Genomic DNA, 72,089 nt, shown 5'->3' with positions numbered 1-72,089 from the left:
GCAGTATTTTATATGCTTTGCTAATTATTCCTTTTTTAACAGAAGCTTCTGTTCTAGAGTCTAGTGCTGGTCTTTCATTTAGGAACCCCGTATTTCTTTCTCTTTGCCTATACTCAATATCAATCCTTGATAGGGAAGACACTCTCATAGGTTCATAGGTTCATACTAGGCTATCTGCCCGAGGGCATTTACAAGCCTAGCCCATCGTTTTGTGGCTTACGCCACCCCTTTAGTATGGGGAACTATACCCATTATTTTGCTGTGCCTCTGTCGAGCAGTGACACTGAGGTAATCCCTGGGGTATATCTGCGATCTCCCATCCATTGGTCAAGATTTCTCTTGAACAAGGCCAGCGAGGTGCTCTGCCTCACATGTACCGGGATTTTGTTCCACAGCATAGGGAGTCTTTGGGTGATGAATCTATCCCTCCAGCACGTCCTATTAATAGCCGTGTCGAGGTTTAAGTCTTCCGCCCTTGTGGCTCTGATGGATCTAGATTTTTTGAGGTGAAGCATATTCATCAAATCTGGGTTTGACATGGCCTTGTATGTTAGGCAAAGGTCACCTCTGAGCAAGCGGTAAGCGACTGAATAGAGCTGGAGTTCTTTCAGTCGGGCAGCATAGGACAGATTTTTGAGACCCTTTATCCTTTTGGTGAGGAACTTTTGTGGCCTCTCCAGCTGCTGCAAGTGTCGGGTCAGATACATTCGAATGGGGCATTGTACTCAATCATTGGTCTGATGAGTGATGAGTAAAGGGAGACTATGACCTCCCTTGATCTAGATGAGAATCCCTTCATGATAAGGTGGGCAATGTAGAAGGTCTTCCTAACTACTTTAGCTACATGGGTGTCGAATGACAGACTACTATCAACCTGGGTCCCCAGGTCCCTGATAACTTCTTCTGTGCTCAGTGGATTGCCACCTATTTGGTAGCTAGGGGTAACCTTGTTTTTCCCGAAGGGTATGACTATGCATTTTTTGGCATTTAACTTTAGGCCGTGGGTCTGGCACCAGTTATCTGTTTCTGTGAGACCCTTCTGAAGGATATCTGTGTCAGATGTGTTTTCTACTATGGTGCCCAGTTTGCAGTCATCTGCAAACTTTGTCAGCCATAACCCTCCTGTGTTTGCTTGTACTGGAAAAGTAGATGCCAAACAAGAGTGGGCCCAGGACTGAGCCCTGTGGGACACCACTTGTGACAGGCTTTGAGTCTGACATGGCACCAGCAACTCTGACCCTGTGGGTTCTGTCACTCAGCCAGTTTGCAACCCATCTTGTGATGTATGGGTTAACATTTAAGCTGATGAGTTTTTCAATGATACCCGAGTGGGGTATTGTATCAAGGCCTTAGCCAGATCGAGGTAGGCTGTATGGACTGCCTTTCCCTCATCAATGGCTTTGGTGACTGTTTGAAAAAGTCAACCAAGTTTAAAAGGCATGATCTGCCTTTGACAAAGCCAAACTGGGTTGGATCCAAAGTCTGCAATTTCCTATGTCTTTATTTATGAGGTCCATTATGATCCTCTCCATGGCTTTGCAGATAAGGCTTGTCAAGCTAATGGGCCAGTAATTTCCAGGGTCGGTGGAGGCACCGCCTTTGTGAAGTGGGACCACAGTTGCAGTGCGCCACTCCCTGGGTACGTATCCAGAGGTAAGACTTTGATTAAACAGCTGTCCTAGCTGTGGGTTTAATTCCTCATTGAGTTCGTGGAGCACACAGCCGGGGACACCATCAGGTCCCATGGATGCTGTGTTTTTGCTTTGGAGAGAGCAGTTCTCACTTGGGCGCTGGAGATGTTTGGGGGGCTGCAATCGTTTGGTATAGATATCTCTCCTTTTGGGGAGAAGTTTGCACTGAACCTGTCAGCCAGTATGTTGGCAATGTCTGTAGGATCAGTAATCTTCACATCATTTTGAACTAGTTCTGAGCATATCTGGGAGTTTCCTCCTAGGTTTCTAACATAGCTAAAGAAGGCCTTATGATTGTCTTTTGAGTCTTTAGCTATTTTTCTCTCGAAATTTGCTTTGGATGATTTTATGAGAGCTCTTAGTTTTTACTTATAGTGATCAAGGGTGTCTTACCTTTTAAGGATTTTGCTCTATCTTGTAGTAGCTTCCTCCTTTTGTTGTAGAGTTTGTTTATGGCTGGGGTCCACCAGACTGGACGCTTGCCTTTGGTACAAAGAGTCTTTGTTTTGCTTGGGATTGCCTTATCCATGCAGTCCTGCAAGTGCTGGTAGAAGGCATTTGTAAGTGATTCAGCGGCTTGAGTACTGTTTTCCACGGCTCGGGGCCTTAAAGGAGACCACACTAGTCTTTAGAAGTGTGAAGTCGGCTTTTGAGAAGTTCTTTACTGTGGTCTTTTTATTTCAGGTGGGGTGGGATGAGGACCTCCAGCGAGATTAGTTTGTGATCTGATCTCACCAGTGAGGGGTATACTTCGGTGTTGAACATTGTGCTCCCATGTTCGTGATGATGAGATCAAGTATGTTATCTCCTCTTGTGGGGATGGTGACTAGTTGTTCCATGGCATTTGAGTTTATGAATTCCAGGAACTTTTGGGCTAGGGTGTTTGGGCTTGAGTAGTGTTCCCAGTCTATATTAGGGTAATTGAAGTCACCTAGTATGATGGTGTTTGGTGATGCATTTATTCCCTCTAGTGTTTTCAGGAAGGCCATGTGAGGTTCCTGAGTTTGTGAGGGTGGCCTGTAACATGCTACAATTTGCAGAGCAGTCTTGCCTATGGTTAATTGCACCTGGATGGTCTCCGATGCATCGTGCGTTGCCACCAGTCTTGAGGTGTGGGTGTCCTTGATGAATATGGATACCCCCCCCTCCTTTCTTGGTATTGTCCGGATTTTGGGGCCGGAACGCATGATATGAGGTAAAACCTGATAGCGCTGGGGTGCTCTCAGGAGCCTTGAACCAGGTTTCTGTCACAGCACAGACATCGATGTTCTCCATACTGAGAAGGGCCTCGAGTGCGTGCATTTTGAGATTTAGACTTCTGGCATTGAGCAGCATTACCCTTAGTTTTTTTCCTTTTTTGTGTTCTAGGGTGGTAGGTTTAGAATTTGAGCCTTGCCTAAAAAGGCACTATGGGGTGGCAAGAGCCTTTGCCAATATCCGAATCCCAGGGTGACAGGTGCAAGCCGTCCCTTGAAGCAGCGTGGCTTGTACAGCATGTCATCCCAGGCAGACAGATACTGGATCCTCTTTGAATGACACCAGTGTTTAAGCCAATTGTTAAAGCTGAACATCTTATCTCTGTATTGTGGCATCATTCTTGGTGAAGGTAGGATACTGCTCAAGGTCAGGGTCATACCTGCCTGGGCTACATAATCAGAGAGCTCCTCAATGTCTCTTTTCATGTAGTCCAAGGAGGTACGTCTCAGGTCGTTTACACCAGCGTGGACAATGACTGAGTCATATTTGTACCTGCTGTTGAGAGACCTGAGTGCTTGCGTTATGTGGCGGATTCTAGCGCCCGACAGGCAGCTTACTGTGACCTTCTCCTTACTCAGTCTGGTGAGCGGACGCCAGTGTGTCTGACTATGGAGTCACCAATGACTAGTGTGTCTGGCATTGTGTTTGGCCTTAAGGGCTGTGACTGTTTGACACTCTGACTGTGAGGTCTATGTGTTGCAGGTGTTGTGTTCTGAGGTGGTGGTTGTTTGGGTGTCTGCTTTGGTGGCCTCTGCTGTTTTGGTAGATTTTTGATCAGAGCCTCGAGTATGTCTTTGTGTGTTTATGTGTATGATTTGAGGTTGTAATGGTACTATGTGAGACTGGGTCTATAGTGTGTGTGGTAACCTTCTCCTCCTGACTGGTCTTGCCAGTCCTATGTTGAGAGAGCTCAGCCTCCAGTTTGGCCGTATAGTTGCATCTCTCGCATGTATTTGTGTTTTGTGGGAGGAGGAGAGGGTTGTCTGTGTACATGAGGCAATTGTAACATTGCCTCAATATTCCCAGGTTCACCAGCTGAGCAGGAGAGGACACTAGCAACTGATCCCTCGACATACTAGAAGGATAGACAAAAAACTTTAAAAAAGATTCCGGGGGACGTGGGTGACCGAGAAATGGGGGGTTGCCTTTTTGGGGTACTATCTATGACAAGAGTGCCGTATCAAGGTAATAAGTACTGTAGGAGCAAGTGCTAGGTTTAACAGATAGAGAATAGTCTACTTGGAGTCAAGTAGAGATGATCTTTTTAGTTATAGGATACGCTGATTTGATCAGTAGTATAGTTCGAGGAAGGTAGTTTTAAGGGAAAATTTGAAGAGTGGACTTTAGGTAGCCCGAATAGTTTAAACCTGCTTAGGCCAATAAACTACAAGTTACTGCCTTAAACCACTACTCTGAGGACAAACAGGCAGCTCAGTACTCCCTACTCCCACTAGTGAGTAAAGAAACTACCCCTTGACCAAACAAGGAAAATGGAGAAAACAGGAACCAAGACAAAGCCCAGGGATCAGCAAAATCTGATCACTGGAACAAACTATTAGAAAAGTATGGAAAACAAGAGTATTTTTTTGTTTTTTTCAAGTTTTTTTTCAGATAGGCAGAAAATACAATAAATGCTGTGTTTTTCGACTAAATGCTATCAAAAGCTAGTACACTTGAGTGTATTAGCCTGTTGTTTAACTTTTAAACAAAACTTAAACAAGCAAGTGCAATAAACAATTCAAGCTATTAAAAACAGTAAAAACAGGTAATAGCAGAATAAAACAGGCAGAAATAGCAATCGAAAGGCTTAAAAAGTCAAAAATGCAGAAAAAAATACTTAGAATCTGGAAAGTTTGTCTTTTCTGGTCTCTGCTGCTCTAGGAACTCTGCTGGACACCACGAGGAGCTGTGCTGAGTTCTCTATAGCCAGAAAAGCCCGCCAAAGCGTGCTTTATAGCAGGGGCTGAAAAGACAGGAAATGACCCAAAATGGCCAATAAACTACAAGTTACTGCCTTAAACCACTCCTCTGAGGACAAACAGGCAGCTCAGTACTCCCTACTCCCACTAGTGAGTAAAGAAACTACCCATTGACCAAACAAGGAAAATGGAGAAAACAGGAACCAAGACAAAGCCCAGGGATCAGCAAAATCTGATCACTGGAACAAACTATTAGAAAAGTATGGAAAACAAGAGTATTTTTTTGTTTTTTCAAGTTTTTTTTTTCAGATAGGCAGAAAATACAATAAATGCTGTGTTTTTCGACTAAATGCTATCAAAAGCTAGTACACTTGAGTGTATTAGCCTGTTGTTTAACTTTTAAGCAAAACTTAAACAAGCAAGTGCAATAAACAATTCAAGCTATTAAAAACAGTAAAACAGGTAATAGCAGAATAAAACAGGCAGAAATAGCAATCGAAGGCTTAAAAAGTCGAAAATGCAGAAAAAAATACTTAGAATCTGGAAAGTTTGTCTTTTCTGGTCTCTGCTGCTCTAGGAACTCTGCTGGACACCACGAGGAGCTGTGCTGAGTTCTCTATAGCCAGAAAAGCCCGCCAAAGCGTGCTTTATAGCAGGGGGCTGGAAAAGACAGGAAATGACCCAAAATGGCCAATAAACTACAAATTACTGCCTTAAACCACTCCTCTGAGGACAAACAGGCAGCTCAGTACTCCCTACTCCCACTAGTGAGTAAAGAAACTACCCCTTGACCAAACAAGGAAAATGGAGAAAACAGGAACCAAGACAAAGCCCAGGGATCAGCAAAATCTGATCACTGGAACAAACTATTAGAAAAGTATGGAAAACAAGAGTATTTTTTTTGTTTTTTTCAAGTTTTTTTTTTCAGATAGGCAGAAAATACAATAAATGCTGTGTTTTTCGACTAAATGCTATCAAAAGCTAGTACACTTGAGTGTATTAGCCTGTTGTTTAACTTTTAAGCAAAACTTAAACAAGCAAGTGCAATAAACAATTCAAGCTATTAAAACAGTAAAAACAGGTAATAGCAGAATAAAACAGGCAGAAATAGCAATCGAAAGGCTTAAAAAGTCAAAAATGCAGAAAAAAATACTTAGAATCTGGAAAGTTTGTCTTTTCTGGTCTCTGCTGCTCTAGGAACTCTGCTGGACACCACGAGGAGCTGTGCTGAGTTCTCTATAGCCAGAAAAGCCCGCCAAAGCATGCTTTATAGCAGGGGGCTGGAAAAGACAGGAAATGACCCAAAATGGCCAATAAACTACAAGTTACTGCCTTAAACCACTCCTCTGAGGACAAACAGGCAGCTCAGTACTCCCTACTCCCACTAGTGAGTAAAGAAACTACCCCTTGACCAAACAAGGAAAATGGAGAAAACAGGAACAAAGACAAAAGCCAGGGATCAGCAAAATCTGATCACTGGAACAAACTATTAGAAAAGTATGGAAAACAAGAGTATTTTTTTTTTTTTTTCAAGTTTTTTTTTCAGATAGGCAGAAAATACAATAAATGCTGTGTTTTTCGACTAAATGCTATCAAAAGCTAGTACACTTGAGTGTATTAGCCTGTTGTTTAACTTTTAAGCAAAACTTAAACAAGCAAGTGCAATAAACAATTCAAGCTATTAAAAACAGTAAAAACAGGTAATAGCAGAATAAAACAGGCAGAAATAGCAATCGAAAGGCTTAAAAAGTCGAAAATGCAGAAAAAAATACTTAGAATCTGGAAAGTTTGTCTTTTCTGGTCTCTGCTGCTCTAGGAACTCTGCTGGACACCACGAGGAGCTGTGCTGAGTTCTCTATAGCCAGAAAAGCCCCCCAAAGCGTGCTTTATAGCAGGGGGCTGGAAAAGACAGGAAATGACCCAAAATGGCCAATAAACTACAAATTACTGCCTTAAACCACTCCTCTGAGGACAAACAGGCAGCTCAGTACTCCCTACTCCCACTAGTGAGTAAAGAAACTACCCCTTGACCAAACAAGGAAAATGGAGAAAACAGGAACCAAGACAAAGCCCAGGGATCAGCAAAATCTGATCACTGGAACAAACTATTAGAAAAGTATGGAAAACAAGAGTATTTTTTGTTTTTTTTCAAGTTTTTTCAGATAGGCAGAAAATACAATAAATGCTGTGTTTTTCGACTAAATGCTATCAAAAGCTAGTACACTTGAGTGTATTAGCCTGTTGTTTAACTTTTAAGCAAAACTTAAACAAGCAAGTGCAATAAACAATTCAAGCTATTAAAAACAGTAAAAACAGGTAATAGCAGAATAAAACAGGCAGAAATAGCAATCGAAAGGCTTAAAAAGTCGAAAATGCAGAAAAAATACTTAGAATCTGGAAAGTTTGTCTTTTCTGGTCTCTGCTGCTCTAGGAACTCTGCTGGACACCACGAGGAGCTGTGCTGAGTTCTCTATAGCCAGAAAAGCCCGCCAAAGCATGCTTTATAGCAGGGGGCTGGAAAAGACAGGAAATGACCCAAAATGGCCAATAAACTACAAGTTACTGCCTTAAACCACTCCTCTGAGGACAAACAGGCAGCTCAGTACTTCCTACTCCCACTAGTGAGTAAAGAAACTACCCCTTGACCAAACAAGGAAAATGGAGAAAACAGGAACCAAGACAAAGCCCAGGGATCAGCAAAATCTGATCACTGGAACAAACTATTAGAAAAGTATGGAAAACAAGAGTATTTTTTTGTTTTTTTTTTCAGATAGGCAGAAAATACAATAAATGCTGTGTTTTTCGACTAAATGCTATCAAAAGCTAGTACACTTGAGTGTATTAGCCTGTTGTTTAACTTTTAAGCAAAACTTAAACAAGCAAGTGCAATAAACAATTCAAGCTATTAAAAACAGTAAAAACAGGTAATAGCAGAATAAAACAGGCAGAAATAGCAATCGAAAGGCTTAAAAAGTCGAAAATGCAGAAAAAAATACTTAGAATCTGGAAAGTTTGTCTTTTCTGGTCTCTGCTGCTCTAGGAACTCTGCTGGACACCACGAGGAGCTGTACTGAGTTCTCTATAGCCAGAAAAGCCCGCCAAAGCGTGCTTTATAGCAGGGGCTGGAAAAGACAGGAAATGACCCAAAATGGCCAATAAACTACAAGTTACTGCCTTAAACCACTCCTCTGAGGACAAACAGGCAGCTCAGTACTCCCTACTCCCACTAGTGAGTAAAGAAACTACCCCTTGACCAAACAAGGAAAATGGAGAAAACAGGAACCAAGACAAAGCCCAGGGATCAGCAAAATCTGATCACTGGAACAAACTATTAGAAAAGTATGGAAAACAAGAGTATTTTTTTTTTTTTCAAGTTTTTTTTCAGATAGGCAGAAAATACAATAAATGCTGTGTTTTTCGACTAAATGCTATCAAAAGCTAGTACACTTGAGTGTATTAGCCTGTTGTTTAACTTTTAAGCAAAACTTAAACAAGCAAGTGCAATAAACAATTCAAGCTATTAAAAACAGTAAAAACAGGTAATAGCAGAATAAAACAGGCAGAAATAGCAATCGAAAGGCTTAAAAAGTCGAAAATGCAGAAAAAAATACTTAGAATCTGGAAAGTTTGTCTTTTCTGGTCTCTGCTGCTCTAGGAACTCTGCTGGACACCACGAGGAGCTGTGCTGAGTTCTCTATAGCCAGAAAAGCCCGCCAAAGCGTGCTTTATAGCAGGGGCTGGAAAAGACAGGAAATGACCCAAAATGGCCAATAAACTACAAATTACTGCCTTAAACCACTCCTCTGAGGACAAACAGGCAGCTCAGTACTCCCTACTCCCACTAGTGAGTAAAGAAACTACCCCTTGACCAAACAAGGAAAATGGAGAAAACAGGAACCAAGACAAAGCCCAGGGATCAGCAAAATCTGATCACTGGAACAAACTATTAGAAAAGTATGGAAAACAAGAGTATTTTTTTGTTTTTTCAAGTTTTTTTTTCAGATAGGCAGAAAATACAATAAATGCTGTGTTTTTCGACTAAATGCTATCAAAAGCTAGTACACTTGAGTGTATTAGCCTGTTGTTTAACTTTTAAGCAAAACTTAAACAAGCAAGTGCAATAAACAATTCAAGCTATTAAAAACAGTAAAAACAGGTAATAGCAGAATAAAACAGGCAGAAATAGCAATCGAAAGGCTTAAAAAGTCGAAATGCAGAAAAAATACTTAGAATCTGGAAAGTTTGTCTTTTCTGGTCTCTGCTGCTCTAGGAACTCTGCTGGACACCACGAGGAGCTGTGCTGAGTTCTCTATAGCCAGAAAAGCCCGCCAAAGTGTGCTTTATAGCAGGGGCTGGAAAAGACAGGAAATGACCCAAAATGGCCAATAAACTACAAGTTACTGCCTTAAACCACTCCTCTGAGGACAAACAGGCAGCTCAGTACTCCCTACTCCCACTAGTGAGTAAAGAAACTACCCCTTGACCAAACAAGGAAAATGGAGAAAACAGGAACCAAGACAAAGCCCAGGGATCAGCAAAATCTGATCACTGGAACAAACTATTAGAAAAGTATGGAAAACAAGAGTATTTTTTTGTTTTTTTTCAAGTTTTTTCAGATAGGCAGAAAATACAATAAATGCTGTGTTTTTCGACTAAATGCTATCAAAAGCTAGTACACTTGAGTGTATTAGCCTGTTGTTTAACTTTTAAGCAAAACTTAAACAAGCAAGTGCAATAAACAATTCAAGCTATTAAAAACAGTAAAAACAGGTAATAGCAGAATAAAACAGGCAGAACAAGGTGGACAAACCTGCAGTCCAAATAAATTCTTGGCCTCTTCCCATTCTATTGAATTTCCCTTTCTAGTTATTTGCTCCCAATACCTTGGTTCCTTTGCCAGATTTCTCTAATAAATTCTATCCCCCTCTTGTCTGTTATCTGTATCCCTGACCACAGTCAGCCCTATTGGCAAAACCTCTTTTCTCCATTCTCGTGCTGGTTTGGTTCTTAGAATACTCCCTGCTGTTTTATGAATATAATACTCTGTATGATTTTGCTTGTTCTCCTTAAGAGTCTGCATCCAAAGTCCCTATCTCTCCTTATTTCTTGAGCTTCCTCCCTGTGTCAGCATCATTCCTTTCCACTTATAGTTTTCTGCTTGTGCTATGTATAAGAGCCTTAACTGTGTTGCTCTAAAATACCCCCTCAGATTGGTAATCCTAGTCCACCTTGTTCTGTTGGTAGAATCAACTTATCCCACTTGACCTTTGCTGTCTTCCCTTCACAGATAAAATTCTTCAACTCTTTTTTAATTGCTATCCACAACTTCTCCTCCGGTTGATAAAAGTATGCCTGACCTGAAAGTCTGATGGTACAGTGGTTAAGGTATGCCTTTCAAGCACAAGGTGCAGGGTTTGATGCTCATCACTGGTGAAAGCTTAACAAATTGAAGATGTATGTTTTAGTTGGGAGGGTGGCCTAATGGTTAAGGTGTTTGCCTTACAAACACAAGGTGCAGGGTTTGAGTCTCACAAGGGATAATTGGCTAAGCTTAAAATGGCTCGCAAGGGCAGTTAGCTTAGTACTAACCTATGAACCTATGACCTGTGTATAAGACTAAAGGGACTAAAAACATTTTAATGGCTTGTATCTTAGTATCCATATCCATATAACAAATCTTCCAGTTTATCAATTTTTGTATTATCTTCTGTTTAGTATCTTCCCACATACCCTTAGTTGCTGCCACAGAGTAATTTCTAATCCATACTCCTAAATACTTCATTCTATCATGTCCCCATATTATATTGTTGGACCAGTTCATGTGTGGGTGCATAATTGACCGCTATTGCCTTTGTTTTAGCTTCATTAATTTTGTATCCTGAGAAAAATTGAAATTGTCTTAAAATGCTCCACAACACTGTAATGTCCTTTTCTGGTTTTATGATATTTAAAATAATATTATCTGCAAATAGAGCCAGATTTTCCTGACTACCATTCAAATTATATCCTTGAATTTCTGAGTCCCTTATTTTCTTTGCCAGTGGTTCTAAATATAACACAAACAACAAAGGGGAAAGTGAGCAAACCTCCCTGATTCCTCTATTCAAGCAGAAATTATCAGAGATGACCCCACCCACTTTAATTCACACCTCCGATCCCTCATATATTCTTTTAATCAACCTTATAATTTTATCAGGGAAAGAAAATGCTTCCATTGCCCTGCTCATGAAGTCCCAATCTACCCTGCAAATGCTTTCTCTGCATCAATATCCACCAATAAAAGTGATATTTTCTTACATTCTGCTTCCCTCTGGATCATCAGTGTTCTGTTAATTTTGTCAAATGTTTGCCTCCCCACCACAAAACCACACTGATCCATACCTATCAATTTTGGTATCACTTTTGCCATTCTTATAGCCATTATAGACATAAACAATTTATAATCATGGTTTAGTATTGAAATGGGCCTGTATGAAGCTGGATCTGATGGAACTTTACCGTCTTTAGGTATTATCGTTACCACCACCTTCTTCCAGGATGCTGTTACTTCTCCTCCTCTTAAAATACTGTTAAAACCTTCCAGATCCTTATCAGTTTTTCCCTCCTAACTTCCAAACTTCCACAGGAATACCATATATTCCTGGGGACTTTCCTGTAGATTGGTTATACATAGCCATTTTTATCTCATCCCCTCCTATCCTAACTGTAAGTAATTGAGCCTCCACTACCTCTAACTTTGGCATATTTAATTCTTCCATAAACATTTCCATTTGTACCATTTCTTAATTTCCATATTTTTCTGCTTTATACAAATTTTCATAAATTTTCTGAAATATTTCTAATACTTTTACAGGGTTTCTTGTTATTTTCCTTGTTATAGGCTCCCTAAGCTCGGTGACTGCCTTTTCCACTTTTTGTTGCCTTTGTTGTTCCGCTAGAAGTTTTTGTGCTCTAGAATTATTATCACAAAAAAAACAGTTGCTTAACAGCATTCTTTCTAAACTCATGCATATTATCGAGATAATCACTTATTTTCTGTTTAGCATTCTGCAGTTGCTCTTTTTCTTGTTCTGAGACATTCCCCCTATTTTGCAATATTTTAACATTTTTCAATTCCTCTAAATAATTCTTGTTACTGTTTAACCATGTGTCCCTTTCTTTTATTTCCAACCTAGTTTTAAACTCCACTTTAATTTTATCCCACTCCTTAACTATGTTTTCAGAAGATAAACCTATCTTCTCTATTAGCTCCCATTCCTTAAATTCCTCTCTTTTCAACCAGTAGGTGGTGAAGCACCAGTGTCTCATTTTCTTTTATATACCTTGCATTTTATTTTAGTGCATGATCTGAAATAGTTATTGGGTGCATTTCAAGACCTTCAGTTAAATGCACATGTTCCTGTGAGATATAAAATCTATCTAGCCTAGCACGGTTTTTGTATCTCTTTGAGTAATATGTAAATTAACTCCGAACTCCTAGTACTGACTTCACATCTTCCATGCCAAACATTTTCATAAATTTCTTCAAACATCTACCCTCCCTTGTTATATTTTCCCTTCTAGGCCCCCCCCCCCCCAGACACATCTTCACTGTTGCAAACCAAATTCCAGTCTCCTCCTGTAAGTAATATTCCTTGCTGAAAGCTGATTTATTTCTCCCAGAATTTTCTTAAGCTCCATTATAGCAGTTTTAGGGGGGAGGTAAATGCATGCCAGTGTAATTTTCCTCCCTAGCCAGTTTCCCCTGTGTACTATGTATCTTCCATTATTATCTTTTTTTCTTTTTCTATCACTATTGGAGGTCCTCTTGCAATTAATACAAGTACTCCTCTTTTCATTTGCCATAAATATTTCACTGAATAACCACCCTGAAAATCTTTCTTTATCAAATTCACATGTTCGGCTCTTTCCAGGTGTATCTCCTGTAGCATAGCTATTTGCACTCTACATTTTTAATATAGTTCGAGTGTGGAAGAGAGGTGAAGAAGAGAGTACAGGCAGGATGGAGTGGGTGGAGAAGAGTGTCAGGAGTGATTTGTGACAGACAAGTACCAGTAAGAGTGAAAGGGAAGGTCTACAAGAGGGTAGTGAGACCAGCTATGTTATACGGGTTAGAGACAGTGGCATTGACAAAAAGGCAAGAGTCAGAGCTTGGCGTGGCAGAGTTGAAGATGTTAAGATTTCCACTGGGTGTGACGAGGATGGACAGGATTAGGAATACATATATTAGAGGGTCAGCCCAGGTTGGAAGGTTTGGAGACAAAGCCAGAGAGGCAAGATTACGTTGGTTTGGACATGTGCTGAGGAGGGATGCAGAGTATATTGGGAAGAAGATGCTAAGGATGAAGCTGCCAGGTAACAGGAAAAGAGGAAGGCCTAAGATAAAGTTTCTGGATGTGGTGAGAGAGGACATGCAGGCGGTTGGTGTGACAGAGCAAGATGCAGAGGACAGGAAGAAATGGAAACAGTTGATCTGCTGTGGTGACCCCTAACGGGAGCAGCCGAAAGAAGAAGAAGAAGACTCTTTTTTATATTACCTCTAAGACCATTCAGATTGAAAAACATTACAGAGAGCATAATTTTCTTATATAGTTATTATTACCACCTTTTATATATAACTGCTCTTTTGCTAAATGTCTTGTTCCAGCTTTTATGTTACATGTATATACTCTTCGACAGATTCATCTTTTATACAGTTGTTTCATTTCATATCTGTTTGCACCTATGTCACATCTTACATAACTTTTTGTTTTGTTGAAAGCCCATGAACAGAACAGACACACCCCCCCTAAAAAAAACCCTCCTAAAAACTATGAACTTTACAATAACACACAAAACTATGTACATCTTCAAATATTGAAGTTTTTGCTTCCTTATAAGAACATAAGTTCTAAGTTGATAACTACACAGACAGGCTAAAGTTAACCAAAAAGAAAGGTTAGTTATGTTAAGACACATGGTACAGCCCATGTAACAGTAAGTCCTATTTGATTTTTATATATCTATATAACTCTCCCAGTTGAGAAAACACTTGAATGTTTTCAGTAAACACTTACTCCAAGCCATTTTTCTTTACCAATTGTCTTCTAATGACATGCAAACCAGACACAAAACAGATAAGGGTACCTTATTTATCAGAAAAAAAGCCTTATAATATTCAATATTCTTTTTCATTTATATGCTTTGGAATAAACTTGTTACTGGATAACACCTAGGGCTTTTACCCAGTAATTACTCTATGCAAGCATGGGAAAAGCGCACTGATTTTTTTTGTCATACTCTCTTAACCAGGCCCTTCCACTCTCCCCATCTCCTCCCCTTCTCATTTTTCCTCATTGCAGTGCCTACATTTCTCAAAACTGAACAAAGAAAAATAGAGAGAATAAGGGTGAACAAGATAAAACAAAATCACCTGTTTATATTAGTATCCCCATTGCATTAAAAAAAAAACTGAGAGAACTTTATTTCAAGTCTAACTGGTTTTGTGTTATCTTTAAAGCTGTCACGCCTGGAAAAAAAAAACTGATTGTTTTCAGGGAACATTATGGTCTAGTCAATTTCTCTGTTCTTTTTTCTTCTTTTCCCACAGCCAACCCCCTTCCACCAGACTGTCTCTAGTTTCTCTTTATCAGATTGTCTCCATGAAGACATGAAGAGCAGCTGCAGAAATGCTACTTAGTATGCATAGTTGCAAGTGCTAGAAAAAAAACTTATAATATTCAATATTATTTTTTTATTTATTTAAAGGTCCTTAATCAGTCATTTCCCCATGCAAGAATGAAAAAAAGCTTATTAATTTGAGCTCTGTCATGTCCCCTTAACCAGGCTGGCTTTTTCTTTCTTTTTTTTTTTTTGTTAATCATTACATTGCCTATGTTTGCCGCAACTGCAAAAGAAGAAAAAGAGAAGAGGGGAAAAAAATAAAAACAACACCTGTTTACAATTTCCATTATACCAAAAATAGTATGTAAAGAAAATCATGCAACACAGATACAATACTATTAAGAAAAGAAAGTGTTTTCTTTGCTTACAGTTAGCCTTCTCCCCTATCTTTCCCTCCCGAAAGTATTTTTATGAACATTAATGACATGAAGTAGGGCATATACTTGAGTCCCCCACTCAGCAAACAAATTTTGAAGAAGTCCAATGTTTCCAGATTTTCTTGTGCTGTCATATTTCACAAATATGTTTAATGCATTGTAATCCCACATTAAGTTGTTGATTTTATTACTGCTCTTCTCCATCACCCAAATCCTGTATCTGCTTCATTTCCAATGTACTCTCAACTCTTTTGGTCAACTCTCATGCTCCCTTCCTTCTCTCCAACATTTTCCATTGAAATACTGGAAAAGTTTTCACAGGTGCAGTCTATCTGTGGTCTTTATTACCAGAGGAGCAGGAAGCTGAATCTTTTTCTGTTTCACAGCTCAGTTTTTGTTGGACAAACTTTTGTATTTCCTCCTTAGCATGTACTTCATCAAAAAATGATTTTGTCCCTCCAGAGAAGAATACCTTGAAGACAGCTGGCTACAGCAGTTTGAATCTCACACCTGCATCTCAGCATTCTCTGAATAGAGGGATGAATTTACTTCCCTTTTGCCTGGTGTACAATGAGTAATCATTCTCCACAAAACACTCTACTGTCACCTACATTTAGTATTCTGTCCTTCTGCCACAGTTTTGACAAAATCAGTTATTTCTGCTGGTAGGATTGCATCCTTACTATTAAAGGGCTAGGCTGCTTATAGCTAGATTTGGAGGATGCATATGATGTGCCCATTCAACTAATAAGTCCTGCTCTGGAATACTAGTCCAGTTGCTTATTTGTGCTTTCATAAATTTAATGCAGTCTGTTCCTTCCAGCTTCTCTGGTACAGCTGAAAATCACAAATTTTCCCTACATGCTCTGTCCTCTATTTCTATTACTTTTTGAAACATCTCTTCCTGAACAGTTTCATATTCAGCAATCCTTTTTTTCATTTTGACCTCTGATTTTTGCAGCTTTGTGATCTCATCTGAATATCTGTTTAAAGCTTTTTCCATTTGTTCCATTTCATCTGAATATCTGTTTAAAGCTTTTTCCATTTGTTCCAGTGTTTTGTTGTTTGTATTAATATACTTTGTCAGTGTTTTCTTTATTTTAACCAGGTCTGTATGCAGTTGTTTTATATCATCCTGTAGGTTATTGGAAGTCATGTCTAAGGATTGCATTACTTTTTGCTGAACAGCTGCAGAACTCTCCCCAGTCAGTGTTTCTTCCTCACTTTTTGTAGTTGATTTTTTCCAGATCTTCTGTATTTCTTTATTCCTGGCATCCAGGCAGTGTACTTAGTAGCCAGTTACTGAAATTCACCCATAAACACAAGTCTACTGGCCTTCTCTGCTGAGTTTCAGTTTTCACACTGAGAGAGCTAAAAACAAGCTGTTACTCAGTGTGCAGCCATCTTGGAACTCCCCAATAAGATGTATTTCTGACAGAAAGTTAAACTTTAACTTGCAGCTCACAGAGCTGCTTAAAGCAGTTCAGTATAAGGGAGAATTTACCATGCATGATATTAACTATATTAAAGAAAGGCTTCAAGGAAGAAAACTGAAAAGAAAAACAGTAACACAGTACAGGGTAGTACAGCAACATCCAGTATAAAAAAGACAATCAAATAAGACACCTGCAACAAACCCAGAAAGACTGAAAAAAAAAGTAAATAATACAGCAGAGGCAAGAAACTACAGTGACAATAACAATAATACAAATACAAAATAAGGAATAACTAACAACATCAAGTACGCTACTCATACAACTAAATATGCAGTGCTACAAAATCACGACTGTATATAAAAAATACAGAACAAAAGCAATAAAAGGCACTGCAAAAAATCAACACTTGACAAACACAAATCCAATGCTGGAAAAGAAAAAGAAATGTTAATAAGATACAGTATCACAAAACAAAAAAGGCAGAAAAGTGACATTAGCATCATTCATCTAAAATACAACCAGAACAGATGTAAAGAAAAAAGTTATACAATAACACAAAAAACATAATAAGCAAATATCTAAAAGTGACAAACAAGGTAATGAAAAAATGTACAAACAAAACAAAGATCAGAAAAACTACAAAACAAACTTTAAAATTTATAAGATAAAATGGCTCCAATTTGCAACAAATCACTTTTTGAGAAAAGAGATAAAAAATGAATATGAAATAAATATTGCTGAAGCAAAAGACACTATACATGTACAATGATAAAATAGCTAAAAAAGAGGAACTGAAGAAACATAGGGCACAATAAAATTGTAACACTATCTCTTAAAAAAGACCAAAGTAACTGAATAAGAAACAAATGTATCCAGAATGAAGAAAATTTTAGAGAAGAAATAAACAATAGACACCACCAAATTGGAAAACTGCAAGCTACAAAAATAAATGTCTCAGAGGCAAAATCTTTTAAAATCAATTATATTCCTAAAGATGGATTACTTAAATATTTTTTTCTCTTCCTTGAACCCAATCAAGTGAACAACCTAGGTCTAAAACTGGATGATACTTTAGATGTCATTGATAAACTTACTTAAATTAACTCATTGTCAATATGTGACAAATTAATTTTGAGATGAAAAGAAAGTTGTATGATTAAAAATTCACAGTTTCAAGCTTTATCTTTGTAGTTAATTTGTTTCTATATGCTTCTTAGATGCGTAACAGACTCCCTCCTCCAGACTCTCATATTAAATTTAAAAGATTAGCCATTGATTTTATATGTGTTGCAGAGCAACCTAGAACATGTTGGAAAAGTCCACCATTTCTTATCAGATTTTGAGGCTTATTCTATGGCAGCCAGACCTAAGATTTCACTGGATTTTGGTTAGTAATCATAAGTCACTTGGAAATCCAATTCTCTTGAGTAAATGGGAGTCTTCTAGGATTCTCTGGTAATCTCAAAAAGAGAAAGGATGCACATTTTATGTCTGGTGCCATAGTCAAAGCTTTTTAGTGTGCACAATTAAGGTGGCAATGAAAGAAACATGCATATGCATCTGGATAAATATCTTACTACCAGTTGCATTAGCCTCATTTTAGTAATTGCATTGCAACAGATTTAATAGAGTTTTTTTAAGTTTGTTGGAGTTTAATGCACTAGAGTGGCTTCTTCGATATGGAAAGCCTGCAAATTGGAGAGGATTTGTAGATGCTTATGAGCTTGGGGAAGGCCTCATTTAAAGTTCTTTTGAGGAGCTGATTAGTAGTATAAAGAAACTAAAACTAGTAACTTCTTTGGGTGAGCTGGTTTATGGAAACAAGGAATGAGCTCTTACAAGTCTATAGGAATTGTCATGAGGATATACAAAATCTTAGCTGATGGTAAGGGTACAGAAACCAGTAAATTCAGGTTGATAAGGAAAAAAGATTTTAGCCCCTAGATACACAGAAAAGCCAAACTTGTTTTATTTTGTTGTTGACTGTTTATTCATGCATTTTTTTATAGCAACCATTTGAAATGTTGGAACCCACTAGAGTGTGCCCCAAACTATGGAGACTGAATGTTTGAAATAATGAACTTGTATATATTCAGTCCAAGATGCCATTTCTTTGAATATTCTTTTTTATCCAAGGTATGGTGATTTCAGAGTTAGTATATATAAGTTTGGGGACGGTCAGTGCTTGCCCCCCCAAAAAAGAAGTTTAAAGAAGAAAAAATTCCAAGATTCACTCTTCTCTTGTGTTTTGTCCTTTTTTTTCTTTTTGGCTTGTCTGCACTCAGCATTTTGAGTGCCATCATTTAGATATGAAGTCATTTTTTAGACTCCTTCAAGACTGAGTGACTGAGATGTGAAGAGTTTATTTTTTTAGGAGATTAGGTACATATATCCTGAGAATGTAAACAGTCTGGTCATTGTAGTTAAGAAGTGCATGATATCTGTAACACACTATGACCTAATCAGATTGCTCTTGCTCTTGTTCCCACCTTGATTTTGATTGGATTGTATTATACATGATCATTTAATAATCAAGACTTTACATCTTTTTACTAATCGCTTAAAAAAGAAGTTATCCATAAGTGGAAGATGAAAGATCCTCCTATAGTTAAACATATTTTGAAGACTGTGCAAGGGGATATGAGTTAGTAATTCCACTTGTATTTGAAAAATGGCAGCCTCAGATACAGTAATCTTCCTCACATTTTGCATAAATAGATTCCCATTTTTATCTGGTTCCTTATAATATCCTGCATGTAGCAAAAAATGACTGTAGATAAGGGTTTGAAAAATATATGTTTTTCTGTTAAAGTAGTTTGGTAATATAAAGATTGCCTGCTGCATTGACTAATATACATTTGTTTAGGTTCCTTGTTTGATACATATCATGTTTGTGAGATTAAATGACATAATGTTTTGAATTCTTTAGTTAAACCAAATAGAAGAATTAAAGTTTTCTATTCACTCGTGTGTTGATCCAGTTCACATTTGTTCTTTTAAGTGGTTTAATAGAGTTAATTAAAAAACTCAGAAGCAATGCTTATAACATAATCTGTTCAATGTGTCATGGTCTCCTTTCCATAAAACAAAAATGTTATCCACAAAATATTTGTAAAAAACAATCAAAATGGATATTATTAAATCCAACTGAAATGTAGTATTTCCATTCTAACATTATTATGTTCACATAGGGGAGTGTTACCATAGTTCCCATAACCATTCCAGATATCTGTTTATACTAACACCAAAGGTGAACACTTTGCATTGTAGAGCCAGCTGTTGAAGGACAGAAATATTATTCTTCTCTTATCAAGATGACTTTTCTTGCTTAAAGATATCAAATGGAGTCAACACAAAAAAACATGGGGAATAACCATAAAGAAGGACTCAGTCTCAAGATCCACACAATATAATCCAGGACATCACAAGATTTAACAAAATGTATTATTTTATTATGAAAATCACTATCATTAATAGAATGAGATATATAAATCTAATATTCAATCCTCCAATACCTGTACCCCATAAAGGATTGTTATTTTTATGCCCTGACAATAGTTTAAATTATTTTTTAACTTTTATTTTTCTCTGTGGTTCTACACCTATGGGTTAGTATATTTAAGTAAGGGGGTATGGGGAGCTTCCCCAGCAAAAAAAAAAGAAAAAAAATCTTTATTTGCATTTTAACTAGTCAAAGGTTCATAGGTTTGCAATAGTCTAACAACCACTAGGGCATTTTATTAGCTTAGTTGTGCAACCCAAATGTGTCTCACAAGTTATTGTATCTTAGACATTATTATAAGGGGTCTGTGTTATTTAGGGCATGATTTAATGACTGCCATTGTCCATTCACAGTGTATGCCAGACGAGGGGTGAATTTCTGATTTTCCATCAACTGGTCCAGGTTGTACTTAAACAGGGCTACAGAAAGGTTCTGCCAAATCCAGAGAATGGGAATTCTCTGAGATACATGTCTGTCCCAACAGCATGTCCTATTTGTGTCACAATCAAAGTTTATGTCCTTAGATCTAGTATTTCTGATGTTGTTTGTTTTGTGGCTATACAAAAGGTCCATAAGAGAAGGATGCTAGGATGACTCATATGCCAGATGTAGATCATCCCTCAATAGTCTGTAGAAGGCAGAGTATAGAGATAGGGCTTTGAGGTGAACCACATAGGATATTGTGTTTTTGCCCTGTATTCTTTTAGTGAGGAACCATTGTAGACATCCCAGATGTTGCATGTGCCCAGACAGGTACATACTGAAGGGGGCATTATACTCAAAAATGAGTCTGATGAGGGCCCAGTACAGTGGCTTGATGACTTCCCTGAACCTAGATGCCATGTTATTACTTATAAGTATAGAGATAGGGCTTTGAGGTGAACCACATAGGATATTGTGTTTTTGCCCTGTATTCTTTTAGTGAGGAACCATTGTAGACATCCCAGATGTTGCATGTGCCCAGACAGGTACATACTGAAGGGGGCATTATACTCAAAAATGAGTCTGATGAGGGCCCAGTACAGTGGCTTGATGACTTCCCTGAACCTAGATGCCATGTTATTACTTATAAGTATAGAGATAGGGCTTTGAGGTGAACCACATAGGATATTGTGTTTTTGCCCTGTATTCTTTTAGTGAGGAACCATTGTAGACATCCCAGATGTTGCATGTGCCCAGACAGGTACATACTGAAGGGGGCATTATACTCAAAAATGAGTCTGATGAGGGCCCAGTACAGTGGCTTGATGACTTCCCTGAACCTAGATGCCATGTTATTACTTATAAGTTGAGCGACATAGAATGATTTCCTTACTACCTCGACACATGCTGGTTGAAGGGTAGATTACCATCTACATGTGCTGCTCCTAAATCTGTAACTACTGGGTCTATTCCTAGGAGTATTTTATTGATGATTTAGTTTGTTAGGGTTACCAACTTCTGCCACTACCGACTACCGATGGGTGCTATTATGCATTTATTGGCATTGAGTTTTAAGCCGTGGCTTTGAACACTAGTCATTTGTCTGTGTTAGACCTTCTACTAAGATGTTAGTGTCTTGGGGGATTCTATAACTGCTCTTAGTTTGCCATCTTTTGCAAACTTCATTAGCCAGAGGCCTTTGCCATTGGATTTGACTTCTGAGAAGTAGATGTCAAAGAAAAGCAGGCTCAGCACAGAGCCCTGAGAGATATATCTGTTCTCACTAATCCTAACTTCCTGGGTCCTATCTGTGAGCCAGCTGGCTATGCAGCATGTTATATCAGGGTTTATGCCTAATTCCAAAAGTTTGTTTACAATGCCAGAGCGGGGTATTGTATCAAATGCCTTAGCCAGGTCAAGGTAGGCAGTATGCACCATTTTACCCTCTTCCACTGCCTTGGTGACCTTCTTGAAGAAGTCCAACAGATGTAGTAGGCATGACCTACCTTTGACAAAACCAAACTGGGTTGGGTCCAGTATCAGAAGGTTTCCTATGTCATTGTTAATCATTTCCATGATAATTCATACCATAGCTTTGTATATGAGACTAGTCAGACTAATGGGTCTTTAGTTCCCAGGATCTGCTGATGGTTTGCCCTTATGTAGAGGAATGAGTGTTACAGTCCTCCATTCCCATGGCACAAAGCCTTTTCTGATACTAAAGAGTAATAATGAATCCAGTGGCCCAGATAGGTCATATTTCAGGCTGTTCAGGAGGCATCCTGGGATATTATCGGGGCTCATAGAGGCTGTGTTTTTGGCTTTAGAGAGTGCAGCCAGGACCTGCTCCCTATTTATAGTTAGAGGGGTTATGTTTGAAGGTTATTTTCTGGAGGGTGGCTGGAGGTGAGTGGGGGGTAAAGTTAAAGCTGAATTTGTTAGCCTGCAGATTTGCTTTTTCACCCAGCACAGTGAATGTGATTCCATTAACCACCGGTTCAGCACGCTGTTGTATACTGCCTTTGATGTTTCTGACATAGCTAAAGAAGGCCTTATAACTGTCTTTGACCTGGGAAGCTATTTTGAGCTCAAAACTGGCTTTCTTTGACTTAATTAGCCCTCTTAGTTCTGTGTGTAGTTTGATGAGAGAGTGCTTGGGTGTTACACGTCTAAATTTTAGGTATGATATTTTTTCTTTCATTGTATAACCTGTTTAATTTAGGAACACACCAGGGTGGTTTCTTTTTAGAGTTTGTTTTTAGGGTTCCTTCTGATATGTACAGGCAGCCTCTATTCAGCCATCAACATGGTTGTACAGAGTTTCTGCATGGTTTGCTGTGTTTTCTGGATTTGGAGGGGCATAGAATTTTGACAAATTATCACTTAATAAAGGTAGCTTACTTTGGAATAGTTTCTAACTGTTATAGGGCTTACTGGGCTACCAAATTGATTTTTATTTCAAGAAGACTGCTTTATGATCTGATCTTAACATGGAAGACATGACGCTGGGGGTAACATTATCCCATATTTGTGAGTACCATATTCAATATATTTGAATCTCTAATGGGCATATGCATTATTGGGTCTAGGGTGCTTGTTTTATAAATTATAGGAATCTATGTGAATGCAAATTTGAGGCCATGTAGTGCTTCTAGTCTATACATTGGTAATTAATGTCCTTCATGAGGAAGGTATTTGGGTGAATGGTGAGTATCTCTAGTAGGTCTAGCTATGAGCTATGGGTTTCATGGGACATAGAGGATGACCTATAGCTTGCTAGGATATGGTATGTGACTTTGTCTATGGTAGCAAGCATGTGGCGAAACTCTAGTGAGTCATCCTGTTTAACCAACCTTGAGGTATGCTTGTTATTGATGTATATCAAGACACCACCACCTTTAGTCCCTGTTTGTGTAGTAGCTTTTCTAAATGTGTGGAAGGCACTGAAGTCTTGCAATGCCATGGTATTTTCTGTGGCTTTAAACGAGTCTCATTAACTACACAGACATCCATGTTCTCTGGATGAATTGGAGCTTCTTGTTTAAGCTCCTGGCACTGAGCAGTAGCACCATAAGTTCCCTTGGATTGATTTTGCTATGTCAGAAGGCTTGTCAGTTTGGCATTGTCAATATTCAAAAGCCTAGAGGGGGTCAGATGCAGACCATCTTTGGCAAAGCACTATGGGTTGTTAATCATATTCTTCTATGCTGACAAATATTGTATCCCCTTTGAATGACACCAAAAACTAGTACATTTATTAAAGTTATTCATCTTTTGTTAGTATTCTGGCATCATCTTTGGTGAATGTAGAATGCTACTCAGTGCTAGGCACATACCAGCCTGAGACACATAGTCAGAGATCTATAATGTCTATCTCTCTATAGTCTAGGGAGACACATCCCAAGTCATTTACACGTATATGGACTGTGATAGAATCATATTGGTGCCTATGGTGGAATGACATGACTGTATGTGTTACTTGGTGGATTCTGGCTCCTGATAAGCAACTAACTATTATCTTCTCTCTGTTCAGCCTGGTGAAGGGGTCATCAGCATGCTATACAATGGACTCCCCTATGACAAGTCCTGGGTAGTGTGTTGGCTTGCCCTATAGACTATGTATTTGGGGCTCCACCAAGTGTGGCTGTATATGTGGTGTGTCAGGTATTGCTTTGGTTGAGTGCTTTTAGTTTTGCTGAGGATAATTCTCCCTGGTGAAAGGTCTGGGAGGTCTTTGGGGTTTTGGAAGATTGTATTTAAGTGCCTTAGCATAAGTTGCTATATGTGTGTGGTGGGTGAAGTTTGTGTGATTTTGACAACCTGTTTTTTATGTATGTATGTTTGTACACGAGAGTTTTTGCCTCTAGTGACATTATGTATGTACATCTCTTGCATACTGTGGCTGTTTCTTTAAGGATTAAATGATTGTCAGTGAACATGAGACAATTGCTACGTTGTCTCAAGATACCCATATCCACCCAATTGGCTGCAGAGAAATTGTGAAATTGCATAGTGATGTTGTCAGATCCTTTAATTGCTGAGCTACAAGTGTGTGCTGCACAAGGATAATAGAGGGCTACTAAGGGTGCTTTTGGGATTAAAGACTAGATTAGGCTAAATAATACTAAATGTTAATGGGAGTGGTACTCAACTCACAGACTAGCTGCTCTATGCTTGTCAATGCACAAGGTAGTTGCTCTACTGTTACTGATTTACTGGCTACAGTTACATGGGTAGTTTTATAGGGAAATTTTACTTTCACAGTGTTTGCATGTCTATAGGGTATTGCTAACTAACACTGCATGATGAGCAACTCTTCTCAAACGTGCTGAATTTATACTGGCACCAAAAACACTGTAAACTGACTGATGAACACTCTGGCCAATAAAAGGACTACACTTGGAACCCTTTTATGTGTCTCCCAGCTCAGATAGACCAGGCAATCACCTACTGTCATTAGATGAATAATTCCAGTCTTCATTATGTAAAAACACACAAAAATGTTACTGTAAGTGTAATGCTATGACAAATCACTTAAACAACCAGATCAACAACACTTTACAAAGTGGTTTCAAGGCTAACCAACAGCAAGGGAAGTGAGAGGAAATGCAACATTTTGAAATAAAATATCAGTGCAATTCAATAACTAAATCCAGGAAATAGCAGTGATCTGCTTAAATAAGTTCAGGAAGTGCATTTTGTTTTAAATTAGAAATACTTAGCTTTGACTGAATAGCACTGGATGCAAGTAAATCACTTCAGGAGTATAGGAAAAGATGCCAAGTATTGCTGAGCTCTGTGGAAATAAGGACTGAACCACACAAGTGCACCAAATTTATTAATGGCACTGAAATCACAGTCTTCTGTCCAATAAAACAATGACACAGAGCCTTTCTATGTGTTTCCCAGCTTTGATAGACCAGGCAATCGCTGCAACTAGATGATCAATCCCAGTCCACCCAATGTAAAAACATCCAAAAGATTTCTGTAAGTGTAATGCTTCCATAAGTCACTTAAAAACACTAGATGAACAACACTTCAGAAAGGAATTTCAGGGCAAACAAAGCAGCTGCAAGAATTGTGAAAGGAAATGCACTTTTTCAATTAAAATAATTCAGTTCTACAAATAAATTAAGATAACAGCAGCAATCTGCCTAAGTTAAGAAAATGCAGTTATTAAATCCAAAATACTTATTTTGAGCTTTTTTAAAAGTGGTTTCAAGTTTCAACTTTCTGTTACAAAAGAGGTTACCTTGTGAGTGTTTCTGCCATTTTACACAGAGCTAATCGGAGGAAGGGCACTGAGCAAAACTCTGATCTGTTATATATAACTTTTAGTATCCTGTTTTTTGCTTATTTTTACTAGTTGTTGCTTATAGATATTTATAGAACTTGTATTGTTTGCTGCATATTTTTTACTGTATTTTATAGCTATAAACTAATCTGCACTGTTGTACTAAACTTTTTCTGCCTGATAAATAAGGTTTTTACTATCACAGTTTGTAAATCTTTTCTAGCTAGTTTTTGTATTGATTTCCTGCCAAAGAGTGTATCATAGTTTCTCACCCTCCCTCCCTATTGGTATCCTGTTCTTATACTTGCTGGCTTTGCAGTTGCCCGCCCCTACTGTAAATTTGATCTGGGACACTCCTCCCAGTCTAGTGTCATTAGCTCATTCTACTTAATACAGAGAGATCATATGAGAAGGCTAATCCACTTAGTTTCTTAACCTTGAATTATCTTCTGCTTGTCTTTCCTCCCTTTCTTTCCATGTTGCTTAAAAAAATTCTAAATTTTAAGCTTGTTTTCTGCCTTTCCTATAACTAGTCTAGTCCAGATACAGATTTGCTGTATCCAGGACTGTATGTAAGCTTCTGAGCCCACCAAGCCTTTCTGTGTTGGAGGGAAGCCTTCTAGCTTATCAGTAGGAGTGGTAAGCATTAGGTAGCCTATATACCACAAGAGGAGTGGTTTCTGGCACAGAAAATGTAGTTTATTGGCCGTTTGGGAAGTTTTTCCATCTCTTTCAACTTTCTGGTTTAAAAGCCCAAGTTTGTGCTTGTTTCCCACCTTTCCTGTAACTAGTCTAGTCCAAATACAAATTTGCTGTATCCAGGACTGTTTGTAAGATTCTGAGGGGTGTCAGTCTGCTCTTCAATTTTTCCCTTAGATCTATTAGTTCTCTCCTGTCCTGCACTTTTACTAGCTTATTAATCTAGCACTTTACCAGACGTCTTGTACAAATTATTGTAGCACACAAAAGTGCTACCAGCACTAAATGTTCTACAAGGAAACAGCTTCAGTACTTATTATTAATGCCCACCCCTCCAGGCATGTCTAAAGGTCAGTTCACTGTGCTTTCTCCTATTAACCTGGTGAACTTGGGCATCCTGAGGCAATGTAGCAACTGCCTCATGTACACTGACAACCCTCTCCTCTTACCTCCCAACACTCAGACTTGCGAGAGATGCATTTATATATCCAAATTGGAAGCCACATACTCTCCAGCCAAGACCAGAATAGCTGGTCAAGAGGAGAAAGTCAACACTTGCACCACACCACATGGAACACATAGCCCTCCAGAACACACACCAGCACTGCCTTTACATAAAAACACAAACCGCACACCCACCTTGGCAGAGGCTCTCAATAAAAATCTACCCAAACAGCAGAGACCTCCAACGCAGAAATGCACTCGACCACCACAATACAACACTAATCACGAGACACATAACTCTCCTAAACAGTGTGCCACTCAACCAAAACCCCTAAGGCAAAACAGCATACCCAACACACTAGTCATAGGTGACTTGATGGTGAGGCACAGTTGATGTCCCACTCACTAGGTTGAATAAGGAGAAAGTAGCAGTCAGCTGCCTGTCAGATGGTAGGATCCACCACATAACGCATGCACTCAGGTCCCTCAACAACAGGTACAAATATGACTCTGCCATCGTACATGTGAGTGTAAATGACCTGAGATGTACCTCCCTGGACTATATGAAAAGAGGCATGGAGGAGCTCTCGGATTATGTAGCCCAGGCGAGTATGACCCTAGCCCTGAGCAGCATCCTACCATCGCCCAGAATGATACCACAGTACAAGCAGAAAATGAATGATTTCAACAATTGGCTAGGTTTCTGGTATTATTGTAAGGCAATCCAGTACCTGACTGCCTGGTATGACATGATTGACAAACCTTGATGCTTTGTTGGAGATGGCCTGCATCTGTCATCCCTGAGCTTCTGGATACTGGCCAAAGGTCTTGCCACCCCTATAGTGCCTTTTTAAGGTGGTGTTCCAAAGACCAAATTACCACCATAACAGCTATAAACAAATGCAGTCTGAGGGTCATGCTGCTCAATGCTAGAAGTTTAAATCTCACAATGCACTCACTCGAAGCACTCCTTAAAATGGAGAACAATGACATTTGTGCCATAACAGAGACCTCGTTCAAGGCAGCAGAAAGCACCCCTGCACTACCAGGCTATAACTCATTCCACACCTTTTGGCTCCAGAACTTGGACCGAAGCTCCAAAGGCGGTGGTGTTTCCATATTCATAAAGGATGCGCACACCTCCAGACTGGTAGCCCAACATAATGCATCTGAGATACTTCAGGTGCACCTAACATTGCGTAAGACAGTGGTTAAGGTCGTAGCCTGATATAGTATCCCCAACCATGTCCCAAGACTCACACTCCATGTTCCTAAGCACCCTGAAGAATTTTAAAGTCCAACCTAACACTCTCATACTGGGCGACTTCAACTACCTCTCCATTAACTGGGAAAGCGACTCATGTACCAATACACTTGCCCAACGTTTCCTGGAATTCATTAATTCCAATGCCCAGGACCAGCTTGTTCTTATCCCCACTAGAAGTAGCAACATCCTTGACCTGGTCATTACTAACATGGGCGACCGTTGCTCTACACTAGTAGTCAGCTCCTCCCTGGTTAGATCCGATCACAAACTAATCACCTTGGAAATCCACCCCCCCCCCCTCCGCAAAGGTAACCACCATGAAAAACTTCTCCAAACCTAACTTTGGGCTCCTAATAAACAGAGGGTGGCTAACTTCACTGCACCAGTGCAAATGGGGATCAGTTGCATGACTGCCAAATCATACACTAATGCACTGTACGAACACATACACAAATGCTTGGATCTCAGCATACCCAATAGAACCAAGATGCTCTCCTCCAAAAAAAGGAAGCCAATCTGGTGGTCCCCTGCCATAAACAAACTCTACAACAGAAGGAGGAAATTGATGAGGAATAAGGTGAAGTCCCAAGACTGGAAAAACTCCCTTATCAGCCTCAACAAAAAGTTGAGATCCCTCATAAAACCCTCTAAAGCTAGCTATGAAAACAGAATTGCAACAGATAGTAAAGACAAACGCAAGGCCTTCTATAGTTATGTAAAGAATCTCTACGGCAATACCCAGATTTGCTCTGAGATACTGCACAATGATACCTCCTATACCAAGCCAACAGATATTGCCAGTATACTGGCGGACAGATTCAGTACAAACTTTTCCCCTCTCCCCCCCCCCCAGGGGACTAGTCACAATACTAGTAGATTGCCAGATACCCAGTATTACTGCTCCACAGGTTAAAACAGCACTGTTTAAGGCCAAGAATACAGCTTCTATGGGACCTGACAATATCCATGGCTGTGTTCTACATGAACTACAGAGTGAACTGGCACCTCACCTGTATGCCCTGTTCAATCACAGCCTCACCTCAGGCTTTGTCCCTACCAAATGGCGCACTGCTACAGTCATCCCTCTCCACAAAGGAGTGAGTACAGACCCTGAGAACTATCACCCCATTAGCCTGACGAGTCTGATATTCAATGCTATGGAACGCATCATCATGGACCTAATAAACAAGGATATAGGGAATCTCCAAACTCTGGATCCCACACAGTTTGGTTTTGTGAAGGGTAGATCATGACTGCTCAACTTGGTCAATTTCTTTGAGTCAATTACCAGAGCCGTGGATGAAGGCAGGGTGGTTCATACAGCCTACCTTGATCTGGCCAAGCCCTTTGATACCATTCTCCACTCAGGAATCATAGAAAAACTCACTAAGCTAGGCATCAACCCCTATATTACTAGGTGGGTTGCAAACTGTCTCACAGGTAGAACCCACAGTGTAAAAGTAGCTGACTCCAAGTCAGATTGCTGACCAGTCATGAGTGCAGTCCCACAGGGTTCGGTCCTGAGTCCTCTCCTGTTTGGTATCTACTTCTCTGATGTCCAGGCCAACACGGAGGGACTCTTGCTGACAATGTTCGCAGACGATTGCAAGTTGGGAGGTATTATTAACTCCCCAAGTGATGTTGACATCCTACAGAAAGGCCTCACTGAGACCAATGACTGGTGTCAAAACCATGGATTTAAGCTCAATGCCAAAAAAATGTGTCGTCATCCCCTATGGGAGAAACCTGGTTCCCATGAAATACCACATCAATGGTAGTTCACTGAACACAGAAGGCGTTATAAGAGATCTGGGAAACACAGGTTGACAGCAACCTCTCTTTTGACCACCACATTGCCACTGTGGTCAGAAAGTCCTTCTGTATGGCACATCTCATTACTAAGGGTTTTGCATCCAGGAAGAAAGAGGTCATTGTCTACCTCTACTCTTCCTCATTAAGCCAACCATTGAGTACAATGCCCCATTTGGCATGTACCTCACTGAACACCTGCAACAACTGGCTGCAAAAGTACCTCACAAAGAGGATCCTAGGCCTTAAATATTTGTCCTATACAGACAGACTAAAAAACTCCAACTATTCTCAATCTCATATCGCCTACTTAGAGGTGATCTCTGCTTGACTTACAAAGCCATGTCTGACCCAGCTGTGTTAGAAATGCTACATCTAAAGAAATCCCAATCCCTCCACACCACATGCTACAGAGACCTCAACCTCATTACCACAATCAACAGAACATGCTGGAGGGACAGGTTCTTAACCCAGAGACTGCCCATGCTATGGAATAGACTTCCCATACATGTCAAGTAGTGCACCTCACTGTCCGTCTTCAACAGAAATCTTGATGAATGGATGGGAAATAGAAAATTCACCCCAGGGATCACTCCAGTGGCTTTACTCCACAGAGGCACTGGGAACTAAGGTTGGGTGGCACAATGCCAGGGGTAGTCCTATGGGCTAGGTTTGTAAAGGCTCTAGGGCCATTAGCCTAGTACACACCTATGAACCCTACAAACATAGCTTTGCCTGGATGGTACTGGATGCAAGTAAATCAGTTCAGGATTATAGGCAAAGATGCTAAGCATTGCTGATCTCTGTGGAAATGAACTTCAATATGTTTGTTTTGTCCTGTGATAAGTTTAACTGGTGTTGATTTGATGATCCACTTGAGAACTGGCAAAACTGACAGACATTTTAAGGTAGAATCATTGAACAAATTTCTTAAATAAAAAAAAACTGCTTCTGCAAATACTCTCAGAAACTAGACATGATTGTGGTACTGAGCAGATTTTTTTGGCTTTATTCAATATATATTCTTAGCATTGACACCATTTCAGATGTCCAAAGTGGGATATTTGTAAGAAAACATGCAATTTTGCAGGGAAAACTATATTATCACCCAGTGCAAAGGACTAAATTTCACTTTTCTGCCAAAATAAAAACTCCATCTTGCAGTATGAATAGATGTGCATCATTACCAGTGCCTTAGTGACAAGGTAATCTAGTACTGGCCAGCTTTCAGAAGTTCAGATTACCCCGCTTCTTCTCCTTATGACAACTGATTAGCTGAGCATATCATGAGAGGGAAGCCTTTAGCTTTCACAGGAAGTGATTTTTTAGTCATTTTCTGTCATGTAAAGAAGAACGTTCTCTGACTCTCCCATTGATGTTTTTTCCATCTTACTGCTCAGTTAAGCCCCATTTAGGGACCCCCTTCCTGTAATTTTGTTATTAGACTTATTATTCTTTTTCAATTGTATATTTATTTTTTAAAATATTTTAATATTTCAGTTCTGTCAGTGTTCATAGCAATTCTTGTGGTTTTTCTGCTTGTAACAGTGTTTATTTGGCTTCTATGTTCCATCGTTGACAAATGCTTGTTTTTACTATATTTGAAGAAACTTTCAGTATTTCTCTCCCCCTCCAAAAGCTTATGTTTTATAATCAATTAATTAAGAATTGATTACTAATTATGTTTCCTATTGCTTGCACAAATGAATGTTTGCTATCTTTTGATACTCAGAAAATGTTAGAATTTAAGAAGGATGACCTATTATATTGGAATCAAATTATCTTGGCTAATAAAATAAGTTCTGCAGACTATTTGATCAGCAGATATAGTTTGCAAAATTGCAATTGGCTGGACATCCAAACTTGTAAGGATTTTATGCATACTAAGCTCGTCCCCTCATTAGAGGCATACAATAAGAGTAACTTCAAAATCTTGGATTTTATCTCAACATTTATTAATAGCTTACCCAAGAATACTACATACATATATGTTATTTATAAAATTCTCAGAAATGATTTTAGCAAAACAGACATTTCTTTTTGGAATTATTGAAATTAAGTCAATAGTCAAGTATTCTCAGAAAAAGATAAAAAACTTTGTTTGCAGTCGGTGAAGGAATCCACATTTTCCCTGTTCTGGCGTGTATACACATGGACATTTTTACACAGATGTTTTTTCCCTCCACATAGACTAGCAATAATATACAAGAAAGATGAAATGAAATGCTGGAGATGTGGACTGGATACATATGGTTGTTAATTGCAAAATAATTTCCCTATTTTCTTTAGACATTAAATATCTTTGTTAAGCTCTATGGAATGACAACTGTATAATTTCTGACTCACTTACCTTTTTTCAATGTTCCTGTTCCTGAAGACATTCTTAAAAACCAACATTTTTAATATGGTCTCTTCTCTGTATAGCAAGGAAAATTGTTACTAAAAATTGGAAATCCCAATCTACTCCTATCTTTAAAGTTGAGTTTATTCATCTTGTGAAATACATTTGTAAGAATGAGACTGCTACTATAAAAGCAATGACTAGCAACACATGCTTGGACAAAACTGTCTAATCTGTTAGAGAAATATTAAGTGCTCTCCTATGTATATTGCTTTTTTAGTTGTTATGGACATTGTATATAGTTTGTTTTTTCTTGTTACCATACTAAGTCATTGTTTTGTAAAATGAATAAATACATTTTGGAAAAAAAGAGATATTTTAAATATTTCTCTCAGAAGTGTAGTGTGTATGCATTCTGTTAGACACTTGGGGCTGTGTCGTGCAGTCAGCTGTCTTTACTGTTACTCTGTTTGTTTTCATATTTTGACATGAAATATTGCAGAATTTGGATTTTTCCAACATTTATACATTATTTATTTTATGTATGACTCTGCACTGTGTGCTTTTAATATTGCATGGTGATTTTACTGCAAATGACGTTATCTGAATGACCTGCTGAGATCTTCCACATTATTTTATGGCAGTTTAATATGGTTAAAATATGTGCAGCCAATTTTTAACACTGGTTTGGCACATTGGTTGCTTTGGTGTTTGGATTTTGTGTACTGGAAATTCTTTAACTTCTGTCAGTTGTAAAATAATGATGAACACATTTCATACTCCTTTTGTGATAATACCACAGTTTGGCAGAATTTAATTGTGTGGAGACATACTTATTACTATAAACTTTAAGTGATTATTGTGATACATTATCCACTACTATCAGTTTATTATTCTGACTAGTGTTCTCCCCACCTACTTAATGGATGCTAATTCTGGTATTCCCCCATCAAATCTGGTTGCACCTCAAAGGAAAAAACAAAATAAAAATATGTCTCAGTCTAAGGTTAGTGATTCTGTTGGGGCCACAGCTTGGCCCACAAACTTACTTTTTGTCCCATCTCCCTCTAGTGTAGCTTTGCTGACCATTATGAAATGGTGGTGGGTCTGTTCTAGTACCCGGCACAGGTAAGGGAGAACCAAATCCTTTATGTGCAGGAGTAGTCTGGGCTAATAGTAAAATTTTGTCCCCAGATATTTTATCTAGTACTTAAGTTCACAAGAATTTATTTATTGACATTTGTTGAACTGGAAAGTCCACTGGGTCCAGAACCTATTTTCAGTGGAGGCCTGGGGAAAAAAGCTCCAATTACAGAGTCAAAGTATACTAAACATAATTATTACAGTTACATTCAAAGTTTCATTGCATAATGCTTTTTTGGGGGGAATTTTCCATACTTTAATAATGTAGTATACACATCCAAAAGTATGCAAAGACACTATTATATATACCAAAACATATGAAGTTTTAATGCAAATACATCAAGAAATAAAGTTTCTTTACAGTTTTGTGGCTTGGAAGATTTTCTAAAGATTAATGATATAGTGTGAAAAGATTTGTGTAAGCTCTTTAGAGTCAGTGTTGAGCATATTTTGTTTACACAAATTACGGTGGTGCAGCGGTAGCATTGTCGCCTCACAGCAAGAGGTTCTCCCATTCGATTCTTGGCTGGAGTGCCTTCTGAGTGGAGTCTGCATGTCCTCCCCGCGGTCGAGTGGCATCCGAAAGACATACGTGAATGGGAGTGCCTTCGTTGAAGGTTGGGCGTGGGGCAGGCACCTCGGCACCATAAAACTCTACTGCCAATCATTAGAGGACCGGAGTTCTGCTGTGGCGACCCCTAACCGGGAAAAGCAGAAAGAAGAAGATGTTGCATATCAGCACAGTGACCCTATGGCTAGATAATGAATAAAATATATACTTTGGATCAATTCACAGGAAAGGATTTTATTGACATTGATGGGAGACATACTAATAGCTTAAGGTGGTCTATAATTTTGTAAGCAGGGGCATATTTATTTATTGGGAAAATAATGTTTTAACATGCATTTAAAGTTTTTTAAAGAATCTAATTGTATGATGGAGGGAGGTAGGGTGTTCCATAACTTAGATACAGAGTGTGAGTACAGGCTATGTCCAGCCCTTTTTATTGGGTTTGGAAACCTTTAGGAGTTGTTTATTAGTTGATTGAAGATTTCTGGAGGGGGGTGTAGGAGTGAAGGATAGAAAGGAGAGAGGGGCAGTTATCTTTGTTGTATATTAGTTTATGAGCTAACGTTATTTGGGTGTAGTGAATGAAATGGGGTAATTCAAACCAGTTCAATTCCTTAATGGCTAGACAATGGTGAGTTTTATATGGCAGTCCAGTGGCAAATTTTACTTTTTATTTTTTGGTAGCATGATTATAGTTTGTTGCTTAGGGCTGTATGTAAATTATTAAAAATGGGGGAACTGTATAGAAGGGATGGGAGTAGGAGGGTATTGGCCAGTTTTATTTTTGTAGGTTTGTCCATGTATGACATCTGCCTATAGAGTTTGCCTAATTTGAAGTTTTTTTTTATTTTTTATTGTATTTAGAATATGTTGCCCAAAGGATAGTTTGTCATTGATAGTGATGTCTAGGAATTTTGCTGACTTCACTATTTCAATTTTTGTCCTTTTTTGAAAGTAGATTATAAAGTCATGTGGAGGTCGTTTGCTTGAGAACAATAGGAGCTTGGATTTTTCAGGATTTAGATGAAGTTTTGCATCGTTTAACCACATTTCTATGTTTTTTAAAGGCAATTAGTGTTATTTTTGGAGGTCAGAGAAGTTATTGGAAGAGGATATTATAGTAGAATCATCAGCATATTGAATGATTTAACTTTGCAAGGTGACTAAGTGAAGATCATTTATGAACACATTAAATAGCAAAGGTCCCAGAATTGGCCCTTGTGGGACACTTGTTTTGTTAACTATATATCCAGATTGTGTATTTTACCATTTAACTGATTGCTGTATGTTGCTCAGATAGTTTGAGAGCCAGGTAAGGGATTGTTGAGAGCAGCCTAGTGCTGCAAGTTGTTGAATTAGTTTGGCATGAGACACTGTATCGAATGCTTTGGACAAGTCTAGTAGTAGTATTGTGCAGGTCAAAAACCATGTTGGGCTGGGGCAAGGAGATTGTTATCACAGAGGTGTTTCAGTAGCTGACTTTGTACACATTTTTCTAATTTTTTGATAATGGAGAGAGGATGGAGATGGGACAGTAATTGGTTAAGTCATTTGTAGTTCCACCTTTGTGCAATGGGGCAACGATGGACTTTTTCCAAGTTTCAGGGATTATGGACTCAGTGATAGATCATTAATTAGAATAGTGACAGGGTAAGCTATTGCTTTGGCGCTGAGTTTCAGATATTCTGAGGGGAGGTTATCAGCAGGTAATGAGCAAGTGTTTAGTTTATTTAGTAACTTGAGTACTTGGGAGGTGGGTGCAGGTTTTAGGATAAAAACTGGAATTGTTGGGGTGTTATTTATTTCATTATAGGGTGAGGGATGTGAGTAGGAACCATTAAGATTTAAGTTTATGGTGGTTGTAATGTTACTGGGGACATTGGGTAGGGCTTTGTTAACAAATTTAGCAATGCTATCTATGAAGTGAGAGTTAAAGATATGAGCTGTTTGTTGAGGGCCTTTGTCCGGAAAGGGTGATGATGGGTTTTGTGGAGTTCCAGGATTAAGGACAGAAGAGACTGATTTCCAGAATTTTTGGGGGTTGTTACTTGAACTAGATAATTGTTGTGAGAAATAGTTTCTTTTATCATTCTGGGATAATTTCTTTGCTTTAAGAAGTTGTTTAAAATGCATTTCCTTTGCTTGAGTTTTATTTTTATGCCATTCTTTCCAGGCTTGGTCTCTTGATCGGAGCACTTGTTTAGTTGTTTTGTAAGCCAAGGAGCATGATTGAGTTTTGTTCTTTTGTATCTCAGTGGGGCTAAGGCATTTAGGGTGTTAAGGAAGATATTATTAAAACAGTGAACTGCCTTTTCTAGTGGTAGGAATTTTAGAGGGGTCCAATTGTGAGCATTTGGGTCTATATCAGTAGAATGAAAACCCGACTGAGCGAAACCCAGTTGAATGACACATAAAGACCGAAAACCGCTAATATCGCAAGAATGAATGGAGATCACCATAGGGAATTCGTCCCTTTACTTCAATGTAGTTTCGATCTCTGAGTTGGTAAAGTAGGGGGGTGTGGGGGTGCAGGGGAGCTTGCCCCCCTGCATAAAACAGTTAGTGAGAGTTTACCTGTTTTACTTGTTAAGTTTCATGGGTTTGAAATTAGCGGTTTTCGCTCTTTATGTGTCGCTCAACTGAGACTCGCTCAGTCGGGTTTTCATTCAGGTAATATAGACCTCAGGATTTAGTGCATTGATAAAGGCTGTTTGGTTAAAATTAATTAGGTTCCCAGATGCTCTATATGAGTGGAATTTTGGCAAATGAGTATTGGTTCTGTGTGTAAGGGCAGGTAGATGGTCACTAAGTGTGTTAGGGAGGGTACTTGGGTTGTAGTATTTTTGTAGATCTGAAACAAAGATCCACTCTAGAATGGATTCTGGTTGATTGTATAGTATTTATGTGGGAGATGTGACCAGTTGCATGAACATATACAGGTTAATACAGTTTGCTGGGGAGTCTGAAGTTAGATTGAACCAGTTAATGTTAGTATCTCCTAGAATGATGGTTTCATTTGGTGCATTGAGTTGCCCATGCTAGGAAATTTTCAAGAGTAAATATATTTTGGCCTGGAGGAATATAAATTACTGCTATACATACATTTTTATTTTTGTTTATTTGTAAAGATGCTAATAGACATTCCATATTGTCGAAAATTGGGGCAGGCTCGGGATGGGATGTAATAGTTAAAGAGTTGGAATATATTATAGCTACACCACCACCTTTCTTTGAGAATCATCTTCTTCTTCTTTTGGCTTTTCCTATTTAGGGGTCACCACAGTGGATCACCTGTCCGCTCATGATTCGCAGTAGGGTTTTTACGGTGTCGAGTTGCCAGTCCAGCGCCCAACCGTCCATGGAAGGCACACACATGCAAGCACTCACACCTAGGGCCAATTTAGAGTGTCCAATCCACCTACAGCATGTCTTTGGGATGTGGGAGGAAACCAGAGCACCCAGAGGAAACCGACGTAACCACAGGGAGGACATGCAGACTCCGCACAGAAGGCACCCCAGCCGAGGATCGAAATGGAGAACCTCTTGCTGTGATGTGACAATGCTAACCACTGCACCACTGTGGCTGCCCTTTTCTTTGAGAGTCTGTCATTTTGAATAATGTTATAGCCCCTTGGAACTATTTCAGTATCTAATATATGTGGCTTTAGCCATGTTTCTGTAATAGCTACTATATCAGGGGTGTATAGAGAGAGCCAGCCATGAAATTCAGTAACTTTATTAAAGATACTCCTAATGTTGATTGTTATCATAACAAAGTTTTGAGTATTTGTGGTTGTATTTGAGAAAGGAGTGGGGGAATGGATTTTTTTGAGAGAGAGGGAAGGGAGGGGGTTTATGTGAACATCACCACTTTGAGATAATAACTGGAGGTGGAAGCTTCATCATACAGATGATAATCATATTGTAGCTGTTTATAAGGCTGATGTGTTTTCCTTGGCTGAATGTCACCTAATTCTGGTGGTTGTGTTCCTTTATATAGCTCTAGCACTAGTTTAGCTAGAGACCTTTCTGTTCTTTCAGAGAATAATAAGGAATCTGAAGAAGACAATGGTGATTTCCTAGTTGACACTGAGTCTAGTCACTCTCAATCTTCAGAAGATGAACCTGAGTTTAAGTTCAAACAAGTGTTCACTTTTCCTAATAAGATTGCTAGATTTAATGATGTTTTTACCTGGGAGCATTTTGGAACTATCCTAGAACTAGGCAGGGTATATAACATTATAGAAGATGAGATGCCCAATTATGTGCCCCCCCCCCTCTTTACTAGCCTGGAAGATGTTCATAAAGTTGGTTGAAGGATACCAACATTTATTCCAACAGTACTTAAAAAGGTTCAGAGAAAATCCCCAGCTGCCTGCTTGTATAAAATGTCCTCGGCTTCATCTAATCCAACACCCCCAGTAATGAGTGAAATGGTTGGATCTTCAAGGCAAAAAATTTCTCTTTCTAGTAATCTGGCCTTTTAGAATGTTAAATTATTAAGAATATCTGTGGAAATTGTTTTTCAGTGTACATATAGTTTGGATGATTTTCCTGCACCTTTACTTACAGAGCGAAGGTCTTACATGAATGAAATTGTTTCTAATTTGATTCAGGTTTCAAAATGTTCTTTGAGAGGTGTGCTTGAATGTGCAAATACAGTCTCAAGAAATATTGTTTTTTCTGTTGTATTAAGATGCCATGCTTGGTTACATAATCAGAACTTCTCTGGTGATTTAAAAGACAATGGGCAGGATTCACGAAGGCTTGCACGGAGTGTAAGAGACGTGCAACACTCCATGCAAGCCTCGCGATCCAGGAACAGCCCTAAACTCCATGTAAGAGACCAGCTAAAACGTCTCTTACACGGACTGGGCGTGGACATGCTAAATACCTCACTTGCAGCCGAAAGGTATGCAAATGAGGTATATTAGCGATCCACGAAGCAGAAACCAGTCCGTGTAAGAGACGTTTTAGCTGCAGAAATGTACTCAGTTGACAACTGAGTACGTTTCTGCAAATTCCACAATGGAGCCATGTCAGCTCCAAAAAAAGGGTGCATATGACTCAGGCAGCATGCCAATGGCCAAATATGTGGCCATTGGCAATATAGCCCGATGCCAAAATAATAAAAATATAATTTTTTTTTCCGGCGATCGCCGATGTTTAAACCCAGCACAGCCCCGCGCAAACGGGCTGCGCTGCATAAAACATGAAAATGAAGGTTATAAACCCACAAATGTGGGTTTCATGCAATACATGGAATGACAATGCAGGGACCAGCAGACCAAAAACAACATGGCCACCGTGGAGTGGTTGCTAATGGGGGAAGCTGAGTCTAAGACATGTAACTAAGCATTAGTAGGCAATCTCATGTAAATGAGGGTTCAGATACTGAATCTCACAGTCACATAGCAAATGAGCACAGTCTGAGTAGTGTAAAAGATACATAAGGGGGAGGAATAGAGTAGGAGACAGGTGACATCACAGGGGGGAATGGTAGAAAGAAATGCAGTTCATTGGAGGCCAGTGTAACATGACAGATGACAGGCACAGATCATGGAAAGAGGTGTGCCACTAGATAAGTCATGGAAAGTCAAGAAATGGAAGGTGTACACTGTTACTTACACCAAAGTTTCTTGCTGGGCGTGCATGTGCACGTGTGCGCGCCATGAAGCGCGAGTAGGGCAGTGTGCGCACATGTAAGGCAGACTGAGCATGTGGGAGCGTGTTGGGAGATGTTTAACACTGTTTGCGCAGGTGTGCGCGCGTGTAGGGCAGGCTGAGTATGTTGGAGGCTGTTGGCAGACGTGTAGCAGTGTTTGCGCGGGTGTATGCGCGTTTTAACCCGAATAAGTAGATTCTGAACCGTGTAAGCACGTGTGCGCGCTTGTAAGCCACTGTGAGCGTGTTTCTGATAGTATGCATGTTGCTCCCCCCTGAGGAAACAGAGAGGAAAAAGGAAGCAACAGAATTAATAGGTAGCTAGCAGGGATAACTGCTGAAGCTAGCAGGTGAAAACAATTAGAAGCAGGCAATTACACAGGCAGAATAGTAGCCCAGCCCAGCACTTAAAACTCTGCAAACAGTAGTGCAGGATGTTTCCCTTAAGAGACACTGCAAGACAGGAGTAAGCTAATAGAAGTGAAAACTGAAAAAGCTGAACTCAGAACAGAAATGTTAGGGGCTGCCATAGCTGTCATAATGAGACATAGGCGACTTGCTGAGGGTGGTGACAATGCAGATGGTGCCAGACAACCCACAGTGAGGAGACGGAGAAGAGTGTACAGGCCCAGGGTCACCTACAATAGGTTACATGAGCTGGAGATAGTAGAGCGCTATAGAGTGGACAGAGAGCTCCTGCAGCAAATTGTTGAGCTGTGCAGGCCACGCCTCACACACAGAACCAACAGAGGGGAACCCATCCCAGTGGAAACCAAGGTATGTGTTGGCCTAAGAATACTAGCAACAGGTACCTTCCAGAGACCAACTGGCGATATGATGGGGATATCACAGGCATCAGCCTCCAGGGTACTGCACCAGTTCCTGGATGCCATGTCAGCACATGTCGGTGATCATGTATATTTCCCCAATGCCTGTGAGGTATTGGCCAGCAATATGCGTCTCTTCCAGCAAATAGCGGAATACCCTGAGGTACTGGGTGCAATAGACTGCACGCACATACGCATCAAAGCACCAGCCGGTGAGCGGGGTAGGGCCTACATTAACCACAAGGGCTTCCCCTCCATCAACTGCCAGGGCGTGTGTGATGCCCAGGGCATAATAATGAATGTGTGTGCTGGCTGCCCTGGGAGTTACCACGATTCCCACATCTGGCATTTGACGCAGCTGTACCAGACATTTGCCAATGGGGACATCCCACACGGACACCTAGTGGGGGATGCAGGTTATGCACTGGAGCCGTGGCTGATGACACCCATCAGAAAAGCACACACACCTGAACAGGAACGCCATAATGAGGCACATGCACAAACACGTAATGTAATAAAGCGTGTGTTTGGGCTGCTCAAGTCACGGTTCCGGTGTCTGGACACATCTGGTGAAGCCTTGCAGTACACACCAACTACATGTACCCAAATTGTTATGGTATGTGCTATGCTACATAATATGATCTTGCGAAAACAGCTGCAGCAGGACCAGCATAGGGCCGGGCCAAACAGCCCCCCACCATTGCCAAGGCCATCACAGGCAGAGCGTGACTCGGAGGAGGAACAACCTGAGCCTGCCCCAGTAGGCAGAAGGAGGTGTGCCCAGTATGCCCTGGCCTTGGCAAAGAGGCAACGCATAGTACATACACTGGCTCAGTAGGAACCCTGGGAATGATACCCCCTCTGACTCACTCAAATAATAACATGGATGCCTAAAATGACATGACCTGCTCACAAACATGTACAGGGAAGTGTAATATGCGCATTCGACAGAGGCAGCCCTGCAGCACCACCTGAGGCATGAATGCTATATATGCACACCTGAGCACCCTGACTAACATCCACCCTCACCAAGCATGAAGCCACAAAATGACAATGAGATGATCAAGTGCAATAACTGGCTGAAGTAATGCAGTTAGTCAAAGGGGAGCCAATGTGTTTCAGGCTGTGAAGACATGCGGAGCTTGACATGATGCACCACCTGCTAGGGGTGGCGTGCACCTATCATGCCATGCCCCATGGATACTGGCAAAGGCTGTCAGTACCCACAGCATGCCCTGAATAGGTAAGTCTCAAAACACAAACCCACCTTCATAGGTTCTACAAGGGATAGGAACCTAGATGTAATGCTACCCAATGACAGATGTATAAACAGCAAGATGTGTGCAGTGTAAACGCACACAGTATGGAGAATGTAGATACCAGTCCTGTAATAGAGAACTGGGTCAAGGCTCACATCAGCACCCTAACACTACCAGGTCACACCTCATATTGTGCTGTACAGCCGCAAAACATGGAACAAGCTACAAAAGGAGGGTGACTAGCAAGAAATGGCAAGGATAACCACACCCCCATGTTGGTACCACAACAAGAAGCAGCATGGATTAGCCATGGTCAAATAACAATGGCTAAAACCGCCTCCCAGTATACAGCCTGCTGCAGACTACTGTCCTAATACCAGGAACTGCACCTGGCCTATGTCGGAATACATGAATATATCAATCCCTCCAAACCACATTATATTGCTTGACTGAAAATACCCAGACATACACCGGGAGCATTATACTAGCACCAACACAGTAGGAGAAAATTACCCAGATTCCATAAACCAAAATGCCCAGGAACAATGTACCACTCCCACAAGAGGGGTAAGCATACTGGATGTGATAATCAGCAACATGTGTACTGGATGGCAAGATGAGAAGTGTACCCCTCACTGGTAAGACCAGACCTTAGAGTAATCACACTGGATATACACATCCTGACCCCAGTCCCTGGCCAGAATACCACAGTGAAAAACATGTGTAAAGCATAGGTTGCAGCCCTCAAAACCGATGTTGAATCCATAAAAGTCCCTGTGCAAGTGCAGAATATGGGACACACCACAGAACATGTTATACAGGCATTCCATGAACACAGCCAGGAATGCTTGGAGTATGCAATCACAAATAACAACACACAATGCCATACACGCATGCATCTGGCATGCTGGACTCCAGCCATTACAAAACCATGCAAGAGAATGAGGAAGCTACCACATGATAGAGCAAACATAAAAAGGGAAGTAATCACTGACCAGTAGTATGGCAATAACATATGTCCACACATACAATCCACTAAAAGTCCAGCCACAACAAGTAGAATCTGTGAATCCAGAGGCAATGTGACACCAGTCCCAAGTACACAGACAACCACAACACCCCCCAATAAATACAAATATATGTGATAGATGCATCCATGTATCCAAACCAGAGGTTGAGCTCCACCAACTCAGTACTTTCAAAACTAGTCAGGAGGAGAAGGTAACCACATACACCACAAACCCAGTCCCACATAGACCTACCACAACTGTAAACCAAACACATAAACTCAGACAAATATTCCCGGAGGCCTTAATTACAAACACACCACACCAACAGAAGCCCCCAAAGCAGATCACAAGCAACCACAACCTTCAAACATAGCACATGCAACAAATAGTATGCAAAGCTGGTGTGCCAAACAGTCACAGGCCAGAAGGAGAAACAACATGCCTGATACAGTCGTAATAGGTGTCTGTATAGGCAGACACACTGCTGTCCCACTCACCAGACTGAACAAGGGAAAGGGTAGAGTACGCTGCCTGTAGGCTGCCACAAAATGCCACATAACACAAGTACGCAGGTCACCCCAAAGCAAACAGAAATATGATGCACTCAATGTCCATGCTGGTGTGAATTACCTGAGATGTACCTCGCTTGTCAACATCTAAAGAGACATGGATGGTCCCTCTGAGTATGTACCCCAGGGCGGGATGACACTGGCTGTGTGCAGCATCCAACCCTCACCAAGAATGATGCCACAGTACAAACACAGAATGCTCATGTTTAACAGCTGGCACAGTTACAGCTGTCAGTCCAAGAGGGTCTAATGTCTGTCTGCTTGAGATGTCAAGCATGACAAGCCATGCTGCTATTCCAGGGATGGCTTGCAGCTGTTACCCGTGTGTGTCTGGATACTGGATAAGGCCTTTGCCGCCTCCATAGAGCTGTATGTAGGCAAGGCCAAAAAGACTACCCACCACCCTGGAAAACATAAGTGGTAGGAAACATAAGGGTAATGCTGACCAATGCCAGATGTGTAAACTGCAATATGCATGCCCCTGAGGCACTTCCCATTATGGAGAACATTGATGTCTGTGCAGTGACAGAAGCCTGCTGCAAGCCTAGTGATAGCACACCAGCACTACTAGGTTATACCACATATCATGTGGTATGGCCCCAACACCTGCACCAAAACATCAAAGGAGGGGGAGTATCCATATGCAGCACAGACACCCATATTGCCAGGTAACTGACAATGCACAAAGCAGCGGAGACCACCCATGTGCACATAACTGTAGTCAAAACTGCTGTACAGTCTGTAGCATGCGACAGACCACACTCTCACACACAAGAACTCCACCCAGACATCCGAAGACACTGGACAGTATGAATGTCCCACCAAATACCAGACAAGGTACACACAAATTACCACATAGGTGTCAAACCATTATGTATGCAAGGAGTAATCAGGGACCTAGGGACACAGGTCGACATTAATCTGTCATGTGACACCCACAATGCCAATGTGGCTATGAAGATTGTCAATACTGGACACCGTATCATGAAAGGATTCACATCAACATCAACAGAGGTCACTGTGCCACTGTACTGTTCCCTTATCAGACCCATAATCTAGTACAATGACTCATATGGGATGTACCGACGTGACACCTGCAGCGGTTCGAAGACCTCATAGTTACCCCGCCAACAGGATAAAGGGTGTGAAATATATGTCATATGCTGCCTGGCTGTAGACACCCCAGCTGACTGCAGTCACACACTGCCTACACAGAGGCATTGTATGTCTGTTGTACAAGGCCATGTCCAACACAGGAGTAATGGACATGCTCCACCACAGGAAATCAAAGCCATTGAGCTGTGAGAGTCACAGATGTCAGCCTCAACACATAATGAAATAAGATGTGCTGGAGGGACAGATACATAACCCAGAGGCTCCCCACACCCAGAAACAGGATCCCAATCCATGGTAGGCAGAGCCCCTCACTGACTCCCCTCAACAGGAATATTGCCAAGTGGATGGATGACCGTACATGTATACTGGGGGTCCTCACTGTGTCATGACCAGACAGAGGCACAGTGAAGAACTTCATAAATGGCCATAATTGAACATAGCAAGGGGTGGCGAAAGACACACACTCTGGCTAGGCTTACTAATGGCCTAGGGTGTATAGCCTAGTATGAACCCATGAACCTATGAAGATACAAAACGTACAGGACACTAAGGATAATCACAAGGGTTACCCAACTGATGGTAGGAACCATGTTGGGCATCCACAGATATGCTCCGAATCACACAGATATTACAAACAACATACCAAACACACACACATATTGCTAACATACAACCTGTCAGGTGTAGTGCAAACACCCCCCCCCCCCCGAGTGCAAAATACCTATCCCAGCAGACTGATGGTCCCCTGACATTGCAGATGCTGAGGTAACAGCCATCATCTGCAAAGCAGAACACACAGCAGCAAAGGTATGTGATGGTGTCCTGTGCTGAGGCCAACATGGACTCCAAGAATAATGGAATGCCAAATCACACTACTGCCCAATGTCAGCCTTACCACAGGATATGTACCCAAAGAGCAGTGTACAACAACGGTGGTCCATCACAACAAAGGTGTTGCCTGAATGGATACTCCAAACTACCACCCCAGGATCCTGACAAGCTTGTTCTGCACAGCTATGGAAAGGATCAGTATGTACTGCAGACAGAAGGCTATTGTGGACCTACTGATACTGGACCCTACACAGTGTGGCTGTCGTAACTGCAGAACCTGCCCCTAAACATGTCTGACCCATTTGAAGCAGTCATTAAGGTCATTGATGAGGGCAATGTGGCCCACACAGCGTAGCTGGACCGTGCACATGCTTCTAGACAATACCGTACGAGTTCAGTATGGATATGTTCAGCAGCTTAAATATATACCCCTATGTCAGTAGAGGGGTTGCAAACCAGACCAAGGACAGAACTGACATGGTCAGACATGCCGCATCCATGTCAGACTACAAAGCGGATATGAGTGGCACACAGCGTAGCTGGACCGTGCACATGCTTCTAGACAATACCGTACAAGTTCAGTATGGATATGTTCAGCAGCTTAAATATATACCCCTATGTCAGTAGAGGGGTTGCAAACCAGATCAAGGACAGAACTGACATGGTCAGACATGCCGCATCCATGTCAGACTGCAAAGCGGATATGAGTGGCATCCCACAAGGCCTGGTCTTGGCCCCCCCACCCCCGTTCTAAATATATGTCCCATAGGTATAGGCCAACATGGAAGGACTGTGACTGAACATGTATGCAGAGGAGTACAAACAGCCCACCATATCTGACCCCCAGCTGACACAAGCAACCCACAAAAGGGCCACCTACAAACAGACAACTGTAGCCATAGCCATGTCAGCAAGCTAATTGCAGAACTGTGTATAGACAACCACCGTGGATATACAGTAAGTGCCCACGAATTACCATACAGGTGTTAACCCATGAGGTACCTAACATGTAATGTGAGACCTAGGTACAGAAGGTGATAAATATCCTGCACTGTACAAACATGTGGCTGCAGTGGTCACAGAAACATGTACCATATACCCACCCAAACATGAAGGTTGGCAGATGTAGATAAGGGGAACTCACTGTGGCTCTGCAGCCATCCTCCATCAGCATCACAACTTACTACAATAGCCCCTGTGGGATATACCACAGCAGACACCTCCATCAACTGTAAAGTCCACAACAGTACCCCACCAGGGGTAGCAAAGAGCATGAACAGATGCCATGTGTTGCCTGAGTAAACAAACTGCAGCCCCACACACCGCCATCCTTCCCAGCTATAGGAAAGCTGTGCCTGATGTATGAAGCCATGTCCAACCTGGAATGAATGAACATGTTGCACTTTGTACAACCTGAATGGCAGTGAGCTATGCACATGAGAGACCTGAACCCCAGCACTGACATACATAGGACAAGCTGTACAGAATGATCCATAACACAGAAGGCACCCCCACTCTTCAGTAAACTCCTGGTACAGGTCAGCCAGAGAGCCACATATCGACACCCCTCAAGAGGAATCCTGATGAGTGTATGGGAGATGGTAGGCTAACCCTGGGTATCACTGTTATGTCAGAGGTAGACGGAGGCACAGTATACTAACCATGACATATGTCATGGCAAACTCCAGTTACAATGTGTGTCGAAGGACAAACACACCCTGTGACTAGCATCAGAAATGGCCTAGAGAACATGGCTAGTGTTTGCCAATGTCCACCCATGTTGTGGAATACACTAGCAATGTTGGACGAGCCTGGTGTAGGTAGTCCATATGTGAACATATTGCAACATGGTCATATGTGCACAACTGGCCCCTACACAGTCTGTTGTGCTCACTATGAAGATGTCAAGCAGTCATAGGACTAAAGCCCAGGATACTGTCCACCACAGTGAAAGTACTGAACCAGTACACCATACGGTACTACAGTGTTAGGTCATTATGAAAGTATGTTGAGAACTGTCTGCAAAGTATCCCATGCAATCCCTGCAGGCACAGTATAATCCCTGTTGTGGCAGACACGAAGCAGTTGGCCAGTTAGTACACAACATGACACCCAACACACAACCATAAACGTGAGATATTGTTGAAGTTCACACCCACCCAAATATGTGGTGGACTTCAGAGTGCAACATATGGAAAGCTCACACTGGGCATGCTCGCACACTTTGATGAATGAGGCATATGTCAGACAACATGCCATGGAAAGGCTGAACTGGGCATGCTCACACACTTAGGCCATATCTCCGTTTAGCAGTTGGCCACACATATCTGGTATTTGTACGTGTCAGTCCAGGAACCAACCACAACACAGCAATCAGCCCAGTGCACACAGGAAATGACTACAGAGACATAAGTGATATAGTGGATTGCCGTCATATGCAAACATCTTCCACAGATACACAAGTTGGTCACAGGAACAGGGAATGCTATGGCAATAAAGACCTGCAAACAGTAGAACAGCACAACAAATATTGTGCATCCGACAATTGAACATATGGGTGTAGAGGTCAATACTAGGCTTGTTGCCCTAGGGAATGACAGCCTAGCCAGAGTGTGCTTGGCATCTGCATCCCCAGGATAGTAGGCTACTGTGCCACTGTAAAGTAGGTCACAGAAGGCAACATGTGAGGCTAGTGAGCTGTGCCTCTGTCAAGCAGGGGCACCGTGGAGGTCCCAGGGATTGAATGTGCTAAGCCACAGCCATGTTGTCGGTGTGTGCTGTGAGAGGGTTGCTGAGGATCTCTGACAGTAGGTGTCCGTCAATAACAGACTGAGGGGAGCCCTATCTGCATTCTCTGGACGATTCCACTGTCAACACTGTGTTGTAATGAGTATATGTGGGGATCCAGTGTCTGTCTGCCTGGGATGACATGCTTGACAAGCCACGCTGCTTCGCAAGGGACGGCTTGCACCTGTCACCCCTGGGATTCCGGATATTGGCTAAGGCTTTTGCCACCCCCATAGTGCCTTTTTTAGGCAAGGCTCAAATTCTAAACCTACCACCCTAGAAAACAAAAATGGGAAGAAACTAAGGGTAATGCTGCTCAATGCCAGAAGTCCAAATCTCAAAATGCACGCACTCGAGGCTCTTCTCAGTATGGAGAACATCGATGTCTGTGCTGTGACTGAAACCTAGTTCAAGGCTCCTGAGAGCACCCCGGCACTATCAGGTTTTACCTCATATCATGCCCGCCCCAAAACCCAGACCGCACCACAAAAGGAGGGGGTGTATCCATATTCATCAAGGATACCCACACCTCCAGGTTGGTGGCAACGCACGAAGCATCGGAAACCATCCAGGTGCAATTAACCATAGGCAAAACTGCTCTACAATTTGTAGCATGCTACAGGCCACCCTCTCAAACTCAGGAACCCCACACAGCCTTCCTGAAGACACTGGAGGGTATAAAAGTATCTCCAAACACCATTATATTGGGTGACTTCAACTACCCGAATATAGACTGGGAACATTACTCAAGCCCAAACTTTCTAGCCCAAAGGTTCCTGGAGTTCATAAATTCAAATGCCATGGAACAACTAGTCACCGTTCCCACAAGAGGAGAAAATATACTAGATCTCATCATCACAAACATGGGGACAAAATGCTCCACACTGGAAGTATATCCCTCATTGGTGAGATCAGATCATAAACTAATCTCACTGGATATCCACATCCCGACCCACCCCGAACAAAAAAGACCACAGTGAAGAACTTCTCTAAAGCAAACTTCACACTACTCATGACTGGTGTGGTATCCTTCAAGGCCCCCGAGCCAGTGGAAACCACAACCCAAGCTGCGGAAGCCCTTACAAATGCCTTCTACGAACACCTCCAGGACTGCATGGATCAGGCAATCCCTAATAAAACCAAGACTCTTTCCACCAAGGGCAAACGTCCAGTCTGGTGGACCCCAGTCATAAACAAACTTTACAATAAGAGGAGAAAGTTGTTACGTGATAGAGCAAAATCCATAAAAGAGAAGACACCTTTGATCATTATTAGTAAAAAAATATGAGCACTCATAAAATCATCGAAGGCCAACTTTGAGAGAAAAATTGCCATAGATTCAAAAGACAGTCATAAGGCCTTCTTCAGCTATGTTAGAAACCTGGGTGGAAACTCCCAGATTTGCTCAGAATTAGTCCAAAATGATACAAAAATCACTGAACCCACACACATTGCCAACATACTGGCAGACAGGTTCAGTGCAAACTTCACCCCTTTCTCCCCCCCAAAAGGAGAGATAACTATCCCAGCGGAGTGCAGCCTCCCAGACATCTCCAATGTGCAGGTGAAAGCTGCTCTCTAAAGCTAAAAACACAGCATCAATGGGACCGGATGGTGTCCCCGGCTGTGTTTTACACAAACTCAATGAGGAACTAAACCCGCACATAAGGCAGCTGTTTAATCTTAGCCTTACCACAGGATACGTGCCCAAGGAGTGGCGTACAGCAACTGTGGTCCCACTCCACAAAGGCAGTGCCTCTACGGACCCTGGTAATTACCGCCCCATAAGCTTAACAAGCCTGGTCTGCAAAGCTATGGGGAGGATCATAAAGGAACTCATAAACAAAGACATAGGGGACTTGCAGACATTGGACCCGACCCAGTTTGGCTTTGTCAAGGGCAGATCATGCCTTTTAAACTTGGTCGACTTCTTCGAAACAGTCACCAAGGCCATTGATGAGGGAAAGGCAGTCCATACAGCCTACCTTGACCTTGCAAAAGCTTTCGACACAATACCCCACTCGGGTATTATAGAGAAACTTACTAGCTTAAATGTAAACCCATATGTCACAAGATGGGTTGCAAACTGGCTAAAGGACAGAACCCACAGGGTTAGAGTAGCTGGCGCCATGTCAGACTCCAAGCCAGTCACAAGTGGTGTCCCACAGGGCTCAGTCCTTGGCCCCCTGTTGTTCGGCATCTACTTCTCAGAAGTACAGGCTAACACAGGAGGACTATAGCTGACAAAGTTTGCAGATGACTGCAAACTGGGAGCCATAGTGGAAAGTACATCGGACACAGATATCCTTCAGAGGGGTCTCACGGAAACTGATAGCTGGTGCCAGAGCCATGGCCTGAAGTTAAATGCCAAAAAATGTATAGTCATACCCTTCGGGAAAAACAAGGTAACCCCAAGCTACCATATAGGTGGCAATCCACTAAGCACAGAAGAGGTTATCAGGGACCTGGGGACCCAGGTTGACAGTGGCCTTTCTTTTTACACTCACATTGCTAAAGTGGTTAGAAAAACCTTCTACATTGCCCACCTGATCATGAAGGGATTCACATCCAGATCAAGTGAGGTCATTGTTCCCCTGTACTCTTCACTTATCAGACCAATAATCGAGTACAATGCCCCATTCGGGATGTATCTCACCCGACACCTGCTGCAATTGGAGAGACCCCAAAAGTTCCTCACCAAAAGGATAAGGGGACTCCAAAATCTGTCATATGCTGCCAGACTGAAGAAACTCCAGCTCTATTCAGTCGCATACCGTCTGCTCAGAGGTGACCTGTGCCTGACATACAAGGCCATGTCCAACCCGGAATTAATGGACATGCTCCACCTCAAAAAATCCAAATCTACCAGATCCACTAGAGCAAGCGACTTAAACCTTAGCACGGATATAAATAGGACATGCTGGAGGGATAGATTTGTCACCCAGAGACTCCCTATGTTGTGGAATAAAATCTCGGTCCATGTGAGGCAGAGCACCTTGCTGGCTCTGTTCAAGAGAAATCTTGACCGGTGGATGGGGATCGAGGTTTACCCGAATCATCTCTGTGTCACTGCTGGACAGAGGCACAACAAACTAATGGGCACAGTATTTTTTAACATAAGGGGTGGCGTAAGCCACAAAACTCTGGGCTAGGCTTATAAATGCCTTAGGGCAGATAGCCTAGTATAAACCTATGAACCTATGAACCTAAGTGCTGTGTCGGAACTGTTCACAGATGTCCTCCCTCTGTGGGCTACAGCTCTTCAATGTATTAGGTCACTCTGTCTGTTGTACGGCGCATATATGGCTGGTGTACAGCTGACAGGTGTCTTGTTGTGGAGCAGTCATGGGTATATGTGGGATAGCATGACCAATGCAAATCGTACACATGCTCATAGAAAGCAATTGTCAGGGATTATGCTGAGTGGCCAGTATAGTCCTCCAGCATGGGTCCTCTGAAGTCGTCCACCCCAGTCTACACAAGTGTAGAGTCTGCTTGTGCTAAATACAGTTTGTGTGCAGTGACAACCTTGCCTGGGGGTGGAGATGGGATATGGATGTCCAGGGAAAGGTGGGTATGGTCAGATATCAACAATGGTGGTCTACCTCTGGTGTGGAACAGTGAGTACCCACGTTGCAGATGGACAGATGCAATATGTATTCCCCCATGTGGCTGTGGTGTGTGGTTCTGCCATAGCACATGGACCCACAAATTGTAGTGGCTGTAGGGTAAAGTGGTAGAGGCCTGAGTAGTTCTCACACACAATATGCCTGTACCTGATGTTAACAACTGGAATGGTGTATGTGAACACCTGCATATCCTGGCACTGTTCCCAGGGAAGCTAAGTGTGTGTCCTCGATGTGGGTGTGGTGTTCTGGACTGGTTGTGTTGTGTGTTACAGGTCCTGTGGTCCCAAAGCATGGTATAGAACATAACCTGCCAGTGCGATGTGCATATCTGACCCTGACGTAGGTGGCTGCAAATGCATATATATGCTATCCCCCACCTGACAGGTAGTACTACATGTACATACCTCTGTAGAAATAAAGATGTCAGCACCCTATAAATACTACAGGTGCAGAACAGATGCCCAGTAATTCGGATAGTGCGCTCTGCTAATGCGTCTCCCTCAAGTGTCATAATATAGTTAGGTAGGGGTTTGAATCCTGCAAATGCTCAGTGTGTGTGTGTGTGTGTGTGTGTGTGTGTGTGGGTGAGTGGGGTTTGTGTGTGTGAAAGGCTGTGAGAGGGAAATGTCCCTTTTGGCAACTGGGAAAACACACTACAGGATGCACATTCACCTTTCTAAACACTGATGATGTCAGCACCCTATAAGTACAGCAGGAGAAGGGAAACCTCCCAGTAATGCGAATAGCGCGCTCCGCTAATGCGTCCGTCTTGAGTGTCATAAAATAGTTAGGTAGGGGTTTGAATCCTGTACATGCTCAGTGTGTGTGGAGGGGGTTAGTGTGTGTTCAAGACTGTTTGAAAGAAGTATCCCTTTTGCCAACTAGGAGAATACACTACAGGATGCACATTCCCCTTTCTAAACACTGATGATGTCAGCACCCTATAAGTACAGCAGGAGAAGGGAAGCCTCCCAGTAATGCGAATAGCGCGCTCTGCTAATGCGTCCGTCTCGAGTGTCATAACATAGTTGGGTAGTGGTTTGAATCCTGCAAATGGCAAGTGTGTGTGTTTGGATGAGGGGGGTTAGTGTGTGTGCAATTTTGTGTGAGGGAAATGTCCCTTTTGGCAACTGGGAGAACACACTACAGGATGCACATTCACTTTCTAAACACAGATGATGTCAGCACCCTATAAGTACAGCAGAATAAAGGAAACCTCCCAGTAACGCGAATAGCGCTCTGCTAATCGTCCGTCTCGAGTGTCATAACATAGTTAGGTAGTGGTTTGAATCCTGCAAATGGCAAGTGTGTGTGTTTGGATGAGGGGGGTTAGTGTGTGTGCAATTTTGTATGAGGGAAATGTCCCTTTTGGCAACTGGGAGAACACACTACAGGATGCACATTCCCCTTTCTAAACACAGATGATGTCAGCACCCTATAAGTACAGCAGGAGAAGGGAAGCCCCCCAGTAATGCGAATAGCGCGCTCTGCTAATGCGTCCGTCTCGAGTGTCATAACATAGTTAGGTAGTGGTTTGAATCCTGCAAATGGCAAGTGTGTGTGTTTGGATGAGGGGGTTAGTGTGTGTGCAATTTTGTGAGGGAAATGTCCCTTTTGGCAACTGGGAGAACACACTACAGGATGCACATTCCCCTTTCTAAACACAGATGATGTCAGCACCCTAGAAGTACAGCAGGAGAAGGGAAGCCTCCCAATAATGCGAATAGCGTGCTCTGCTAATGCATCCGTCTCGAGTGTCATAACATAGTTAGGTAGTGGTTTGAATCCTGCAAATGGCAAGTGTGTGTGTTTGGATGAGGGAGGTTAGTGTGTGTGCAATTTTGTGTGAGGGAAATGTCCCTTTTGGCAACTGGGAGAACACACTACAGGATGCACATTCTCCTTTCTAAACACAGATGATGTCAGCACCCTATAAGTACAGCAGGAGAAGGGAAGTCTCCCAGTAATGCGAATAGCGCACTCTGCTAATGCGTCTCTCCCGAGTGTTGTAATGTAGTTAGGTAGGAGTTTGAAACCTGTAAATTGGATGTGGGGAGTTTGTGTGTGTGCATTTCCGTATGAAAAACATGTTAGTTTTGGCAATCAGGAGATCACACTACCTGATGCACATTACCCTTTCAAAATACTGATGTTGTCAGCACCCTATAAGTACAGCCGGAGAAGAGGAACTATCTAGTAATCCGAATAGTGCGCTTCGCTAATGCGTCTCTCTCACGTGTCGTGACTTAGGTAGGGGAATGAATCCTGCAAATGGCAAGTGTGCGTGTGTGTGTGGGTAGTAGGGTGTGTGTAAATGCAAGTGTGAGAGAACAGATCCTTTTGGCAAATACTACAATACACCATATGCTGCATATTCCCCCAGTAAACACAGGGGATGTCACCACACTATCAGCACAGCCAAACAGGGCTAGTTGGCTAGTAATGCCAATAGTGCGCTCTGCTACTGTGTCTATTACCATTGTCAGAGTACAGATAGGTATGTTTTGATAACCCACAACTGCCACGTGTGGTTGTGTCACACAGTATGACCTTGTGTGGGTCTTTGTACATAACAATGCATGCCATTGCCTAAACCAGCAATGGCATTGCACACATGATGTATGTGTGGGACAGATACACATAAATACCTGTGACCTGCAGTAGTTACCATGTCTGACACATGCCTCGAGTGGATAAATGGTATTTGCAATGTATACCAATATGACTGTGTCTTACTGTGCAGGGTCCGCACGTGGTATGTCTCTATACAGTGTGGGTGTATATTGTAAAATACCTACAGCAGGGGATACACATCTGGTCTGGGCCATATAGTGTACATGTAGTTGATGTACAGGTGCTGCATGTTCCCACCTGTTGTGGTAGTGGTAACATGTCATTCCACTGCAATTCAGTGACCACATGCTGTGAACCCTTCAACTAGTGTGTTGTAGCTACAGTAATGCTCACGCACAATGTTTGGCTGGATGCAGTCCAGCCATATCAACACAGTTCTTGAGACTGTCATATTGCCAGTGTTGTTATGGAGGATAGGTGGTCTTCCTGTGTATGGGAGGGTTGTGTGTGCAAGGCTATGAACCAGATGGCAGTCCGACACACTGCTAGCTGCACATGATTAGGCCCTGATGCTTTGTGCTGTGCCAACAACCTGGAGGTGTGTGTATCTGTGGTACCTTGGGATACCACCCCCCTGTCCATGTGTGTTACATGTGTAGGGGACGACAGGCATGGTATGGGGCATAACCTGTCAGTGATGGGTAACACCTGTGAGCCATGAATCAGGAATCTGGTACTGCACAGACATTGCAGTTCACCGTGCTGAGGACAGTGTCTGGTGCATGCATCTTCTGGTGTACACTGCTGTTGTTGTTTAGCAGCACTGTTAGTGTCCTAACCTGTGTGATACCCATGGAGGTGGCTATGTAAACCATGTCCTGCAGCATAAGGCAGTATGTGTGTACCAAGGAGCTTTGCCATTATACATCGGGCCATGGGTGTCACGTGCAAGATGACCCTTGCACATCATTGTGGCTTCCCTAGCATGTAAGCACACGTTGACAGCCAGCGGATACCCTATGAATGACAGTGGAGACTGAGCATAATGTAGACATACAACACCCTTCCCACATATAGTGGCAGCATACCTGGTGAGGGTATGTTGGCAACCAAGATCAGGCTCATACTGGCCTGTGCCACATGCTGAGAGATCCATTCTATGTTCCCTATCATGTAGTCCAGGGAGGTATGTCTCAGGTCAGCCATACTGGCATGGTCAATGAGTTGAGTCCTATGTGTCCATGCCTCTGACTGACCTGTATGCATGTGTTCTGTGGTGGACCATAGTGCTCCTGAGGCATATCACTGTGACCTTCACCAGATACAGCCTGTTGAGCGGGACTCCAGTGCAGCACCCAAGACAGGTACCTGACACATCTGTAGCAGGTGTGTTGTGTAGCCCTACAGGCTGTGAGTGTGTGGCACAGGGGATGTGTGTGCCATGTGTGGCATGTGCTCTGTTCCGACGGAACATATGCCTGTGTGCCAGCTGCGGAGGTGTGTGATGCTCAGGCAGGATGCTATTCTGAGTCCCCACGTATGCCCCAGTGTGTTCAGCATGCTGTCAGTGCATGTCAATGTGTGACTTGTCTTGTAGTCACTGTAATATATTTTATTTATCCTACATTTGTTGACCGGGATAGTCCGACTGGATGCATGTCCATTTCCAGGGGAGGCCCGGGGAGAAAAGCTACAAGGGTAAGCAGATACAGCATTACATAATACCAGCATTATATATTACAAACAGATTATTTACAGAGATTACATAAGTAAGCAAGTTAAACATGTTCCACATGTTAATGTTAGTCCTGCGCACAAGTCAGGATTAAATTAAATTACACAGTAAACTGGTTCACAGATTTTACACATTCGAGTTAGCCAGGCTTGATACATTGACATAGCCAGTTAAGTGACAAATTTTGTTTGAGTCTAGTGTTAAATTGACCTAAGGTGGAAAGTAAGTTAATATCAGCTGGAAGTGAGTTCCAGGATCTACTTACAGAGTTTGCAAAGAGAGAATCACCGGCTGTGTTATTAAATTTGCTAGTCTGAATTAGTAGTTTGTTAGAGGATCGAAGCGGTCTAGGATTGTTATCGGGGTTTATAATATTTGAAGTGCAGGAGTATTGTCCAGATTATAGAGGATTTTATAGGCCATAATCAGTTGGTTATACTGTATTAGGCTGGGTATTGCAAGCCAACCAAGCTGATTTAGATTGATGCAATGATGTGTCCTAAAAGGCAGCCAAGTGGCAAACCTAGCAATGTGGTTGTATCAAATTGAGTGTTTGTTAAGGACAGTCTTGTTCATATTCGAGAGTAGAGGGGATGCATACAGAAGGGTTGAAAGAAGGTGTGAGCGAGCTATGGCACCTTTAGCTGGAGGGGCTAGGAAGGCTTTTATTCTATAAAGTGACCCTAGTTTTTTATTGATGGCTTTGATAATTTGGTTAACATGTAGGTCACATTTGAGATTATTGTCTATGATGACACCTAATAGTTTAGTAGATGGGTCAGGGGAGATTATTGTGCCATCAGTTGATGTTATGGTAAAGGTGAAAGTGGTAGACCTACATGTTGGTGAAATAACAGCAGTTTAGTTTATTTGGGATTTAGGATCAGACGATGTTCAGAAAGCCAGTTTTCTGTTGTATTAAAGGTGGTCTGGGTAGCTGACCATAACTCTACTGGAGATGTGGCTGGGCAGATCAGAGTAGAGTCTTCAGCATATTGGATACAGCTGACTTTTGGGATGACAGTATAAAGGTCGTTAATGAAGATGGAGAACAGCAAGGGCCCTAGTATAGAGTCTTGTGATACTCTGAGGGTGTTAGGTAGAAGGTTAGAGAGTTTGTTCTGCCAGAGGCCAGCCTGCTGTCGACCATACAGGTAGGATTGAAACCATTGGAAGGCTCCAGTATCTAGACAGAATGTTTGCAGGGTGTGGATTACAAGTTGGTGATCAACCATATCGTGTGCCTTGGAAAGATCCAAGAAGAGGGCTGAGGATATATAATTAGTGTTGCAAGTATGGTTTATGGTGTTAGTAAAGGCTTGGAGGCCAGAAGTAGTGCTGTGATGAGGACGGAAGCCATGCTGAGTGTTTGCCATAAGGCGATTTTGGATTAGGTGGTGCATGAATTGTCTATGATTAAAGTTTCCATAATCTTTGCAAGTGGAGAGAGTATAGCTATTGGCCTATAATTGGAGAATTCAGTAGAGCTGCCTCCTTTGTGAAGTGGGATTACATATGATATTTTCCAGATGGTGGGAAATTTAGATTTTACCATGGTTCGTTTGATTACTTTTGAGACAGGGTAAGCAATAGCATCATCTGATTTTGATAGGTTCGCGGCAGGGAGTAGATCAGCAGAAAGTGTAGTGGGTTTCACTGTTTCAATCAAGGTACGAAGAAGTGAAGTGGCGACTGGTTGGCAGCTGAACGCAAGTAGGTTTCTAGGGGTGCTACTTTCAGGACCAGGGGAGCTAGGAGGTAGATGGTTCGCTAGGGGCTGAAATGTCTCAGTAAAGAATTGGTCAAAACTATCAGAAACATTTTCAGGGGTTTTATCAATAGTAGCAGCAGGGATTGGAGTTGAAGTTTGTCCAGGATGTAGTATATATGACATGCCACCTGACAGGGTATGGCATTACTGGGTTCAGAGAGCCCAGTCCCCAGATTGGCTGTGTGGTGGCATCCCACACATGTGTTGTACGTTCCTGGCCAAGGGTGATGGCTGACTGCATACATGTGGCAGCTGTGACATTGCCACATGACTCACATAAACCACAACTGGACCATAGAGGTGATTCACAGGTTACCTTTGCACATGCTACCCTAGTAGTGTGATTGCCATGGTGAGTACCAACACATAGGGCCAATGGGGAACAACATACTGAAGGTGTGTATGTGTGGGTGTACCGCAACTGTTTCATAGCACTGGCATATATGACTGCACACGTGGGTAAATGCCAGGTAAGACATGTGCAATGTGTCACAGGCAACGTACATGCGTACAGGACAGACAGTGACGTTCTGTCATGTGTAAAGTTGACATATGTATCGTACGCTATGCAGATGTCACTAGGAGTCTACAGAAGCACTGTAACTCTGCATTGCAGGTGTAAGCAGTGTTCCAGGGAACCCCAAGCGAACATGCATGCAAACAAAGCTACAGTAAACAGGGCTGGAAGTAGTGCATTGTACAACAAAGAAGGGGTAACAATAACAGTAAGTAACAATGCAAATATGTATGCACTATCAACATGTACCCAGGAATACACAGCGCAGATGCCCATGGTAGAACTGATATTATGTCATAGTTATTTGTGATTTGGATTACATTGGTACTGCACACATCTCTACATGCGCGAACATCCACATTGCATAGTCGTGGGCAACTTGACACCATTACTGTACATGTCCACCATTGCATATCACTACTTGCATTAGCTTTCCCGCTGTGCTACCCATGTATGCGGCTATCTGTTGACAACCTTACCACCGGCATGCAATTATGTGCAGCTGTTACACTTTGGTATGTACTATGAGTGCAGATAACAATTCAGGACATTCATACAGTTACTGCAGCAGGCATGCTGGGGTATACACACAGTCATAGCAGCACACTGTACTGTTACCAACATGATACTACTAATACACTTCTATGTAGTCACCCTGTGCATCAGCAATGTGTTTACCTGTTCCCGCAATGATGTTGGAGATTGCAGGAGGTGGCACAGTGTCATCATATGCACAGGGTGTGGATTAGGTATGCCTGAGTCAGCCACTGATACCACCAATTGACATGTGTGTATGTATGTTGGTGAGGGGCAGCAGTACAGGGTGGGGTAGTGTTGGTGCAGTGTGTGCGTGTATGTGGTCACCCTAGGTGTTAACATTTCGCATGTGTGTATGCACGCACACAGTTCCACCTCATGGCTGCCATATACAGGGGTTTGTGGACAGCCACAGACTGCACCTGGCAGGTCATACAGATCAGTGTCTGTGAGCACGGACACGGTACCTGTGCCTGGCAGGGGTGCTACGGACCTTATCCAGTACTAAGCCAGACTGGGTACTGTCATCAGAAGTGGGAGTGTGTTGACTGGACACAGGTCCCTGTTGGGACTGTCCAGAGCCACGTGCGCGTGGTCTCCTGGGGCGTTCCGATGACAGCACAGACCCAGCATTGCTGGGGCTGCTGCTGGCACTATGGGGGCATGCGTGGGCCTGTTGTCATGTGCGCCGACTGCCAGCTGCTGCTGTTGCTGGCATACGGCCACGTCGACGCCACAAACGCCCACCATTGCCCTGGCTCATGGACATCTGGTTGTGGAACTGCTGTAATATGTCCCCACAATGTCTGTCTATGACATCGGTGAAATTACGGATAGCATCCACAATGTCACGCATACTGTCTGTCATGGCTGTGCGACATGCTCTCAGCTCCCTCAGACCCTGTCTGGTGTACCTTTCCATACGCGACACTGCCTGCATGACAGTCCGAAACATAGCTGAGGTTGACGGACCTCTTTGGGCACGTCGGCCAGAGGCAGTACGCCCACGGATGCTCCCACGAGAACCCATGGGCAACTGTCTGTGTGGTACCATCGGAGGACCCTGCCCATGGCTGCTGTGTGGGGACACATGTGCCACAGGTACCACATTACCCTGGTCTATGCCCACTGTATCCTGTCCATCACCTAGGGACAATGGTGACAAAGGATGTACTGGCAGGATGACTGTGCGCAATGATGGGGTTGACAGATGTGTACTATCAATTGGCTTACCCTGACACACCTTCCTGTACCATTACACAAATATCATCACTACCAGTACCCGTGGCACAAGATTCAGGTTCCCTGCTGCAGGTCACCAGAGCAGCACCAGAACCTGTGGGAGGAAGACAGGAAACACAGTTTACAGTCTCCAGACATTGTTACCAGTGATGCACTTCTACACACATGCACACATGGACACAGGCACACATGCAGACATGCACACGTGGACACATGCACACAGGCACACGTGGACACATGCACACATGCACACATGCAGACATGCACACGTGGACACATGCACACGTGGACACATGGACACATGCACACATGGTCACGTGGTCATGTGTACACATGCACACGTGGACACAGGCACACATGGGCACAGGCAGACATGCACACCCTGCAGTATACACACAGAGCACTACTGAGTTACACTACTGTTACTAGCATTATCAGGACTATTATAGGTTATGTTAAACACACTCACCAGCATGGATGGCCTGCCTTGCTGTAACCCCGGAGGGACCTGCAGAAATGATGAGATTAATGTCAGTGGGCACAACTGTGCCATTGAAATTGCATATGATAGTGTACAGAACAGTCAAGTGTACATATGGCATATTACCTGCACGCTCCATGTTGTGCTGCTGTGTGGAACCAGCCTCCATCATAATGGAGGTGTACTGCTGTTGCTGTTCCAGGGCTGGAGCCACAACACTTTGGAGTAGCCCCTCCAGTCTGGTGAGGGGGGGATGTGTGGCCACCCCACCTCCTGTGGCAACCTGTTGCCTGTGGATATCTGATGCACGCTGACGGACACTTCAGATTAAATCACTGCAGTGATGTTGTACCTGCTCATATGTCCTGTTATGCGTGCCAGTATCATTTACCCTACGGACAAGGTCTTGCCACAGTGCAGCCCTCTCCTGCTGATTCTGACTGGTGCGGGAAAACAGGATGTCATACTCCCACACCAGGCTCTGGTGGATCTCCTCGTCTTCCACTACAGAGTAGGCAGGATTACGCTGACGCGCCATCTCCCTGGAAGAGAACACAAACATGATATCAGCAGACTATGTCAGCAATATATGGCACACATACTATACATGACACTCATGTGTAGTGATATACTACTACTCCCATATGTTGCATGTGTGTGTGTGTCGTGGTGGATACACAGGTACATAGCCAGATATCAGTGCTCAGCCAACACCTGTGCAACAATACCTGTCACATTCCACACAACATAGTAGCATGCCCCATCGGTCAGCACACACTGACAGGTCCAATGCACACCCTCACTCTGGGGGTTCATCCCAAGGTACTGTATGTGGGACGCCATCCACTACTGTGATGTGGACAGAAGTTACTCGGCCTGGATATACATATCCCACCACCACCACCAGCACAGTAGACTACTTTGATATGTATGTGATTAGACAGTTATTCCCTTGCTGGGACTGAGATGGTATCCATGCAGCACACTGGGCCAGTGGAAGCCGCAACCCACACTGCTGACCCCTTTGCAAATGCTTACCATGGACATGCCACAGATTGCATGGAACTTGCACACACATTTCTAACCCAGACCCAATGCACAAAGGTTAAGCATCCTGTCCGGTGGACCCCAGACAGAGGCAGATTGTATAACAATAGCAGGAGGCTACTGCAGGACAGAGCACATTCACATTAAGGGAAGGCATCTGTGGTCAGCACTGGTACTATGCTACGGTCCGTCATAACGGCCACGGCCTACTCTGGGAGGGAAATGGCCACAAACACTATGGATGACCACAAGGCCTTCTTCAGTTATGTTGCACATATGGACCACATGCCTCAGATATGCTCTGTGTTAATACACACCTACTTAACATTCACCAAACACACGGATATTGGCAACAGTCTTGCAGACATGTTCGGTGCACATATCCCCCCTCCTTCTCCCCCACCAGTTGAAATATTTATCACAGCTGTATGTAACCTCTCTGTCATCTCACATGTCCAGGTGAGGGCCACCCTCAGCAGAGCAGAACACACAGCATTACTGTGACCTCATGATATCCCTGGATGTGTGCTACCTGCACTCCGAGAGGACATACAACCGCATATAACACTGATAATTTATCTTGGCAGTACTACAGGATATGTACCTGGACAGTGGCATACAGCGACAGTGGTCCCACACCACTAAGGAGGCACCTCGACTGACCCTGGTAACTACCACATCATATGCATAACCGGCCTGGTCTGCTAAGCTATGGAATTATGCAGTATGTGATGCGTATGCAGTGATATCGGGTACCTGCAGACACTTGTTCCCAGCCAGTGTGCCTTTGTGATGGGCTGATCCTGCCTTTTGAACCTGGCTGACCTTTCAAAGCAGTCACTACAGCCATTGCTGGGGGCAACGCACAGACAACTGCTGCCAGGATCATGGCCTAAGACTGATTGACATGTAATGTATGGTCATCCCCTTTTGGTGGAACTACGTACACACAACATATCACATGGACATACCTATTTATTTATTTATTTATTTATTTTACATTTGTTGACCGGGATAGTCCAGCTGGATACATATCCGTTTTCAGTGGAGGCCCGGGGAGAAAAGCTCCAATTAACCTGCTACTTTGCATTACCTGTGTTTGTCGCAGCTGGTTGTGTTACCACTGCTTCTGCTTGCTGCTGCTACTGTCACTGCTGACAGCTTCGGGTGACAGAGTCACAGTGTATAATTTTTTTTTTTTTTTTTGTTCTCTCTCTCTCTCTCTCTCACTTTTCTCTCTCCCTCTGCTTCCAGACAGTGCAATGAATGTATTGCATGTGTGGAGTGTTAGTACTGGATGCTTTTGTAGGTATCTGCATAGGTCCATGTGATGGCCTCTGCATCAATTGTAAGCCAGCATTTGCTAATTGCATACAGCCAATTGTGTACTGATTGCAGTTCTCACTGTGATTTCAGGTCAGTGCTATAAAAGGGTATGTGGGATAGGCGTTGCCCTTTCAGATTGTAAGGGCGGGGACCATGCTGGTATGCTGTGGACAGTGTTCTGTGAGGGTAAAGGTTAGTATCTCTCTCATGATTCAGACTGTGTTGTAGATTCACATTTCTCCATTCCTCTCTCATGTTCCCTGTAGTAAGTGGGTATGCACAGTGACTCCTGCAACTATATATATATATATATTTATATATATATATATATATATATATATATATGTACATATACATACATTTATATATGTACTTTAACTGACATTATTACCTACAAGCTACCAACTAGCATGGCTGTTTGTGTTCACACAGTACTATTGTGGGAATCCAGTAGTTTTGACAGTAATTCTACGTGACATGCTTTGGGTACTACACATCCTATATTCCCTTTACATTCATCCCTACTATTACATGTTATATTTATTTTAGCACAATGTTTTGTATAACAGTCATGGCTTAGTGGTAGGTCATACAGACTAGTGTTTCCAAGGTCCTGGGTTCGGGACTGACAGTGGGATTTTATTTTGCTTTTGAACTGAGTACAGGACCTATCAATCAAAGTGACTAAGGCACTTTTAAGCAGTTGTAACCGGGTTAGCGCTGGTTTGCGCGGAGCTCACGCATGCGCACTGGCGGTTAGCTCCGCGCACACAAGCGCACACCTGCTTACAACCCCTTAACAGTGCTTACTCTGGCGCACACCCGCGCTATTTTCTTTGAAAGAAAAGAAAATGGGGAGACAGGAAAGTGGTGAAAAAGGGGTCACAAAGAGGGTAAGACAGTAGGAAAACAAGCTTGGGATTTGCAGGAGGGATGTAGGTAAGGCCAATAGCTGCCCATTTCTTCATCAGCAACAGCTGTGGATATGTATGTAATTTGGTGTGACATTTGAAACCTTCCACCCCTGAGAGAGGTGTCAGGACAACAATAATACTTGTTGTACAGCCAATTGTAATTGATAGATTCCATGTCCAGCAGACATGTGTGAGGAATGGGCAGCTATGTATGGGGCGTAATTTTTTTGTGGGTACAGAGTGCCCTTTTTTTTTTTCCAGGTGAGAGTGGTATGTCAGGTGAAGGAAGTCGGTACAGCTGGGGAGGTAGGTTGGGTAGGTAAACAGACAAGACAAACAAGACGCATACAGGGGTGGTGTATGACACGTATGGGGGGGGTTACACAATTGACGGGGATGGAGGTTTGGATATCCAGAGCCCATGAGCCCACAGATGGCAACAGTGGAACTGATATCCCCACCCATAAGCAGTTGCCACTGTTCCTTCACTGCCCAGGATGGGGCTGTGCTGGGGGCTGTGTAGGCCGGGCAACAGGCATGCCCGTTAGTTGTGCCACCCATGCCTCAAGCTGGTGTAGGGGCTCGAGAACAGAGTCCCGAATCTCCCTACGCACCACAGTCCGGATGCTACGGAGGGTGAGTGGTGGTTCTCCTCCGGCCACACTTGCAGAGGGGGGGCGAGCCCCATCCCCTGCAGCGCTTCCACCCACAGGTGGCACAGGGCCACCGGAGGAGGGTCTGTACTCCGCACTAGTGCCAGGTGCACTCGCCAGCTGAGGTGGGAGAGGTGGGTCCGCTGGAACCCGCCTTCCCTGTCGTCCTATGTTTTGCATTATGTCATGACAGTTTGGGTTAGTGACATATAATACCATTCACAATTAGTTGTAACAGCATGCATTAGTATTCTCATTAACCAAACACCCAGATATTCACACCATTGAACAGCGTGCATAACACATGCATAATTTGAACAGCAATACACAGTCCAACAACATGCAGGGTTAATTGATGGCAACAGGCCATCAGGTTTGGATGTATGAACTGGGCAGATGCATCAACGGACATGCAAATATATATGACCCAACAGGACAAACGTCCAGGGGTGTTAATTGTGATTGCACATACCATTTTCACGTGGAATGGGTTATATGTGGTTATAGGGTGGGGTGAAGAAAATAATATTAACACCTTCAAATACCAATACATATGCTGTACATTTCTAATAGCTACAGATATATACACACTACTGTTCTAACTACAGTTTCCTATATGATAACTATTTCAACTTGGTGATAGGACTGTTACTGCAACATCAATATACATTTTATTGTTCTTCATACACATTCATATCTAGCTTTGTTCAGCTACATCATCCTGCTACATTTGCTTTATATAGCTGTAGACAAGTGTGGATGTTTGGTATATCAGACAATCATCCTATCTGCATATTGCAGACTGAGAGCAACATATCCAGATTTTGGCATACACATTCCAGATGCAGCAACACTTTGAACAGATTTCACTGTTTGGTTTTGATTCTCACATGCATTTCATTCTGTCTTGACTGCAGTATACTTTATTCAGGGGTTATTACTACTGTATTGCTGGAGTCATGACACTTTCTCACACTCTCTCACACTCTCTCACTTGCTTTCATTTTACTATTCATGATGGTACTTACTTCTAGGCTTTATTGACATGTTTTACCTGTAGTTATTACAATCCTTTCCAGCAGTCTCACTTCTGTCATGTTTCAGTATTTCAACAGGGATATATTTCACACATGTGATTTCATCATCTTCTGCAGCTATACTTTTCAGCCTGCTGCAGGTTGTGTACTATTTTCTTACAGGTGGGGCATTTTTATTTCAGAATTTCTGTCAGACATTTTCATTTTTTGGTTTAACTTACAGGCTGAAACACACTTTTGTAATCAAGCAATACTTGCAGACACTTTCACACTGTTACTTGCACATTTTATTCCTTAGTGACTACACTGCACTCTTTTGCTGACTGTCATACTTTTATATTTCTTTACAGTTACTGGTAGTGGATTACTGACCTGCCTGGTGGCGCAACCGCACCAGCCTATCGCCATAGGCTCTGCGGTTCGCAGAACGGACACCTGCAGCTGTAATATAAATGAAGTAATATTGGAATACATATCTCCATAATATCAGCTAGTTTAATTTCTTACATACATAATTAAATGTAACTTACTCAGTAGTTTGCCGGGCCTCCTGGATCCAAAGGTTCAGTTGGTCCTGCTTGCGTCTCTTCAGGTCCGCATGGTGGTGACGGACCTGCTCACCAGTTCTTGTAAGCCCTGTGGCACTGGTGAGATCATGAGCCAACCGGTCCCACGCCTCAGCCCTGTATGCTCCCTAGAGGACCTGGCCCTGTACGAGTTGGGCCTCATGACTGTGGACTAGGAGCCAGACCATGTACCTGGACTCCTCAACGCCCCACCTCTGTGCTCGAAAGCAACTACCCTCTCCTACTCCTGTCATTCTGCCTGCAGTTCAGTTCTACAATCGTTTATGCTGTGTATTCCCACCTATGGGGCTTATATAGTCCGTTTTTCCCACACATATCTGTGATTGGCCATTTTGGAATTGTATCAACTTCAGTAAACCTGCATTGTCATGCTCCAGTTTGTATTAATTCCTATATATTAGCTATTATTGCATTTCTAGGTGCTGCTGTCATGGCTTAGTGGTTTGGTACCTTGACTATGGTGTATAGTATCCTGGGTTCGAACCTGGCCACTGCTTTTTATTTTTCATGACTGTCTAGACATGCTGAGGGGTGTGTCTGTGTAAAGGCAGTTTTGATACGGCTTGCTAAACGTTGCCCGTCGGTTAGCTTGTTTACACGGTGCGCAGCTCCGCGCAAATGGGGTACGCTGGTTTAAGCCTCATTTGGCTATCAGCACACATATTACGCTCAGCTCAGTTAGGGGCACATAGATTTAGCATGTTAAACCACTGCTCAGCTACAGGCACTCATTTTGCACCAGTTAAACCACTGCTCACGTACAGGCAGATGCACTCACCCTGTTAAACTGTAGCTCAGCTATGGGCACATCTGGCATTTTTTATTCTTTTGTTACCTCACATTTCTTCAATATAAATGGGCTATTTCATTACATTTTACATAAAATGCGGTTTTATGTGTACATATTTGTCAGGGACTTGTTTCGTGCTTATTTTGCTAAAAATAAAAATTGGTGTTGTGGGGGCTCGAACCATGAATGCCTGCTCTTCAGCCAACATCTCTACTGCTACGCTATTGCTTTCTGGCTTACTTTGCATATTTAGTTCTTATATGCTTTCCCACTGACTGCTAACTGTAGCTGCGCTACGGGCACGCCCGTGCAAACGAGCGCACTCACGGTTAAACATTTTTACAATTTAAAAAAAATATATAACATGTTTATTTATATGTTTTCTGTTCATAGTCTGTGGGGGCATGTGTTGTGTTCTGTTTATTCACATTTCCATGGACTCTGTCGTGGGTGTTTACTTTGGGCACTTTTCCTCTTCAGGGGGCGTGTCCGCTTACAGGGCTCAGCCTACGGGCACGCCCCCTACTGCCTTACACGGAACGTGTTAGCCTTAGGTGTGATTCAGCATGCTCTCATGAATATGCAAAGCATGCTGACATCACTCCGTTTAACTGCAGCCTCCGTGTATGAGTTATAACTCTTACACGGAGGCTTCGTGAATCCTGCCCAATGTTTTGAATGCACATTTAAGTTCTGAATTAGTGTTTGGGCCCTCTGTTACACAGATTCTTAAACAGTGGGAAGACAGAGGTATATTAATGCTTGGGGTATATGTACCCAAGTTCTCCCCAAACAAGACATCTTCTTTCAAGGGGCAGAGCAAACAGAAGTCAGGGATCTAAAAGGAAATGGCAGGAGGATAGTTCTTTGTAATCAAACAAGAGGGGTTCCTTTTAAAAAAAGGATCAACCCCCTGCAAAGGAATAACTCTGCCAAATCATGGAGCCACACCCCTGGCCTTCCTTGTTTTCCTACATCAGTCTGTTAGTCCTGCCACCAAACATATTCTAAGATAAATGGGTTCTGAAAATAATTCATAGATGATACACTTGGCAGTGGATAGAAAATCGTCCCCCATTTCAGAGGAATTCCCTCATACCCACCAGATCAGCTGTTCCTGCCAGTGCTCCATCACATGGTAGAAGCAGGGGTCATAGAGTGCCTACGATATACAAAGGCAAAGGATCTTACTCCAGATTCTTCTTGGTAATAAAAATGAAGCACTCATAGGTTCATAGGTTGGTACTAGGCTATTGGCCCTAGGGCCTGTACAAGCCTAGCCATAACAATTCCCTGGCTATTTCTTCCCACAATATTTACTTCCCTGGACCCCTGTCTAGCAGGGTGACTGACGTGATCCCCGGGGTGAATTTCCTATCTCCCATCTAACTGTCAAGGTTCCTTTTGAAGAGGGCCAAAGAGGTGCTCTGCTTGACATTTATGGGCAGTCTATAACAGAGTCTGGGGAGTCTCTGGGTCAGGAACCTATCCCTCCAGCATGTTTTGTTCATTGTGATGACAAGGTTTAGATCCCTGGAGCATGTGGCTCTGAGGGACTGGGATTTCTTTTAAGTGTATCATGTCCAACAGCTCTGGGTTTGACATGGCCTTGTATGTTTAGCAGAGATCACCTCTGAGTAGACGATATGTGACAGAGTATAGCTGGAGTTGTTTTAGATGGTCAACATAGGGCATTTGCTTTAGGCCTGTGATTCTTTTAGTGAGGTATTTCCGCTGCCTTTCCAGTTGTTGCAGATGTCTTGAGAGGTAAATGGGGCATTGTATTCTATAATGGGTCTAATGAGGGATGAGTACAGTGGGACAATGACCTTTTTTCTGAATGAAAAGCCCTCAGTGATTAGGTGTGCCACATAGAAGGATTTCCTGACTGTTGTGGCGATGTGGTTATCGAAAATGAGACCACTGTCCACCTGTGTCCCTAAGTCTCTTATCACACTTTTGGTGTTTATTGCACTGCCACCTATGTATTTTTTTCCCAAAGGAGATAACTATACATTTCTTGACATTGAGCTTGAGCCCATAGCTCTGGCACCAAGCATCTGTTTCTGTAAGGCCCTTTTGTAGAATATTCACATCATTTGGGGATTCAGTAATGGCTCACAGTTTGCAGTCGTGTTAACCAGAGTCCCTTAGTGTTGACATGTACTTCAAAGAAGTAGATGCCAAACAAGAGCGGGCCCAGGACTGAACCCTGAGGTACTCCACGTGTCACTTGTCTGTAGCTGGATTTGGAGTCGGCTACTTTTACAGTGTGGGTTCTGTCAATAAGCTAGTTGGCAACCCATTGAGTGATGTAGGGATTAATGCCCAGCTTAGTAAGTTTATCTATGATTCCAGAGTGGGGGATGGTGTCAAAGGCCTTGGCGAGGTCCAGATAGGCTGTGTGGACTGCCTTACCCTTGTCCACAGCTCTGGAGACTGATTTGAAGAAGTCAATCAGGTTCAGGAGACACAATCGACCCTTCACGAACACAAACTGGGTTGGGTCCAGTGTTTGAAGGTTGCCAATGACTTTGTTTATAAGTTCCATGATAATACATTCCATGGCCCTGCAGATCAGGCTCATCAGACTTATGGGGCAGTAGTTCCCAGGATCCAAGGTGGATCCCCCCTTGTGGAGTGGGATAACTGTAGCTGTGCACCACTCATGGAGACCTGTCCTAGATATGTCATTTCTAAACACCTTTAAAAAAGTTTCAAAATCAAAAATACTCATTTTTTTTTCATTTGTTCCATTGCTTTCAGACCACTGTTTCATGGTGACTCTAAATCTCAAGGATGCTTCTATCATATTCCTGTTGCTCCCAATTTCAGGACATTTTTGAGATTTGCTGTGTCTGGCTTACATTATCAGTTTTGTGCATTACCCTTTCAGCTATCTACTGCACCTTGAATGTTTACAAAGTTTCTGGCCCCAGCCAGTGGTTGCCTATTGCAGAACCCTAAGAATCCACATTTTTTCTTATTTAGACACCATGCTGATTTGTGCAGATTCTGTATCCAATTGCTCAAAGTCCTTTGACAGGGTCGCATCCTTCCTTTCCCACCTGGGCTTCAAACTGAGCCTTCAAAAGTCCTTACTCACACCCTTTCAATGAATTGTTTTCTGGAATGTTGTATAGATACAGTAAAAAGGATGGCCTTCCTGCCAGAAAACAAAGTTCTGACTTATCAGGGCATTTTCTCATATTTTTTTCTTTTATATGTGACCTCAGCAAGAGAGTTTCTCAAAATTCTATGCCTAATGGCATAAATGATCCTCGTAATACCATTAGCCAGACTACATATGAGAAAAATTCACTGGTACTTGAAGAATTGTTGGACCAAGCACATACAACTTTTGAACTTCCAGGTACAAGGATTTGTGAATCAGGAACTGCAGTAGTGGAGGGATCAACTGTCTCTGAATCCAGGAATGCCTTTCTCTCTTCCTATCCTAGTCCATTCTGTAAAGATGGACTTTACAGATTTTGTGTGTGTGTGTGTGGGGGGAGTAGTGTCATATGCAAGGGTATTGGGGTCCTCAGGACATGCCAGAGCACATAAACATAAAAGAGATGTTAGCAGTGATTCATGCCTTAAATGTTCTTCACCACTTATGGACTCTGGGTCCTCTTCCAGTGGTCACAGACAGCACTTCCACAATGTGGTACCTCAACAAAAAAGGGGGGTACAAGGTCATACCCTCTCTACTGGTTGGCAATGATGGCCTTAGAGCTGGCTCTACAGCGCTCTCTGACTCCTCAGGCCTAATACATTCTGTCAGAGCAAAATATAGTGGCAAACAGGCTAAGGAGATACTGGACAGACCCTCATGAGAGGAAGCTTCTTGTAGAGGTCTTCCAGGACTTGTTCCAGATGTGGGGAACACCTGAAGTAGATCTGTTCACCCTCTTTCTAAAAAGACATCTTAAAAAATGTGTTCATGACATCCTTGCAGACATGCTTGGATGAAAGATGCTCTATCTTGCCCATGGTTGGGAATATTCCTGCATGCATTTCCACTCTTTCCAGTGATTCCCAAGGTACTTCTAAATATTCAGAAAGAATTACCAAAGATCATTGTGGGAACCCCCTTCTGGCCCAGTCAAAGTTGGTTATTTCTTTTAATGGAATTGGCCAAGGGCAATTCCACAAGCTTTCTCACAGCTTCATCAGTAAATGGTACACCTCAACTTAGAGCAATTGCAGCCGACAGCATGGATAATTTTATTTTGATGCCTTTTAGGCACATATTCCACGAGGATGTGCAAACAGGTATTGGAGGATGCAAGAATACCTGCAACTAGAAAAGCCTATGTTTACAAGTGGATGAGGTTTTCTATGTGCTGCTTAGCCAGTGAGAGTTTTGACACATCTGGTTTTGAAATATTTGTGTGAGCTACTTAGGGATAGTTTGTCATATGCTTCTACCAAAGTGCATCTTGCAGCCATCTCAGCTTGTCTGCCCATGAACCCCCTGACCATTTTTTATAGTCAAGCAGTTTATGAATGGAATGCTGCGAGACCCTTGTCACACAAAAAAGCAAATTCCTGCTCCCAGGGATCTAAACTTTGCCCTTGAAAAATTGACCATGCTTCCTTTTGAACCTGCCTTCTTAAATAATGTCATTGTATAATAGCAATAACCCACGGCTGCGTGTGGGCAATGCTGGATTTACCCACCATTGGCTTTGTTTGGTCACTTGGGCTTCACCCTTGTGACCAAATCACACCAACCGTAGGTAAATCCAGCATTACCCACACCCAGCCATGGGTTATTGCTTAAATATCAGACACTACTATTACACTTAAAGCTTGTTTTCTGCAAGTGGGCATGCCCCTGTACACTGCTAGAACTTTTATATTCCAACACCAACATTGCCATAACTTAGAAAAAAGTGAATATTACAATTGGACATAGTATATGGAAGTACATATTTCTGGCCATTCAGCCTCCATGTTATAGAGCTCAGCTTGCAAATCCTGATATTTTAAAAGTTTACTCCCTGAAAATGCATTAATGTAAGTATCATGCTGCTAGGCAGTTTAGTTAGAACTGAATTTTACAACTTTAAGCTAATGCGATAGTAGAATAATAAAATAAGAAACAGTTCAAAGTTGTTTTTTTCTTTCTTCTCATCTTGTAAAAGACAGAACAGCAGAAAGCATTATGTGTAGGAACACCTAGTGACTCCATCCACAGCTGTTGATAAAGGTTTTTCTGCCAGCTGCAATTTGACACTATCCTCATTTATTTATTTATTTATAAATTAATATATAGACTCATAAAGAACAAATGGAGTGTGCTATTTTCTACTTTTAGAAGATAAGAATGTCTGTTTTAATTA

The sequence above is a fragment of the Protopterus annectens genome, chromosome 3.part1 (genome assembly GCF_019279795.1).
Source record: "Protopterus annectens isolate FY-2018-M chromosome 3.part1, PAN1.0, whole genome shotgun sequence".
Classification (NCBI taxonomy): domain Eukaryota; kingdom Metazoa; phylum Chordata; order Ceratodontiformes; family Protopteridae; genus Protopterus; species Protopterus annectens.
Note: the sequence above shows the minus strand (reverse complement) of the source record.